Source organism: Lactuca virosa, chromosome 5, assembly GCF_052849685.1.
Source record: "Lactuca virosa cultivar CGN04683 chromosome 5, Lactuca_virosa_CGN04683_v6, whole genome shotgun sequence".
In the NCBI taxonomy this organism is placed as follows: domain Eukaryota; kingdom Viridiplantae; phylum Streptophyta; class Magnoliopsida; order Asterales; family Asteraceae; genus Lactuca; species Lactuca virosa.
The window spans coordinates 178,973,282-179,045,370 of record NC_136430.1 but is presented as its reverse complement, the minus strand read 5'-3'; positions in this window follow the sequence as shown (position 1 = coordinate 179,045,370).

Below are 72,089 nucleotides of genomic sequence, written 5' to 3'. Positions count from 1 at the left end.
AAAATATTTAGAAGGTATAAATTTTTTCACATATAAAAAGTATTTTGTACTTTTTTCAATCTCAGGATACATAGCTTCATAGTAATGGAAAGGAACACATCTCCAAGTCCTATAATGGAGTGGTACATGATCTACCACAAAGTTTGAGATAAACCTTGTCAACATTTTGCCATTTGTATTTATGAATCTATAGGTCCCCCCGATGCTATCAATTTCCATAGGTAAACGTTGACCGTTGTTATTAAACTTTTTTCGCATATTTAAGCATCTTCCTTTTCCACGCCGACGCATCGAGTTTGCTACATTGACACATAGAACTAAAAATTTTGAAAATTAAAACTTTAAAAATATATCCCGTATATTTAAGAATTTCATGTAACTTACAAGATTGACAACCCGCCGGTATCTTGCCTGCACGCTCATGTGGAGGTCGTTCCCCGCCGTCTCCTTTATGCCCCCTCGCAACATGTGTCGCCATCTGTTTAACAAATATTAGAAAATATACTAAACGTACTTAAAAAAAATAATAAACAATTTTAAGCAATCAAAATGTATAACAACCGTAACATACCATCAATCAGAATCATCACTAGAACAATATACATGTACAACATCATCATTAATAAATTCATCATCGTTTATGAAATCGTCATCATTATCTGAAGAGTACGTATCACTACCATCATCGTCGTCATTAAAGAAATTGTCATCATTTATAGTAGGAGCCACACTTGATTCACCATCGTCATCATTATCTAAAAAGTACATATCATCACCGTCAACAGAGTATGTATCATCATCATCACCTAAATCGATAGCCAAGGGAAAATCATTTGATCGAGTGTCATTCACCACATCTATCTCATTAACACCGATACTTGGATGATCCCAAAGTTTTCAATGGTGAACATCTTCCACAACTCTCCGCTTATTGTTTCGAGTAGGATCTTGGAGATAAAACATTTGTTTAGCTTGAGTGGCTAAGATGTATTGTTGATCGTCATACCATGTTTTACCGACATACCATTCATGACTGGTATCGATAACAACCATATTCTTTTTACTAATTAAACGTCCATTACCTAATGACGCATTGAACCATTTACCACGAAAGAGTACAACTGAATAACCATGTAAATATTGCAACTCTATGATGTCCTCCAGTTGACCGTAGAATGGTGTACCGTCTACTCCTAATGTAAGAATGCCACTATTTTGAGTAGTACGTTGGAGATCGCGGCTAAGTACAACAAATCTAACACCATAGTTATGCAGGCAGTGTAAGAAGTTGCATCTAACGGACCATGTGCCAACGCCTTTAATTCGTTAGTACAATCTGAAGGCGATTCTCTTTCGAGGCGATAAATCTATAATGAAATATAATATTTTACATTTAAGTAATAATATAAATTAGTTTTATATTATAAATTAGAATATAAGGTATTTACCTTTCTTTTGAACCATGGAGGAAATTCTATTTTCGAATCACTTTCAGGCGATTCTGATTTGAATTCGCTGGATGTGAGACAAAACAATTAGAATAATTTGAAGATATGATAGCACTATCGAAAAAGTAGTTAATAGATCACAAAACTTACGATATGTAGCCTTTCAGCTCATCCTCATCACAGTTGTTTAGTACAAACCAATGCAATGATTTTTGGCATATTTACAAAGTTTGGCGAGCTTCTTAGTGGACATCGGTCGACATTGTGATGAGAACACAGTAAATTGCCTTTTTGGAAGGCCAGGATCCTCATTTCTATCAACACGATTAAATTTGGTTTGCATACCCTCAAGATACATAGAGCAGAATGTCAAAGCTTCGTCTGCAACATAACCCTCTGCTATTGAGCCTTCTGGCTTGGCTTTGTTTCTGACATAATTTTTAAGTTTTTTCATGTATATTTCAAAAGGATACATCCATCTCATGTGTACAGGCCCTCCAAGAATGGGTTCTTCAGGTAAATGAAGAATAAGATGAATCATGATGTCAAAAAATGCTGGAGGATATATCAACTTAAGATTGCATAAAATCTTCACCACTTCTTTTCTGGCATTTCTCATGTCGTTAACATCTAATGATCGTGCGTAATTTTTTTTGAAGAATGTACACAAGTCAATGATTGTTGTTGAAACATTTTATGGGAGAAATGCTTGAACCCTTATAGGCAACAACCGTTGCACGAGGATGTAATGATCGTGAGACTTTAGCCCAACCAAATTTGATGCAGTATCATTCACCTTCTTATTAAAGTTAGATCCAAAACCATCAGGTAGCCTCACTCCTTTAATGAATTGACAGAATCGTTGTCGATCAATTGGTTTAAAAGAGTAATCAGCATGTGGTAGTATTATTTTCTTCTTGTTGTCTTCCTTTTTATTATTGACTTTCTTCCTCTTGTTGACTTTCTCTTTTGGCCATTGATCTGGCCGAATGCCCATATTTTTCAAGTCTTCTCTTGCTTCTTTTTTGTCTTTGGGTTTTTCATTCATTAATGCAATATTTACAAAGCTCTCATCCACATTTTTCTCTACATGCATAAAATCTATATTGTGTTTTAGCTGGAGGGAAGACCAATACTCAAGCTCAAAAAAGATACTAAGTTTCGTCCAATTCAACTCTTTTTTAATTGTTTCATCATTTCTCTTTCTTGTTGCACCCCCGTGCTCAGGATGTTTCCCTGGAATACGATCAGGGAGACAAGCCAATTGCTTTAATATAGTTGTATTGCTGAATCGTCTTGGATGTGGCCTTCTCTCAGGTTGACCATTAAACAATAAACTTTGCCCCACTTATGGTTCATATGCAAGAATCGTCTATGACCAACATAATACATCTTGTTGGTGACATGAATGGAAGATGTGTCTGTGTTACAAGTAGGGCATGCTAAATAACCTTGACCGCTCCATCCAGACAAACTTCCATGCGCTGGAAAATCATTGATAGTCCATAACAACATCGCACTCATGTTGAATACGGTGTTGGTTGATGCATCTCTCATTTGGACTCCTTCTGCCCACAACATTTTCAACTCATCCACCAAAGGCCTCAAGAAAACATCAATGTCCTTTGAGGGTGATTTTGTGCCAGGAATCAGCAAAGTTAGCATGAAAGAAGACTCTTTCATACATATCCATGGTGGTGTATTATAGGTAGTTAATATAACCGGCCAAGTACTATAAGTACTATTAAAGTTGCCGAATGGATTGAAGCCATCAGCATCCAAACCTAGACGAACATTTCTAGGTTCTTTAGCAAACTCTGGATATGTTTGATCAAAATCTTGCCATGACTTCCCATCAACCGGGTGATACATCATACCATCTATTGAGTGTCCAGTATTATGCCAACTCATATCTTTAGCTGTGAATCAGGAGCTATACATTCGTCGAAGTCTTGGAGTCAAAGGAAAGTACCGCAACACTTTTTGCGGTACTTTCTTCCCCTTTGTAGTTGTGTCCACCCATCTACTCTCCTTACAAATCGGGAAATTCTGCATGGAACCGTTCTCCTTCCAAAACAAAGCACAATCATTTTTGCAAGCGTGGATCGATTGATATCCTAACCCTATCTTTCTCAACTTCTTTTTAGCTTCATAGTGTGAAGCTGGAATCTTGCTCTTCGGGAAAGCAGCTCTTAGTAACTCTACAAGTTGATCAAACGAATTATTTGTCCATCTATTGATCACTTTAATATGCAACAACTTTGCCAAAAAGTTTAAGGCAGACATATCGCTACATTCAGGGTATAACTTGGTATTGAGCTCCTCAAACAAATCATCAAATTCGGGGTCTATACCTTGTCCCTCCTCGTCTATATTTTCTTTATTTGTATTTTGTTCCGCCATAACATCATCAATTACATCAAACATCTTATTACTTGTGGGCGTGTTTGTTCTTGGAGTCGAATTGTAGCTTAAATCCAAAGAACCGACATGTTTCTCACTGTGATGAATCCACGTAGTATATGTTTCTAGAAACCCAGTGTCATGTAAGTGGGCTTAAACCATAGGTAAAACATGTCGATACGAATTCACACACGTTTTACACGGGCACCACACATTGCCTTTAGAGTTGACATGTTTCTCAGCAATCTTCATAAAGTTTTTAAGACCTTCCAAGTATTTTGAAGACATTCGGTTCTCTCTAATCCAACTCTTATCGATCGTCATCACTGTTTCATTATTAAAAATTATATTATATATATAGTTATCGAAAGTTAGATTGTATTTGGGCTAGATAAATAAATATATACCCGAGAACGGATAGAGTATTCACAAGTATATAAAAAATATATACTCGAGAAGTAAAAATCAGACAGATTGGATAGAGTTGTAATGACCAACATTAAGTCACTAATTTGATTTTAAAACTAATTTAATTTGATTTTATAATTAATTTTATTTTATTTTAAAATTAATATTAATTTGATTTTACAATTAATTTAATATTTTCTTTTTATTGATTTTTTTAAAATTAATTCAACTTTATATTATAATTAATTTTAAATTACTAAAAGTACGTTGTTATTAATAACTTAATTAAGCTAAAGTTGTAATGACCAACATTAAGTCGCTAACAAAATTAAGCACTTTGAAACCATATTAAGCACTTTCATACCTCAAAATGCACTTTCTTATACACATTCAAACTATTAAACCTAAATATCACATAATCATACATGTACACAATACATTCAATTCCAATTTTCATTTCATTTTAGACATACAATACAAATGTATACATCTGAATACAAAATCAAAATCAAACATACAATTCCAATTTTCATTCAATTTCATACAATCATACCACAATGAGCATAAACAAATCATGCCTATATAACTTCATTTTCATTTTCATGTCAAACCACACTTTCATTCCTCAAAATGCATATATATATATATATATATATATATATATATATATATATATATATATATATATATATATATATATATATATATATATATATATATCATGGTGTATTGAAGGAACAAGAAAAAAAAGAACTGCATTCACGTAACTACCTTAAGCAGGAAAAAAAATAAAAAAACCAACCTTAAAATCGTTGGTGAAGATAGGTATATCACCGGAAATCGTTTTCTATGGCGGTGGTCACCGTTCTTATCGGCGGCGGCAGTGTTTTAGGGCTCCAAAACCGGAAACAAATCCCCCAAAATCGGAGTAAAAACTCAAGCTATTACTAATTAAGAAGAAATCAAGGACCAATACCCTTACCTTTTAGCTCGCCGATGAAGTGGAATGCCGGAAACTGCCTGTGATCACTGAAGCTTGAGAGGAAAATGAAAGGGCAGCCGACTGGAAAATGAAGACTGAAAGCGTGTTTTGTTACAGGGAAACCCTATAGAGACGACATGTCGTCTCTATAGGTAAACGAAAAAGGCGTCGTTCCACTTCACGTCATTAAAAAATAAAATAAACTAAAAAAAGGGTTTCCACGCGGATCGGTCCACCTTTTCCAGACGACATGTCGTCGACATAGCGTGACCAAAATGACATCGTATTCCATTTCTGCAAGACAGATAAACAGTAAATCGAAATTAATTTTTAAACACTCTATACCGACGACATGTCGGCTGCATAGGGTGACCAAAACGACATCGTATTGATTTTCTTAGAAAAGGAACTAAAATAAATCGAAAATATTTTTTTAATTCCTCCTCCCGACGACATGTCACCAGTCAAATTTAGGTCAAAAATAAATTGATCAATAATCGTAATTGGGATGAACAAAGTGGTAGAGATTGTAACAAGGTTTCCAAAAATATAAAGAACACTGAAATCCGAGTTATAACGAAGAAGTTATGACCAATCGAAGATCCGCGACAAAACCGGCAAAACACTGTTCAGTGTAAAAAGTGAATTTTCGATAAAAGGATTTTTAGCCTTAACAACTAAATGAAAGTTGTAGAATATGTTAAACCGAGAACTTTCATAAAAAGAACGTAAAAATCTGACTTCTTATGAGGAAGTTATGATTTTTCTAAGTTTCGGTTTAGCAGTAGACAACCAAAAATTCGAAATAAAAATCAATCGATATTTAGCCGACACAACTTAAACGAGAATCGAAGGTCTCGTCAAAAATAGTACAACGGTAAAAAGACAGACGAAAACGGACATCGGATGAAGAAGTTATGAATTTTTAACGGATTTCCTGTCCCGGTCTGTTAAAAATAATAGTATTAAAAATAAATTCAAAATTAGCCGGCGAAGTCGAAACGAAAGTCGTAGAGTATAATTTTACCTACGCGTGCATATAAAGAACGTCGAAAACGGAGCTCGTATGCGAAAGTAATGAATTTCGCAAGTTTTGGGCACGAAAATCGAAAAATGTTGAAAACCGGGAAATTTCGCATGGTCACTATTCGGCCACGTCACCTCGCATGCGAGGCTTCCCGGTGTCTGACACGCGTCATCTCTTGATTCGACCGAAGTCGCGGCCCTCTCCTGATCCTACACGCGCCTCACACCGTGGCTGCTTCCGAACTTCGGCCTCGTGGCCTTCGCTGCTGATGACGCGTGGTTGCTGACTCCTCCTCCCCCTCGCCACCTGTCCGAGACTTCGGACTATAAATAGGAGGTGCGAACCCTCCCGGTTCCTTCACCATTTTTACCTCATTTTTCATCCTTTTTCACTTCTTTCACCTCCCCAAACTTCCTTACAACCCCCCAAAGCCCCGATATCATATCTAAAACCCGAAACAAGCCCCGAAGCCCCAGAATTCTTGAGAAGCTAACCTCTTTCCAGTCGAAGTGCTGCCCGCGTAAAGCCCGGTTTTTAATCAAAAACTCACGGTTTCTTCGAGAAAGATCATCTATAGAAACGAAACGCTGCCCAAATCACCACTTATCAAGTGAGTTCATACCCCTATAATCTATCTTTTAATGGTTTTAAATGCTTTTTAGGGGGGAATACAAGTTGAACACAATCTAAATTGTGTTAATAATTATATGTGATAAAAATCACACAAAGGGTTTCCTTATGCTTTTAAGGATTACCAAATACGTCCAAAATGACTTAAAGTCATGTTAAATCTTTAAAGTCATGTAAACTCTTTTAATACTCTTAAATTCTTTGAAAAATGCTTTATAAACTATTTCAAATTATAATTGCCATAATCATGTTTATATATGGATAAATATATAAATAAGATTTGAAGGGCTTAGGACTAATGGATTATCTTATTTATTTTTCCTTGTTTGGATGTGGAATTAAGGCGGTGTTATTTGTCCGAAGGTCGTTCCCTTCTTAATTGTATGTATATATATATATATATATATATATATATATATATATATATATATACATATATGAATATAAAAAGTTACTTCATTTGGTATCATTACCTTTGTATCTCGCTGAGCAAAGGTGTTCATCCATGAGAAATCATGCTAATCAGATAGAACATATAAATTATAATAGGTATAATTTATGATTCAAAACTAAATATACAAGTATGATTCACGATTGTATACTCTTTATTCCAAGAAAATTACTAACAATTCATTTATCTATACCAGGATACGTATAATACTTTTAGTATATGGATAATATATTAAAGAAGTAATAATACATCATACCGGGTTTGCATTAACAAGGGTACAAATACAACGTACCATGGTTAGCAATCACGGGGTAATAATGATGGGTTTTATACATAAGAACTTTCCTATGTGCTCATGCAAACCCTAATACTTGGATCTAGGTTTCTCTATTGAACATGCAATTGAATCCAAGACTTACAAACCCTAATCTAGCATACATATTTTAATCATATCAAATACTACCAGATCTGAAAGTTTACCTCTTGGAAAGTCCTCTTGAATCTTCTTCTTCTTGAGCTTAGAGTCACAAGTGCAACTCCTCTAATGGCTTACAAACACCACAAGCAAGAAGGTAATTATGAGAGAGGAGAGAGAATGCTAAAATCAGCCCTAGGATTTCTCTTGGAAGCAAGTGGCCGAAAATTGCAAGCAAGGGTCTCTATTTATACTGTAGGCTGCTAGGGTTTCAGTCTAAACCCTAATGAACAGCTTAGTCACCAAGCAGCCCAAGGAATCTTCTGGAATAAGGCCTTGGACGAAAATATGATGATCCTTCATCATAATTTCGTTCCCCCTTAGTCCATTAGGTTTCCCAACCCAAAACTCAACTATCACACATTTGACAGGTTAAACCCCTTTATTTAACTAATCTCTTTTAGTCACCAAATTAATTCCTAATTAATTTTTGACTAATACTAATTAAATAAATATGATTTCTCCTTTAATATATTATTCTTATAATATATTAATAAACCATAATATCCTCTCTCTTTCCTTAAATTACCTTGTGAAGTTGCTTTGGTGAAGGCAACCCAAAAGGACCATGCATAACCGGGTCAAGTACATACCAAATATAGTTACGGGCTTAGACACTAATCCAACAGTCTCCCACTTGGATAAGTCTAGTAACTATATCTAACATATGACTTCAGAATCCGGTTAGCAATCGTAGCTCTTATACGCTTCTGTCAACTCTGATCAAAATCCTGTCCTTCAGATAAGGGATCGTATAATCCTCTGTTCTAGATATCATGCTGACAATACTTATTGTCCATCATTTTTGTTTCTCGATCCCTGATTTGTTCGACACAGAATTTAGTTGAACACATCAACTTCATCCTGACCGGGCCCGGCACATAAGTCAAACTAAATCATCGAGTGACCAAGATATCGCTTTTATTCTCTTAGAATAAAAGGAACAGATAAACTTGGACTTATATGCTTTTATTATCCACTAGCTAAGTTACACACAATAATACGTTTTATGACATCAATTTACTGATGCATTTTTCGTATTATCAATGCATAATCAACTAGCAAACAATAACCATATCTCTTGGTTTAAAGATTATATGATATTATCATCTTGCGATCACTTGTGATAACTTTCATTAAGTGATACTAGCAAGTGCGGGTTTATTCCAATGCTCAAAACATATGTCATAAGCACTCATAAACTTTGTAGCAAACCTTTGCTATGTCTAAAACCTTTTAGACAATCTATAAACAAATTCATGACAATCTTCTTTCATATCTACTTCCAACGTATGAGCGATTGTGGACCGTTCGAATAATCTTATTATTCAGGAAGTCAAAACATGCAAAATCGAAACAATAGATAAATAATCAACACAAGATAGTAACTTTCTTATAAATAACACACCTTTAGTTAATCATCAAATGTTGAATACAAAATTATCCATTACAAGTTTCCTACCTATCTAATCTAAACTAATATCGTCCTTTAGCCCAACGCTCCTAGCGTGCTGCAAGTGCTTGACCCTACTCAGTCCCTTCGTAAGGGGATTTGTTGGGTTATCTTCCGACGATACCCTCTTCACAACGAGGAGTCCCTCTTCTACCCGATGTCTAATAAAATGGTATTTCCTGTCAATATGTCGAGATCTGCCATGATCCCTTGGTTCCTTGGTTAAGGCAACCGCTCCTTCATTATCACAGAAAATTTCCATGGGCTCCTTTATGGATGGCACAACTCCAAGGTCTCCAATGAAGTTCTTCAACCATATAGCCTCCTTTGACGCCTCGCTTGCTGCAATGTACTCTGATTCGCACATTGAATCAGCTACGGTCTCTTGCTTGGAACTTTTCCAAGTCACTGCTCCTCCGTTCAGGGTAAAGACCCAGCCCGACTGTGATCGGTAATTATCCCGATCCGTCTGGAAGCTAGCGTCACTGTACCCTCGCACCCTTAAGTCATCACTCCCACCGAGGACTAGAAACCATTCCTTGGTCCTTCGTAGGTACTTAAGAATATTCTTGACAGCAATCCAATGTGCTCTACTAGGGTTCCCTTGATATCTGCTGACCATGCTCAAAGCGAAGGCCACATCAGGGCGAGTACAGGTCATAGCGTACATAATCGAGCCAACTGCAGAAGCGTAAGGTACTCGGCTCATATCAACTATCTCTGCCTCTGTACTCGGGCTCTGAGTCTTACTCAGTTTGGTATTGCATTGAATTGGCAACTCCCCTTTCTTGGAATTTTCCATACTAAAACGCTTTAGTACCTTTTCCAAGTATGTATCCTGACTGAGTCCTATCAGTCTCTTACTTCTGTTTCTCACTATCCTTATTCCCAGAATATATGCAGCTTCTCCGAGGTCCTTCATAGCGAAACACTTCCCAAGCCAGGACTTGACCTCCTGCAAGGTTGGGATGTCGTTTCCTATGAGTAGTATGTCATCGATATACAATACGACGAAGCTCACTATACTCCCACTGGCCTTGACATACACACATGACTCATCTTCGCTTCGCAGAAAACCAAACTCTTTGACCTTCTCGTCAAAACAAAGATTCCATCTGCGAGATGTTTGCTTTAATCCATAAATGGATTTCTCAAGTTTGCACACTCTATTGGGATGTTTCGCATCGACAAAACCCTCTGGCTGATTCATGTAAACATCCTCAGCCAACTACCCATTAAGGAAAGCAGTTTTAACGTCCATCTGCCATATTTCACAGTCATGAAACGCAGCTATTGCGAGCATTACCGTAATAGACTTTATCTTAGCAACAGGCGAGAAGGTCTCATCATAGTCAACTCCAGGAGTTTGAGTAAAGCCCTTCGCGACCAATCGCGCTTTATAAGTGTGCACTTTCCCATCCATGTCCGTATTCTTCTTGAAGATCCACTTGCACCCGACTGTCTTACGACCTGGTACATTATCAACCAAATTCCAAACTTGGTGGTCATACATGGACTGAATCTCGCTGTCCATTGCCTCTTTCCATTTAGCAGATTCCGGGCCTACCATGGCTTCCTTGTAGCTATTAGGTTCATCCAGATTTATTAGTGTACTATCACTAATAAACGTATCCCACTCAATAGTAATATGGAAACCATAAAACTGGGGTGGAACACTAGCTCTACTTGAACGTCTAAGAGGTAAGGACTGGTCAATTGGTTCAACAGGAGTTTCCTCCTCAGGTTGAACGCCAGTGTCAGAGGTTCCTTCATCTCCTGACTCTTGAAGCTCTTCAAGGTCAATCTGACTCCCACTATCTCCTTGACTTATGAGTTCTCTTTCTCTGTAAACCCCTCTCCTAGCAACAAAGACAACATTGTCACTTAGTCTATAGAAGAGATAGCCAAAAGACTTTTGTGGATAGCCGATGAAATAACACTTCTCACTATGAGGTTCTAACTTGTCGTAAGTCTCTCGTCTTACGAAAGCTTCACAACCCCAAACCTTGATATGTGATAACGAGGGAGCATTCCCTGTCCACATCTCGTGAGGTGTTTTGGCAACCTTCTTGGTGGGAACTAAGTTAAGGATATGGGCGGCAGTCTCTAAGGCATACCCCCATAATGAGATTGATAACGAAGCACGACTCATCATAGAATGAACCATGTCCAACAAGGTTCGATTACGTCTCTCAGCCACACCATTCAATTGTGGCGTTCTAGGAGGCGTCAATTGCGAAACTATTCCGCATTCTTTTAGATAGTCGTGAAACTCAAGACTTAGGTACTCTCCCCCTCGATCAGATCAAAGCATCTTGATTTTCCTGCCCAACTGATTCTCTACTTCATTCTTAAACTCTTTGAACTTTTCAAAGGTTTCTGACTTTTGCTTGATTAAGTAGATATATCCATATCTGCTATAATCATCTGTAAAAGTCACGTAGAAGCGACAAGCGTACCTTGTGGTGGATCTAAAGGGTCCACATACATCAGTATGTATGAGATCCAATACACCCTCACCCCTTTCACATGTACCAGTAAAGGGTGACTTGGTCATCTTCCCAAGTAAACAAGATTCACACACGTCATCGTCCCTAAGGTCGAATGACTCCAAGACTCCATCCTTTTGGAGTTGGGCTATACGTTTCTTGTTAACATGGCCAAGGCGACAATGCCACAAGCATGCTTTGTCCAAACTATTGGACGAAACAATTATTTAAAAGATTTGATATTATCTTTTGTTTTGGTAAGGATAATCATTTAAATACAATAAAATTCGGATTTTATCATTAAAAAACGATTTTGGCATTTATCCTTAAGCAAAACAATTAGAAATCCCGAGATATCCTCTGTCTGACTCCCAAACTCGCCGAGTAGCAACCTGAACTCGCCGAGTTGGGCCAACTCGCCGAGTCCAGATACTGACTCGCCGAGTTGAGTCGGGCAGAGGCCAGAAAAACGATTTTCAGCAAAATTTCGACAGTTACATCACATACAACAGAAACCAATCAAGGCTCTGATACCACTGATGGGTTTTATACATAAGAACTTTCCTATGTGCTCATGCAAACCCTAATGCTTGGATCTAGGTTTCTCTATTGAACATGCAATTGAATCCAAGACTTACAAACCCTAATCTAGCATACATATTTTAATCATATCAAATACTACCAGATCTGAAAGTTTACCTCTTCGAAAGTCCTCTTGAATCTTCTTCTTCTTGAGCTTAGAGTCACAAGTGCAACTCCTCTAATGGCTTACAAACACCACAAGCAAGAAGGTAATTATGAGAGAGGAGAGAGAATGCTAAAATCGGCCCTACGGTTTCTCTTGGAAGCAAGTGGCCGAAAATTGCAAGCAAGGGTCTCTATTTATACTGTAGGCTGCTAGGGTTTCAGTCTAAACCCTAATGGACAGCTTAGTCACCAAGCAGCCCAAGGAACCTTCTGGAATAAGGCCTTGGACGAAAATATGATGATCCTTCATCATAATTTCGTTCCCCCTTAGTCCATTAGGTTTCCCAACCCAAAACTCAACTATCACACATTTGACAGGTTAAGCCCCTTTATTTAATTAATCTCTTTTAGTCACCAAATTAATTCCTAATTAATTTATGACTATTACTAATTAAATAAATATGATTTCTCCTTTAATATATTATTTTTATAATATATTAATAAACCATAATATCCTCTCTCTTTCCTTAAATTACCTTGTCAGGTTGCTTTGGTGAAGGCAACCCAAAAGGACCATGCATAACCGGGTCAAGTACATACCAAATATAGTTACGGGCTTAGACACTAATTCAACAAATAATACATCATACCGGGTTTGCATGAATAAGGGTACAAATACAACGTACTAGGGTTAGGAATCACGGGGTAATAATACATCATACCGGGTTTGCATTAACAAGGGTACAAATACAACGTACCAGGGTTAGCAATCACGGGGTAATAATACATCATACCGGGTTTGCATTAACAAGGGTACAAATACAACGTACTAGGGGTAGCAATCACGGGGTAATAACACATCTCACCGGGTTTGCATTAACAAGGGTACAAACGTACCAGGGTTAGCAATCGCGGGGTAATAATACATCGTAAACTCGTTGAAGCAATAAATTTGTGAGACTCTTCATGGTGTACTTATCTAAGTACGACCTAAATGTTGGATATAGTGTCTAAGTCCATAACTTTATTTGGTATGTACTTGACCCGACCCGGCATGGTCCATTTGGGTTGCATGGCATTGCAATACTTGGATAGACTAAATGAGAGAATTAGGCACTTATGATTGTTAATATATTATAAGTTCTAATATATTAATAATAGTATTATTTAATTAGTATTGATCAAGTATTAATCTAGTATTAATTTGGTGATCAAAGTGAGACTAATTAAATATATAGGGTTGATTATGACAATCATCAATTCTTTTATGGTGGATTAATGATCCATGGTTTATGGGTTTGGTTATAACCATATGGAGCTCCATGGATAGTCCATGGGAGTTAGAAACCCATGGGTCATGAGAAATCAAGAGTCATGACAATTAAGGGCATTCATGTGTAAACCCTAATTGTGACAACACTATAAAAGGAACCCTATGGCTAGCAAAATCGTGACCTAGTGTTACTAGAGAGGGCATAACCGATTTTGAGTGCTAGAAGTATTCTCTCAAGTTATTCCAAGTCTTGTGGTGTTGTGTGAAGCATTTGAGGCACAACATTTGGGGTGCTAGGCTCACAAAGTCTTGAAGGAATCCAAGCAACAACAAGGTATGTATTTCTACTAGTTTTTATGTTTTTGTAATCCCCATGCCATGCTAGTTAGGAAATAACCTTGAAAAAGAAATTTGCATGTATATAGAGAAAACATAGATTCAAGGTTATTAGGGTTGCATGTACACTTAGGAAGTGTTAGAATGCTTAAAAACCCATCAGTGGTATCAGAGCCTAGGATTGTTTTCTGTATACTTGATGCAAAACTGCTTAAAAATCGAAAATTCTGCACTCTGACGACTGGACTCGCCGAGTCCATGGGGAGGAATCGCCGAGTCCATGAACAAATTCATCCTACTCGACGAGTAAAATAATGCACTCGGCGAGTAGGAGCGTGCTGGGCAGTTTTTTCGAGTTTTGTTGCTGGAAATGGATTAAGATCATTATCCCAATCTGTTTTGGACTTGTAAAATCTGTTTTTCAAAATGATAATGATTATGTTAACCCATTTTACATGACTTTTATCAATTTTCAAGTATTGTATATGTTTATATGATTTTCTTGAAATTGCTTGACATGAATTTGTGTTCATATGAGTTTAGAAGATCATAGGAATTATGTGTAACCTCCATGTGTGTTTAATTCATGATCTTAATGGCAATGATGGTGTCCATAACTTGTCCTCAAGTTATGGATAACCAAAAGTCACTTCTTTAAATTGTGATTAAAGAACTAAAGAGGTTTCATAAAATGAAGAGTCTTCATTTTTATGAACCATTAAAACTCATAAGTTACAAATTGAAGAGACTTGGAATAGTTTCAAATCTTGCCCTCAAGTTTTGGAATTTGAAAAGTCTTACACTTTAATACTTTAATTCCAAATTAAACCTTAGATTTTTAAAAAGTTTAAAAATCAACACTTATACTATTATTATAATTTTATTATATAGATATGTATAAGAATATGTCATTCTTACCGTTAGTAGGCCTCATTCACGAAGCCGGTCTATAAGGGGGGTATAAGGTTGTTGCCTATAAAATGGTGACTTAATGGGTGTCCACTCTCACCCACCGCTTCCTTGATCGGTGGAGGGTCGTTAGCCGAACGGGTAGGATACGACTTTAAATACTCGTTAAAAGTATAATGAATTATAAAGTAACTATACATTATAAATTCCCAATCTTAGTTACTTTAGGAAAATGTGAAATTGGTGCTAGCCCATAAAATTACACTTTGTACCTTACCAAGTCGTTAGTGGAGCGTGTGTGGTTAACCGGCACACTAACATGGACTAGTAAGAGTCGCAAAGGGTAACTTGACTTTATTATAGATCGGTGGAGCGTGTGTGGTTAACCGGCACATCGATTAGGTAATATTGTTGAGGGTACCAAGTCAATTTGTATGGTTATTCACACCTTGTTTGTGATCCTCGGCATCCCAGTCACAAACTTGAGAGGGCACAATCGAGATTCAAACATGCCATTGAAAAGTTCAATGTATCTCAAAAGATCTAGGAGTTTCAAAACCAATAAAACCTAATAATAAAATATTTCGTTCTTATGGTGGAAATTGGTAAATCGTCATTTACCTACCTTCAAATATTTTATAGTATGGATTACGGCATCCCTCTTCCAACTATAAATAGTTTGTTGGATCCTAGCCTTAATATTTCATTTGGGTGAATTATTAAGGATTCCTAATCTAATGAAACTTGTCTTTCTTTCCTTTCAGATGTCTTCCAACAATGTTTCTGGCTCAAACCCAACAGGCTCCTTTTCCCTTATGAACTTGTGTGGTAAGGTCATCTTTGATGGATCCAATTTCAATGAGTGGATCAGAAACATCAGAATGATTACCCGCTATGAGGACAAAGAATATGTCCTCGATAGGGAGCTTAAGGTTGTGAGTGAAGCCACTGCTACTCCTGAAGAGTTTGCGGAGTTTGTTGCACATGAAAAGGATGCTACTAAAGTAGCATGCATCATGATGGCCACCATGACTCCTGAACTTCAAAAATCCTATGAAGATTTCTACCCCTATGAGATGCACCTGGATCTGATGGAAAGGTACCATCAGAGCGCGCGTCAGGAGAGGTATGAAATCATCTCCTCCATGATAACCGCAAGGATGAAGGATGGTGAACCCATCACCGGTCACTTGCAGAAGATGCAAAGGTTCGTTGACCGGTTGCTGAAGCTAAATGTTGACTTTCCTGAGGAAATGGCGATTGACATCATTCTCCATTCCTTACCTCCAAGTTATGATCAGTTTCGTATGACTTATCATATGAACAAGGAGGAAGTCACACTTAGCAAACTTCAAGGACTCTTAAGGACAACTGAAAATGGCCTTAAGGGTAAAGCGGTTGCTACTTCTACTCCTTCAACAGCCCCTGTTCTGGCTATTGGGCAGGGAAAGGGTAAGAAGAGGAAAAACCCTTCAAAGGGTACCAAGGGTAAGACTCTTGATGGTTCCTCTTCAAGTGGGACAAAGAAAGGTCCCATTACTCCTTCTTCAAACCCAAAGGAAGCACAGTGCTTCTATTGCCAGGATAAGGGACACTTCAAGCGAAGCTGCCCTAAATATCTGCAAGATGTAAAGGATGGGAAGGTTAAACCCACCCATGCAGGTATTTACACAATATTGTCTAATAACTCATCTAATGCTAATTCTTGGGTGCTTGATACAGGTTGTGGTATTCACATATGTACTGATTTACAGGCACTAAGGAGAAGTGAGCAAGTGGAGCACGGGAAGATAAACTTAGTCATGGGCAACAGGAAAGCATCACCTGTTACCAAGATAGGAGTTTATTCTTTATTGCTTAATAATGGGTTAATGTTAGATTTGAATAAGTGTTGTTACTCGCCCGAAATGGCGAGAAATATTATTTCTTTTCATGGCTTGTACAAACAAGGTTTTTCATTTTCATTTGATAATAAAAATGGTGCTATTAATGTTTATTACAATGATGTATTTTACTTTAAAGCATTACCTTGTGATGGTGTATATGAAGCTGTGAATGTTGTAGACAATCTAGGAAATAATGTGTTGTATATTGATTCTTCAGATAGCTTGGATAAAGCATCCTTGTGGCATTGTCGTCTTGGACATGTTAACAAGAAGCGCATAGGCCAACTCCAAAAGGCTGGAGTCTTGTAATCATTTGACCTCAAGTCAGATGATAGTTGCGAGTCTTGTTTACTTGGAAAAATGACAAAGTCACCCTTCACAGGTACTTGTGATAGGGGTGAAGGTTTGTTGGACCTTGTACACACAGATGTGTGTGGGCCCTTCAGAGTCGCTACAAGGGATGCTAATCGCTATTATGTGACTTTTACTGATGATTACAGTAGATATGGATATATTTACTTAATCAAGCATAAGTCAGAAACCTTTGAAAAGTTCAAAGAGTTTAAGCAGGAAGTGGAGAATCAATTGGGCAGGAACATCAAGATGCTCCGATCCGATCGGGGAGGAGAGTATCTTAGCATTGAGTTCCTTGACTATCTTAAGGAATGTGGGATTGTCTCATAATTGACACCTCCCAGAACACCACAGTTGAATGGTGTAGCTGAGAGGCGCAATCGAACCTTGTTGGATATGGTTCGTTCCATGATGAGTCGAGTTTCGTTACCAATCTCTTTCTGGGGGTATGCCTTAGAGACTGCCGCCCATATCCTTAATCTAGTCCCTACTAAAAAGGTTGCCAAAACACCTCACGAGATGTGGACTGGGAAAGTTCCCAATTTGGACCACATCAAGATTTGGGGTTGTGAAGCTTTCGTGAGGCGTGAGACTCATGATAAGCTTGAACCTCGAAGTGAGAGGTGTATTTTCATCGGCTACCCACAGAGATCCTTTGGTTACCTCTTCTACAGACCCAGTGATAATGTGGTTTTTGTAGCAAGAAGAGGAGTCTTTCGTGAGAGAGAATTCATAAGCCAAGGGGACAGTGGGAGGCAAATTGACCTTGAAGAGCTTCAAGAGTCAAGTGATGAAGGAACCTCAAATGCTATCGACCAACCTGAGGAGGACACTCCTGTTGATCCGATAGATGAGTCTGTACCTCCAAGACGTTCCACTAGGGTGAGGAACACACCTGATTTTTATTATGGTTATCACATCACCACTGAAGGTGATACATTTATTAGTGATAGTACACTAATAGATTTGGATGAACCTAATAATTACAGGGAAGCCATGGCAGGCCCTGAGTCTGCTAAATGGAAGGAGGCTATGGACATCGAGATTCAATCCATGTATGACAATCAAGTTTGGCACTTGGTTGACAATGTACCAGGTCGTAAGACAGTTGGGTGCAAATGGATCTTCAAGAAGAAGACCGACATGGATGGGAAGGTACATACTTACAAAGCGCGACTGGTTGCGAAGGGCTTTACTCAAACTCCGGGAGTTGACTATGATGAGACCTTTTCACCAGTAGCTAAGACTAAGTCTATTAGAGTATTGTTAGCCATAGCTGCATTTCATGATTATGAAATATGGCAAATGGATGTCAAAACCGCTTTCCTTAATGGAAAGTTGGCTGAGGATGTTTACATGGCTCAACCAGAGGGTTTTGTCGATACAAGATACCCTAATAGAGTGTGTAAGCTTGATAAATCCATTTATGGATTGAAACAAGCATCTCGCAGATGGAATCTTTGCTTTGATGAGAAAGTCAAAGAGTTTGGCTTTTCTAGGAGTGAGGATGAGTCTTGTGTGTATGTCAGGGCTAGTGGGAGCATAGTTAGCTTCTTGGTGTTGTATGTGGATGACATACTTCTCATAGGAAACGTCGTCCCAACCTTGCAGGAGGTTAATTCCTGGCTTGGGAAGTGTTTCGCTATGAAGGACCTTGGGGAAGCTGCCTATATCCTAGGGATAAAGATATTGAGAGATAGGAGTAAGAGACTAATTGGACTTAGTCAAAGTACTTACTTGGATAAGGTGCTGAAGAGGTTCAGCATGCAAGAATCCAAGAAAGGGGAATTACCCGTCCAGAGTAATGCCAAGCTGAGTAAGACTCAGAGTCCGAGTACAGAGGCTGAGATAGCTGAGATAAGTCATATACCATATGCTTCCGCTGTGGGCTCGATCATGTATGCTATGACTTGTACTCGCCCTGATGTGGCCTTTGCTTTGAGCATGGTCAGTAGATATCAAGGGAACCCTGGAAAGTCACACTGGACAGCGGTAAAGAACATTCTCAAGTATCTGCGGAGGACTAAAGATTGGGTCCTTACCCTCGGAGGCAGTGATGACTTGAGAGTGGAAGGATATAGCGATGCTAGCTTCCAGACTGATAGGGATAATTTCCGCTCTCAGTCAGGCTGGGTATTTATCCTAAATGGAGGGGCAATTACTTGGAAAAGTTCCAAGCAGGAGACAGTAGCCGATTCTACTTGTGAATCAGAGTACATAGCAGCAAGTGAAGCAGCTAAGGAGGCGATATGGCTAAAGAACTTCATCGGAGACCTTGGAGTTGTACCAGCTATAAAGGAGCCAATGGAAATTTTCTGTGACAGTGAAAGTGCGGTTGCTTTGGCTAAGGAACCAAGAGATCACGGGAGATCTAGGCACATTGACAGAAAATACCATTTCATCAGACATCGAATAGAAGAATGACTCCTCGTGGCTAAGAGGGTATCATCAGATGAGAACCCGGCAGATCCCCTCACGAAGGGACTGAGCAGGGTTAAGCATTTACAGCATGCGAGGCGCATTGGGCTGAAGGATGATGTGACAACCGTCAAAATTCTAGTCGGTTCTAGATTTGACTAGAATTAGTTGCACATATAGGCACAACACATATTAGACTTAGTAATTAGAAGCTAAGTTATAACCTAGTAGAAACTTGGAAACAGATAGAAACAATGGATGGTGTACTTAGATTTCACATTGATATGTGAATTCTACAACTACTTAACTGTAGTGACTATCCATATTCGGGTCGCTCTTTGAATCGAACACCTTTTTATGAATCATATACACACATCATGCACTTGACCTAGTGGTATAAATTAGGTCCGAGTCTCGTAGGAACTTAAGTCAAAGTTGAAGACTAGGACTAGTATACTCGATTCCTCAATTTCGCTTGAATCTCGGAATCACTACATAGAATGCCAATAAACCGATAAAAATAAATTACAAACATTATTTATAACTATAAAAGAGTTATAATACCATAAGATAATTTAAAGTCTCAAATATTCTATTTATTTTGATATTCAAAGTTTATTAAACTCCAAAACCCTAAAAGCCCTAAAAACTCATATTTATAAACTTTAACCTTAAAAATCCTATAAAAACAATTATGAACCTTATAATATTATCTTATCATAATAATTATTATGAAATAAAATTCAATGAAAAATAAAGATTTAGTTATTAACATTTACCCTTGATTTATAAGTCAAAAATCAAGAGTTTTATGCATAAAAACTAGGTTAAGGTGCACATTTTATAAAAAGTTGGATATTTTTATAAAAGATTTGAATTTTTATAAAAGAAACAAGAGAGAGAGAGCCTCTCCTCCCCTAAAATCGGATCCCTCTCTCCCCATATCTCTCTCACACTCTCATTCTCCAACACACACACATCTCTCTTCTTTCTCTCTCTAGAAAACTCTCTCTACCTTCTCTCTACTTTTTCTCTCCAAACACCACTCCATTCTCTCTTCCTCCCTATAAGAACCAAGAAATTTTCCAGAAAACAAACCCAAGAACACTCCTCAAACTCGAAATCTTCATCATCTTGTGGTATTCTTGAAGGTAAAATCGATTTCTACTTCACTTTTCCTTCAAGTTTTGCTCTTTTTCTTACACTTTCTCCTTCTTCATCTTCTTAAAACTTGTTTTCTTTTTGTTAAAATGGTTTTTACAACATGATGGATGTGTTTTAACACCATGCATGTATGATAAACAAGGTTGCATGTTCATGATCTTAGTGCAAAAATCGATTTTAAGGATTAAAACATCAAACTCAAGTTAAGAGTTTTTGAGAAACAAAATTTTGTTCATAAATGCATGTATACACTTTGATAAGTTTTAATCTTTTGATCTCTGGAAACATGACTACAATATGAGTTTATCATGATATATTTAAAATACTTGAAAAGATTTACTCAAGGAAATGATGAAAACCCACTTTTCTAACCAATCATCATGCATGCAATCTGCCAGATTTCTTTACCTGACTTTAAACTGTCATATCTCACTCATTTCTAAGCCAAAATTCGTGATTCTTTTTCTGAAATATAATATTTTGAGTTAGCTTTCAAACCCATCTGACCTTACTGGAAAATTCCAATATTTCGAGTTTTACCAATTTTTACAAAACTATTGCTCAAACAGCACTTTCCTTATGAACATTTGTTTTGTGTTGCATGTTCAAAGGACTTATTCATCACTAAAAATCATTCAAAAATTATTTTAAACTCTTCATATCATGTATTAATAGGAACAAAAAGATCTTGATTCAAAAGTCTTTGTAACATGTTGCAAAAATTGTCAAAGTAACATCAATAATCTTTACATAAATCACAAGAACCAAGTTTTCTCTATACATTTTATTGAGCCTTTAGGCATGGTTTTCAACATCAAAAATAAGAAAACAATTTTTCATTGTTGTTAAATTGTATGAAGATGCATTCTGGAAATTTTCAGCTCAATATATATTTTCTTTATTGTTATATGAAAATAATAAGAAAATAGAGTGTTAAATCATATAAAATACTTATACTAGTAAATAAATTCTGGAAAAATTCTTGGATGATTATTTAAGTTAATAAACATCTCCCATGAAGTTTCAATGACTTTTATTACTGTTTAATATGGTTTTGAATTTTCTTTTTGTTTAGCCCCAATAAATCATAAAACCACTTTAGACAAGTTGAAAAGGCTGTATAACAATTTTCGCAGCTTTTACCATAGGTATAAGACTTAGAAAAATATTTTCATAATTTTTCATAATGTATTCCTATTTTTCTCCGATTTTTGTATTTATAATGGACTAAAAATAGAAAAGATAGTTCTGCTCATCCAAATATCATGCAAATTTACCAGAACACCTTGTAGTACATTAGGAGGCTACATAAAAATTTTGATGATTTTTCTCTTCTGTATACTATTTTTCTCCTATTTTCTAAGATTAAATACACTTAAATACACAAAATCGGATTTCAGTATATAAAAACCACATTTGGTATTTTTCCCAGATTATTTACTCTGAAAATAAAGTGTACAAAAATTTTGGTAATTTACTTTAACTGTTTAATAATTATTCTCTAATTAATAATTATTTAAGAGGATAAAACAAAGAAAAATAGAAAGACTAATTGAAAAATATCTTTTATATTTTTCACAGCTTCTAAATGTATAAGAAAAATAGAAAGACTAATTGAAAAATATCTATTATTCTATTTATTTCAATTTTTATTAGAATAAATGCTCAAAAATCATAAAATTGGGTTAAACAGTTTAGAAATCAATTTTTATATTTTTCCCAGCTTAATAATGTTTAATAACAGTAATACAAAAAGTTTGGGTAATTTTGGAAACTGATTTCTATTTTTCATGAATTTGTATCTATTTAGAGAATTAAATATATGAAAAATGGTTATACATATTCATACTCCATGAAAATTTATCTAGAAGTCTTTTAGTACATTTAAAACCAAAATCTGAAGTTTGGTAATTTTTATTAACCGTTTAGTATTTTTCAAGATTTTATGGTTATTCAAGAAACTAAAATCGTGAAAAATAGTCAGACAAATCAAAAATTCAAGAAAATTTATGTTGAGGTCTTTCACTTCAATTAAAACTGAAATGCAAATTTGGGAAATTTTAGAACTAAATTAATTTAGTTTTTGAATATTTAATCATTGGAACACCTCTTAAATTGTTAAATATTAGCATTTCAATAATGGGAAATTTCCACTTAAATTGTTATATAACAATTGATTCATTGAAATTTAATTTTCACAGAAAAATGTTTGTAACTTATCAATATTAAATTTTGACACATTATTGACATAATTCTATTGTAGTAGTAAGTATACTAGTGTTAGATTTCGATTAGAGACTCACTAGCGAATACCATTATTGTAGGAATCGGTAGTGGTACACGTGGAACGTAGTTCAAGGCACCATTTGCATCATCTAAATGTATTGTGAGTATTCACGACTCCCCTTATTTTCATTTTTTATGTTTTGGGGTGGAAAAGCATGTCCAAAAACCATTTATTATTCGTTGTATGTTATTTGACTCTTATAAACTTGGTTGCTATATTTTGCATATTGTGAGTATTCACGCACTCCCCTATTTTCGGTTTTTTTTATGTTTTGGGGTGGAAAAGCATGTCCCGAAAAACTATTATTTGAATGTTGTATTTAAATTGATTTGTATCAAACATGATTGCTATTTTATTGCTATGTCTCTCTATGTATGTCTATGCAACACGGAACATGAGAACTTATCGTATTAAGGCCCTTCCCTTATCTCTAACCATTAACTCTTTGAGCCAATGGTCATTGTGGATAGCGCTATTAGGAATTGACAACTCCTCACTCGCCCTATTGCTGGAGTGCATGATACCATATTCATCTATGGAACGATAAGCATAGATCTTAATAGGGCTTCAGTCATAGGTTTGGTTAAGACTCATTGTTTGCTCATACACATACAAACTCGTTACTTGTTATAGCAATAAACTTGTTTATTAATTATAGCAATGAACTTTGTTTCTCATTACAACAACGAACTGTTATTACTGAAAACTTATATACATGTTTTAGAAATGAAATTGTTTGCTCCTTGTAGCAACGAAATTGATTGCTCATTTTAGCAATGAAACTTGTTTACTCGTTTGAGTAACGAACTTTATCTTCCATGAGAATATGAATGTTGCATCTTATTTAGGCAACATACCTTATCTCTCGTGATGACAAAGAACTTTGTTTTTACAAACTTATTTACTCATCTTAACAATATACTTTTATTATTGGAAACTTTTATCAAAACTTTGATTTCAATTCATGGAACCAGTATTATTTGTTTATTTGTGAGTACTCACCAACTATTTTTATAGTTGACGCTCGTTTTACATGCTTTTTCAGGAATCATCGAGTAAGTGGCACTTAGGGACACTTCACTTTTAGGAGCATTCGCATGTGTTGTATTTCATTTTACATTGTAATTTCTTTTAAAAGTTGTTCAAACCCATTGTGAATTTGTAATGATTTTTAATACTATGGTTGGTGTTGTCTTTTAACTTTTGCGATGAAACCCTTTGTACTGCCACGCCCTGTGTTTCCGCTTTAGCGGGGTGTGACAGGAAATGGTATCAGTGCCGAAGGTTATAGAGAATACCGGTTTTCCTTTGGAAAACCACAACTATAGCCAAAAAATTTCTAAACGTTTTTAAAATACCGAACATACTACTAGTATAACTAATTCGAGTACGCATTATTGGACTTTAACTAAGTATAGCCTGGCCAACTATGCTTAATTAAGGAAACTTAATGCGAGGCTTGAAACGGTTATAGTAGAATTATGTTCAAAACAATTTTCAACTTAAACTTTTGAAAAACAAAATTTTTGGTGTGCGTACGGGCATTGCATATTATAGGCATTCATCTAGATACACTTAGAAACTAAGTTCACTGTTATATCAATGCCCTTATTTAGAAATATTCTTATCCCTTATCAAGTGCTAGGTTAACCACTTAGGTTATATCACTAGCCACTCTAAGAGCAATGCACATAGTACTGATAATGGGTATTCCTCGGTAGCTATTGACTTTAGATATAAGGTTAGTAGTTAGATATACACTAGTAATAATCTTAAGTCGAAACCAATACCAATTATCCCTCAATACCTCTTCATCGTCTTCGTACTAGAGTTACAACTAGGAAAAAGCGTTTTGATACCGACACGAATGATAATTGGAGCATCGCGTAAGGATGTAGATGAGTCACCACTAAGTAATCACTTGGATACCATTGGCGGGTATTCCGGATTCGACTCACAAGGAGACACAAAGGTTTAACCTATTGCTACTAATACGTGAGACCTTATTACTACGCTACGATTTAGCTTTAGGTTGTTTCCACCTTCAGGTTAAAACTTAACATAGGATATCCCTTTGACCTCTATAAAAGGCCACGAAACTGCATTGACACCATAAAACGTTTTTCAAACAATTTTTCTTGCCCTTTATCTTAGGGAAAAAGACATCGGTACTCGTCTTATACTCGCCTTAGTATTTAGGTACGATCAGCTACTCTAATATACTTATTCCTTACTTCTTAATCTTCCATCGAAAAATTATTTCGTTTCATCGGTTTTATTTATCATCGATAAAATACTTTATAACCACTTCATACAACTTACTAGACATTTCCTAACAATGTAAGCCATATTTTCGCTAAAAATCTTTTGACAACTTGCTTTAACTTAACACTTTTCTTCAAAACTCAATTTAACCAATATTGGTTTTAACCTTGCTATTTCAATTTCATTTCAATGGATTGATGTGCTTTTAAGGGCATATAAACCATTTTAAACATTGCTTACCATTTTGACACGTCTTCGAAAAACTAGAAACATTTTCTTTTATAATCGTGTTTAAACTCTTTACTATAAAACTTAAACATATGACGTTAAAGTTCATATTATGTGTAAAAGCTTCATCGGATCTTCAAACCACTTTTGTTTTAAGACTTTTGACTACTTCCCCATTTAGGCATCGTACTTTACTTAAATGTGTTTTCTTGAAACCCAACATGGTATTTTTACAACTTTCTAATCCAAATGTGTTTACAAGACATCACTGATGCCTACATTTCAAAACACACCTTATTTGTTTATTTTATTTCAAATTAGTTTTATAATCTGTGTTTATAAAACTTACAACATTGCAAAACTTAGTGTTCACTTTTAAATTTCCAGTGACACCTTCAACAATGTATAATTACTCTTCTAAATCTATTGAGTCTTTATCTTATATGTTTTAACTATTATTGAACTCCATTCTAAAAAGTCAAATTGTCAGATTTTCAACTACCGTTTGTAGTGCTTCTTCTTTTTCACAAATGGAGTTTAACTTAATAAGGTAACTCGTGATTATTAGCAAACATTCTAAGACTCTCACATGTCTATTTAATCATCAATATACATCAAATATTAAAGTTTGAAATATATCTCAACCTGGTTTTAATCTACCTATAGGTATTGTTCTTATAATTTTAACAATAACAATCATTGCCGCCGCTACCTTCCTTTTTCTTTCCCCCGCACTTGATTTCTTGCTCTCCTTATGACTTTAGATCTCGCACACCCATAATAGTAACATAATACATTGTCTAACTTTGTTTCTGTCTATTTTGCTTCTCCTGGTATCATGTTCGTACACATACAGACTAGAAGTCTACCCTTTCATTTTGAGCGATTAATACATGTATAGTCATGAGGCATACTTTAATTTTAGTCAACTTTAATATATTCAATTACGCCTTTCATCATATACATCTTGTTTTTATTTTGAAATCTACTATAAACAAGTGATCCTTATTTACATTTACTATTTCGTTCTAAATTCGGAAACTTGATTTAAAATGCAAGTTTCATTGTATTTTTCCTTATAAGTAATACACAAGATGAATACCTTTATGCTTATAATTTTTCTATATCCAGAAAATATATGTGGAGGATATGTATCCTTATGTTTCTTCTTTTCTTTAAATACATCAAAAGTTTTGAATTTTACGATTATCTATTCTCTAAATTATTGTTTTTGTAGAAACACTAAACTATGAATGCACTATTTCCAAAGATTGACATTTTTTTACAGCTTTCTTAAAATAGTATTCTACTTTGCAATTTTCAGTGAGTTCCTAACTCTTAAACTTTTTTTTCATAAGTATTCCGACTCCTCTTAAACTTGTATTTGTCCTGACTTAGACAATTAGTTAATTTTTACAAAAAGCATAATATCAATATTTCTATAAAAAAAATTCCCTTAATGACGACTTAAACATTTAACTTTAAATTATCTTTTTTTTTACTACTTCGTTTGATCGCCACACATACATCTTCATTATCTTGGAATTATTACACATTTTGATAATAATGAGATTAGTTATCATTTCTAAACACACATTTTGATAACAGTGAGATTTCTATCACTCCTAAACACTTAAAATGCTATCTACACAATGTGATTTAAAATATAATAAACTTTCACCGCCTTCATTAGAAACAATGACTCTCTAATTATATATATTCTTCAAATATAGTTCTATTATTGTAAGAGTAACCGTAGTAGTAATTATAGCCTCGGAGATCCTCAATCATTTCGTAACTTATTTTGTAGACGACACTTAAAAAGCCTTTACATTCGAGAGGTACCAAAACTTCGCTGCCTACCCTTAGTACGTATCTTTAGGAACTTACCCTTGATCATTTATTTTCATTCGTGCTACCCCTTCTTATTTCAAAATATATCTTTTCCAGATGTAGTAGCCAACCCGGAAGTGAACAAATTGTTCCTAATCTCTTCTTTTTTTAAGCGGCGAATTTACACTTAGTGCTAATTTAGAATGCGACTTAAGCATCAATGCGGATTTAACGCTCAGTGTAGTGGGTGCTTCAGCAAAACTTCTACCGCTCTCTTAATTCAGATAATATCTAACTAGATGATCTTTTTGGAATAGGTCGCTATGGTTGGATCATGATTCCATGACCCAAATTTTCCATAATCTAGACGAAAGAACTCGAATTAAGGAAACATTACTTTGATTATAGATAAAGAACTGGGCTCTTCCCTTGGAGAATTAACCCAAAATAATCAAAGAGTTCTCAAAGTCACCACCTCTCCAATTATACAATTGCATCCGGTTTAGTTCTAATAGAATTCGTCACAAATTGAATTTCGGGACGAAATTCTTTCAACCGGGGGAGACTGTGACAACCGTCAAAATTCGAGTCGGTTCTAGATTTGACTAGAATTAGTTGCACATATAGGCACAACACATATTAGACTTAGTAATTAGAAGCTAAGTTATAACCTAGTAGAAACTTGGAAACAGATAGAAACAATGGATGGTGTACTTAGATTTCACATTGATATGTGAATTCTACAACTACTTAACTGTAGTGACTATCCATATTCGGGTCGCTCTTTGAATCGAACACCTTTTTATGAATCATATACACACATCATGCACTTGACCTAGTGGTATAAATTAGGTCCGAGTATCGTAGGAACTTAAGTCAAAGTTGAAGACTAGGACTAGTATACTCGATTCCTCAATTTCGCTTGAATCTCGGAATCACTACATAGAATGCCAATAAACCGATAAAAATAAATTACAAACATTATTTATAACTATAAAAGAGTTATAATACCATAAGATAATTTAAAGTCTCAAATATTCTATTTATTTTGATATTCAAAGTTTATTAAACTCCAAAACCCTAAAAGCCCTAAAAACTCATATTTATAAACTTTAACCTTAAAAATCCTATAAAAACAATTATGAACCTTATAATATTATCTTATCATAATAATTATTATGAAATAAAATTCAATGAAAAATAAAGATTTAGTTATTAACATTTACCCTTGATTTATAAGTCAAAAATCAAGAGTTTTATGCATAAAAACTAGGTTAAGGTGCACATTTTATAAAAAGTTGGATATTTTTATAAAAGATTTGAATTTTTATAAAAGAAACAAGAGAGAGAGAGCCTCTCCTCCCCTAAAATCGGATCCCTCTCTCCCCATATCTCTCTCACACTCTCATTCTCCAACACACACACATCTCTCTTCTTTCTCTCTCTAGAAAACTCTCTCTACCTTCTCTCTACTTTTTCTCTCCAAACACCACTCCATTCTCTCTTCCTCCCTATAAGAACCAAGAAATTTTCCAGAAAACAAACCCAAGAACACTCCTCAAACTCGAAATCTTCATCATCTTGTGGTATTCTTGAAGGTAAAATCGATTTCTACTTCACTTTTCCTTCAAGTTTTGCTCTTTTTCTTACACTTTCTCCTTCTTCATCTTCTTAAAACTTGTTTTCTTTTTGTTAAAATGGTTTTTACAACATGATGGATGTGTTTTAACACCATGCATGTATGATAAACAAGGTTGCATGTTCATGATCTTAGTGCAAAAATCGATTTTAAGGATTAAAACATCAAACTCAAGTTAAGAGTTTTTGAGAAACAAAATTTTGTTCATAAATGCATGTATACATTTTGATAAGTTTTAATCTTTTGATCTCTGGAAACATGACTAAAATATTAGTTTATCATGATATATTTAAAATACTTGAAAAGATTTACTCAATGAAATGATGAAAACCCACTTTTCTAACCAATCATCATGCATGCAATCTGCCAGATTTCTTTACCTGACTTTAAACTGTCATATTTCTAAGCCAAAATTCGTAATTCTTTTTCTGAAATATAATATTTTGAGTTAGCTTTCAAACCCATCTGACCTCACTGGAAAATTCCAATATTTCGAGTTTTACCAATTTTTACAAAACTGTTGCTCAAACAGCACTTTCCTTATGAACATTTGTTTTGTGTTGCATGTTCAAAGGACTTATTCATCACTAAAAATCATTCAAAAATTATTTTAAACTCTTAATATAATGTATTAATAGGAACAAAAAGATCTTGATTCAAAAGTCTTTGTAACATGTTGCAAAAATTGTCAAAGTAACATCAATAATCTTTACATAAATCACAAGAACCAAGTTTTCTCTATACATTTTATTGAGCCTTTAGGCATGGTTTTCAACATCAAAAATAAGAAAACAATTTTTCATTGTTGTTAAATTGTATGAAGATGCATTCTGGAAATTTTCAGCTCAATATATATTTTCTTTATTGTTATATGAAAATAATAAGAAAATAGAGTGTTAAATCATATAAAATACTTACACTAGTAAATAAATTCTGGAAAAATTCTTGGATGATTCTTTAAGTTAATAAACATCTCCCATGAAGTTTCAATGACTTTTATTACTGTTTAATATGGTTTTGAATTTTCTTTTTGTTTAGCCCCAATAAATCATAAAACCACTTTAGACAAGTTGAAAAGGCTGTATAACAATTTTCGCAGCTTCTACCATAGGTATAAGACTTAGAAAAATATTTTCATAATTTTTCATAATGTATTCCTATTTTTCTCCGATTTTTGTATTTATAATGGACTAAAAATAGAAAAAATAGTTCTGCTCATCCAAATATCATGCAAATTTACCAGAACACCTTGTAGTACATTAGGAGGCTACATAAAAATTTTAATGATTTTTCTCTTCTGTATACTATTTTTCTCCTATTTTCTAAGATTAAATACACTTAAATACACAAAATCGGATTTCAATATATAAAAACCACATTTGTTATTTTTCCCAGATTATTTACTCTGAAAATAAAGTGTACAAAAATTTTGGTAATTTACTTTTACTGTTTAATAATTATTCTCTAATTAATGATTATTTAAGAGGATAAAACAAAGAAAAATAGAAAGACTAATTGAAAAATATCTTTTATATTTTTCACAGCTTCTAAATGTATAATAAAAGTGTTACAAAAATTTTGGGCAATTTTGGAAACTGTTTTCTATTTATTTCAATTTTTATTAGAATAAATGCTCAAAAATCATAAAATTGGGTTAAACAGTTTAGAAATCAATTTTTATATTTTTCCCAGCTTAATAATGTTTAATAACAGTAATACAAAAAGTTTGGGTAATTTTGGAAACTGATTTCTATTTTTCATGAATTTGTATCTATTTAGAGAATTAAATATATGAAAAATGGTTATACATATTCATACTCCATGAAAATTTATCTAGAAGTCTTTTAGTACATTTAAAACCAAAATCTGAAGTTTGGTAATTTTTATTAACTGTTTAGTATTTTTCAAGATTTTATGGTTATTCAAGAAACTAAAATCGTGAAAAATAGTCAGACAAATCAAAAATTCAAGAAAATTTATCTTGAGGTCTTTCACTTCAATTAAAACTGAAATGCAAACTTTGGGAAATTTTAGAACTAAATTAATTTAGTTTTTGAATATTTAATCATTGGAACACCTCTTAAATTGTTAAATATTAGCATTTCAATAATGGGAAATTTCCACTTAAATTGTTATATAACAATTGATTCATTGAAATTTAATTTTCACAGAAAAATGTTTGTAACTTATCAATATTAAATTTTGACACATTATTGGCATAATTCTATTGTAGTAGTAAGTATACTAGTGTTAGATTTCGATTAGAGACTCACTAGCGAATACCATTATTGTAGGAATCGGTAGTGGTACACGTGGAACGTAGTTCAAGGCACCATTTGCATCATCTAAATGTATTGTGAGTATTCACGACTCCCCTTATTTTCATTTTTTATGTTTTGGGGTGGAAAAACATGTCCAAAAACCATTTATTATTCGTTGTATGTTATTTGACTCTTATAAACTTGGTTGCTATATTTTGCATATTGTGAGTATTCACGCACTCCCCTATTTTCAGTTTTTTTTATGTTTTGGGGTGGAAAAGCATGTCCCGAAAAACTATTATTTGAATGTTGTATTTAAATTGATTTGTATCAAACATGATTGCTATTTTATTGCTATGTCTCTCTATGTATGTCTATGCAACACGGAACATGAGAACTTATCGTATTAAGGCCCTTCCCTTATCTCTAACCATTAACTCTTTGAGCCAATGGTCATTGTGGATAGCGCTATTAGGAATTGACAACTCCTCACTCGCCCTATTGCTGGAGTGCATGATACCATATTCATCTATGGAACGATAAGCATAGATCTTGATAGGGCTTCAGTCATAGGTTTGGTTGAGAGTCACTGTTTGCTCATACACATACAAACTCGTTACTTGTTATAGCAATAAACTTGTTTATTAATTATAGCAATGAACTTTGTTTCTCATTACAACAACGAACTGTTATTACTAAAAACTTATATACATGTTTTAGAAATGAAATTGTTTGCTCCTTGTAGCAACGAAATTGATTGCTCATTTTAGCAATGAAACTTGTTTACTCGTTTGAGTAACGAACTTTATCTTCCATGAGAATATGAATGTTGCACCTTATTTAGGCAACATACCTTATCTCTCGTGATGACAAAGAACTTTGTTTTTACAAACTTATTTACTCATCTTAACAATATACTTTTATTATTGGAAACTTTTATCAAAACTTTGATTTCAATTCATGGAACCAGTATTATTTGTTTATCTGTGAGTACTTACCAACTATTTTATAGTTGACGCTCGTTTTACATGCTTTTTCAGGAATTATCGAGTAAGTGGCACTTATGGACACTTCACTTTTAGGAGCATTCGCATGTGTTGTATTTTCAGTGAGTTCCTAACTCTTAAACTTTTTTTTCATAAGTATTCCGACTCCTCTTAAACTTGTATTTGTCCTGACTTAGACAATTAGTTAATTTTTACAAAAAGCATAATATCAATATTTCTATAAAAAAAATTCCCTTAATGACGACTTAAACATTTAACTTTAAATTATCTTTTTTTTTACTACTTCGTTTGATCGCCACACATATATCTTCATTATCTTGGAATTATTACACATTTTGATAATAATGAGATTAGTTATCATTTCTAAACACACATTTTGATAACAGTGAGATTTCTATCACTTCTAAACACTTAAAATGCTATCTACAGAATGTGATTTAAAATATAATAAACTTTCACCGCCTTCATTAGAAACAATGACTCTCTAATTATATATATTCTTCAAATATAGTTCTATTATTGTAAGAGTAACCGTAGTAGTAATTATAGCCTCGGAGATCCTCAATCATTTCGTAACTTATTTTGTAGACGACACTTAAAAAGCCTTTACATTCGAGAGGTACCAAAACTTCGCTGCCTACCCTTAGTACGTATCTTTAGGAACTTACCCTTGATCATTTATTTTCATTCGTGCTACCCCTTCTTATTTCAAAATATATCTTTTCCAGATGTAGTAGCCAACCCGGAAGTGAACAAATTGTTCCTAATCTCTTCTTTTTTTAAGCGGCGAATTTACACTTAGTGCTAATTTAGAATGCGACTTAAGCATCAATGCGGATTTAACGCTCAGTGTAGTGGGTGCTTCAGCAAAACTTCTACCGCTCTCTTAATTCAGATAATATCTAACTAGATGATCTTTTTGGAATAGGTCGCTATGGTTGGATCATGATTCCATGACCCAAATTTTCCATAATCTAGACGAAAGAACTCGAATTAAGGAAACATTACTTTGATTATAGATAAAGAACTGGGCTCTTCCCTTGGAGAATTAACCCAAAATAATCAAAGAGTTCTCAAAGTCACCACCTCTCCAATTATACAATTGCATCCGGTTTAGTTCTAATAGAATTCGTCACAAATTGAATTTCGGGACGAAATTCTTTCAACCGGGGGAGACTGTGACAACCGTCAAAATTCGAGTCGGTTCTAGATTTGACTAGAATTAGTTGCACATATAGGCACAACACATATTAGACTTAGTAATTAGAAGCTAAGTTATAACCTAGTAGAAACTTGGAAACAGATAGAAACAATGGATGGTGTACTTAGATTTCACATTGATATGTGAATTCTACAACTACTTAACTGTAGTGACTATCCATATTCGGGTCGCTCTTTGAATCGAACACCTTTTTATGAATCATATACACACATCATGCACTTGACCTAGTGGTATAAATTAGGTCCGAGTATCGTAGGAACTTAAGTCAAAGTTGAAGACTAGGACTAGTATACTCGATTCCTCAATTTCGCTTGAATCTCGGAATCACTACATAGAATGCCAATAAACCGATAAAAATAAATTACAAACATTATTTATAACTATAAAAGAGTTATAATACCATAAGATAATTTAAAGTCTCAAATATTCTATTTATTTTGATATTCAAAGTTTATTAAACTCCAAAACCCTAAAAGCCCTAAAAACTCATATTTATAAACTTTAACCTTAAAAATCCTATAAAAACAATTATGAACCTTATAATATTATCTTATCATAATAATTATTATGAAATAAAATTCAATGAAAAATAAAGATTTAGTTATTAACATTTACCCTTGATTTATAAGTCAAAAATCAAGAGTTTTATGCATAAAAACTAGGTTAAGGTGCACATTTTATAAAAAGTTGGATATTTTTATAAAAGATTTGAATTTTTATAAAAGAAACAAGAGAGAGAGAGCCTCTCCTCCCCTAAAATCGGATCCCTCTCTCCCCATATCTCTCTCACACTCTCATTCTCCAACACACACACATCTCTCTTCTTTCTCTCTCTAGAAAACTCTCTCTACCTTCTCTCTACTTTTTCTCTCCAAACACCACTCCATTCTCTCTTCCTCCCTATAAGAACCAAGAAATTTTCCAGAAAACAAACCCAAGAACACTCCTCAAACTCGAAATCTTCATCATCTTGTGGTATTCTTGAAGGTAAAATCGATTTCTACTTCACTTTTCCTTCAAGTTTTGCTCTTTTTCTTACACTTTCTCCTTCTTCATCTTCTTAAAACTTGTTTTCTTTTTGTTAAAATGGTTTTTACAACATGATGGATGTGTTTTAACACCATGCATGTATGATAAACAAGGTTGCATGTTCATGATCTTAGTGCAAAAATCGATTTTAAGGATTAAAACATCAAACTCAAGTTAAGAGTTTTTGAGAAACAAAATTTTGTTCATAAATGCATGTATACATTTTGATAAGTTTTAATCTTTTGATCTCTGGAAACATGACTAAAATATTATTTTATCATGATATATTTAAAATACTTGAAAAGATTTACTCAAGGAAATGATGAAAACCCACTTTTCTAACCAATCATCATGCATGCAATCTGCTAGATTTCTTTACCTGACTTTAAACTGTCATATTTCTAAGCCAAAATTCGTGATTCTTTTTCTGAAATATAATATTTTGAGTTAGCTTTCAAACCCATCTGACCTCACTGGAAAATTCCAATATTTCGAGTTTTACCAATTTTTACAAAACTGTTGCTCAAACAGCACTTTCCTTATGAACATTTGTTTTGTGTTGCATGTTCAAAGGACTTATTCATCACTAAAAATCATTAAAAAATTATTTTAAACTCTTAATATAATGTATTAATAGGAACAAAAAGATCTTGATTCAAAAGTCTTTGTAACATGTTGCAAAAATTGTCAAAGTAACATCAATAATCTTTACATAAATCACAAGAACCAAGTTTTCTCTATACATTTTATTGAGCCTTTAGGCATGGTTTTCAACATCAAAAATAAGAAAACAATTTTTCATTGTTGTTAAATTGTATGAAGATGCATTCTGGAAATTTTCAGCTCAATATATATTTTCTTTATTGTTATATGAAAATAATAAGAAAATAGAGTGTTAAATCATATAAAATACTTACACTAGTAAATAAATTCTGGAAAAATTCTTGGATGATTCTTTAAGTTAATAAACATCTCCCATGAAGTTTCAATGACTTTTATTACTGTTTAATATGGTTTTGAATTTTCTTTTTGTTTAGCCCCAATAAATCATAAAACCACTTTAGACAAGTTGAAAAGGCTGTATAACAATTTTCGCAGCTTCTACCATAGGTATAAGACTTAGAAAAATATTTTCATAATTTTTCATAATGTATTCCTATTTTTCTCCGATTTTTGTATTTATAATGGACTAAAAATAGAAAAAATAGTTCTGCTCATCCAAATATCATGCAAATTTACCAGAACACCTTGTAGTACATTAGGAGGCTACATAAAAATTTTGATGATTTTTCTCTTCTGTATACTATTTTTCTCCTATTTTCTAAGATTAAATACACTTAAATACACAAAATCGGATTTCAGTATATAAAAACCACATTTGGTATTTTTCCCAGATTATTTACTCTGAAAATAAAGTGTACAAAAATTTTGGTAATTTACTTTAACTGTTTAATAATTATTCTCTAATTAATGATTATTTAAGAGGATAAAACAAAGAAAAATAGAAAGACTAATTGAAAAATATCTTTTATATTTTTCACAGCTTCTAAATGTATAATAAAAGTGTTACAAAAATTTTGGGCAATTTTGGAAACTGTTTTCTATTTATTTCAATTTTTATTAGAATAAATGCTCAAAAATCATAAAATTGGGTTAAACAGTTTAGAAATCAATTTTTATATTTTTCCCAGCTTAATAATGTTTAATAACAGTAATACAAAAAGTTTGGGTAATTTTGGAAACTGATTTCTATTTTTCATGAATTTGTATCTATTTAGAGAATTAAATATATGAAAAATGGTTATACATATTCATACTCCATGAAAATTTATCTAGAAGTCTTCTAGTACATTTAAAACCAAAATCTGAAGTTTGGTAATTTTTATTAACTGTTTAGTATTTTTCAAGATTTTATGGTTATTCAAGAAACTAAAATCGTGAAAAATAGTCAGACAAATCAAAAATTCAAGAAAATTTATCTTGAGGTCTTTCACTTCAATTAAAACTGAAATGCAAACTTTGGGAAATTTTAGAACTAAATTAATTTAGTTTTTGAATATTTAATCATTGGAACACCTCTTAAATTGTTAAATATTAGCATTTCAATAATGGGAAATTTCCACTTAAATTGTTATATAACAATTGATTCATTGAAATTTAATTTTCACAGAAAAATGTTTGTAACTTATCAATATTAAATTTTGACATATTTTTGGCATAATTCTATTGTAGTAGTAAGTATACTAGTGTTAGATTTCGATTAGAGACTCACTAGCGAATACCATTATTGTAGGAATCGGTAGTGGTACACGTGGAACGTAGTTCAAGGCACCATTTGCATCATCTAAATGTATTGTGAGTATTCACGACTCCCCTTATTTTCATTTTTTATGTTTTGGGGTGGAAAAGCATGTCCAAAAACCATTTATTATTCGTTGTATGTTATTTGACTCTTATAAACTTGGTTGCTATATTTTGCATATTGTGAGTATTCACGCACTCCCCTATTTTCAGTTTTTTTTATGTTTTGGGGTGGAAAAGCATGTCCCGAAAAACTATTATTTGAATGTTGTATTTAAATTGATTTGTATCAAACATGATTGCTATTTTATTGCTATGTCTCTCTATGTATGTCTATGCAACACGGAACATGAGAACTTATCGTATTAAGGCCCTTCCCTTATCTCTAACCATTAACTCTTTGAGCCAATGGTCATTGTGGATAGCGCTATTAGGAATTGACAACTCCTCACTCGCCCTATTGCTGGAGTGCATGATACCATATTCATCTATGGAACGATAAGCATAGATCTTGATAGGGCTTCAGTCATAGGTTTGGTTGAGACTCATTGTTTGCTCATACACATACAAACTCGTTACTTGTTATAGCAATAAACTTGTTTATTAATTATAGCAATGAACTTTGTTTCTCATTACAACAACGAACTGTTATTACTGAAAACTTATATACATGTTTTAGAAATGAAATTGTTTGCTCCTTGTAGCAACGAAATTGATTGCTCATTTTAGCAATGAAACTTGTTTACTCGTTTGAGTAACGAACTTTATCTTCCATGAGAATATGAATGTTGCATCTTATTTAGGCAACATACCTTATCTCTCGTGATGACAAAGAACTTTGTTTTTACAAACTTATTTACTCATCTTAACAATATACTTTTATTATTGGAAACTTTTATCAAAACTTTGATTTCAATTCATGGAACCAGTATTATTTGTTTATCTGTGAGTACTTACTAACTATTTTATAGTTGACGCTCGTTTTACATGCTTTTTCAGGAATTATCGAGTAAGTGGCACTTAGGGACACTTCACTTTTAGGAGCATTCGCATGTGTTGTATTTTCAGTGAGTTCCTAACTCTTAAACTTTTTTTTCATAAGTATTCCGACTCCTCTTAAACTTGTATTTGTCCTGACTTAGATAATTAGTTAATTTTTACAAAAAGCATAATATCAATATTTCTATAAAAAAAATTCCCTTAATGACGACTTAAACATTTAACTTTAAATTATCTTTTTTTTTACTACTTCGTTTGATCGCCACACGTATATCTTCATTATCTTGGAATTATTACACATTTTGATAATAATGAGATTAGTTATCATTTCTAAACACACATTTTGATAACAATGAGATTTCTATCACTTCTAAACACTTAAAATGCTATCTACACAATGTGATTTAAAATATAATAAACTTTCACCGCCTTCATTAGAAACAATGACTCTCTAATTATATATATTCTTCAAATATAGTTCTATTATTGTAAGAGTAACCGTAGTAGTAATTATAGCCTCGGAGATCCTCAATCATTTCGTAACTTATTTTGTAGACGACACTTAAAAAGCCTTTACATTCGAGAGGTACCAAAACTTCGTTGCCTACCCTTAGTACGTATCTTTAGGAACTTACCCTTGATCATTTATTTTCATTCGTGCTACCCCTTCTTATTTTAAAATATATCTTTTCCAGATGTAGTAGCCAACCCGGAAGTGAACAAATTGTTCCTAATCTCTTCTTTTTTTAAGCGGCGAATTTACACTTAGTGCTAATTTAGAATGCGACTTAAGCATCAATGCGGATTTAACGCTCAGTGTAGTGGGTGCTTCAGCAAAACTTCTACCGCTCTCTTAATTCAGATAATATCTAACTAGATGATCTTTTTGGAATAGGTCGCTATGGTTGGATCATGATTCCATGACCCAAATTTTCCATAATCTAGACGAAAGAACTCGAATTAAGGAAACATTACTTTGATTATAGATAAAGAACTGGGCTCTTCCCTTGGAGAATTAACCCAAAATAATCAAAGAGTTCTCAAAGTCACCACCTCTCCAATTATACAATTGCATCCGGTTTAGTTCTAATAGAATTCGTCACAAATTGAATTTCGGGACGAAATTCTTTCAACCGGGGGAGACTGTGACAACCGTCAAAATTCGAGTCAGTTCTAGATTTGACTAGAATTAGTTGCACATATAGGCACAACACATATTAGACTTAGTAATTAGAAGCTAAGTTATAACCTAGTAGAAACTTGGAAACAGATAGAAACAATGGATGGTGTACTTAGATTTCACATTGATATGTGAATTCTACAACTACTTAACTGTAGTGACTATCCATATTCGGGTCGCTCTTTGAATCGAACACCTTTTTATGAATCATATACACACATCATGCACTTGACCTAGTGGTATAAATTAGGTCCGAGTCTCGTAGGAACTTAAGTCAAAGTTGAAGACTAGGACTAGTATACTCGATTCCTCAATTTCGCTTGAATCTCGGAATCACTACATAGAATGCCAATAAACCGATAAAAATAAATTACAAACATTATTTATAACTATAAAAGAGTTATAATACCATAAGATAATTTAAAGTCTCAAATATTCTATTTATTTTGATATTCAAAGTTTATTAAACTCCAAAACCCTAAAAGCCCTAAAAACTCATATTTATAAACTTTAACCTTAAAAATCCTATAAAAACAATTATGAACCTTATAATATTATCTTATCATAATAATTATTATGAAATAAAATTCAATGAAAAATAAAGATTTAGTTATTAACATTTACCCTTGATTTATAAGTCAAAAATCAAGAGTTTTATGCATAAAAACTAGGTTAAGGTGCACATTTTATAAAAAGTTGGATATTTTTATAAAAGATTTGAATTTTTATAAAAGAAACAAGAGAGAGAGAGCCTCTCCTCCCCTAAAATCGGATCCCTCTCTCCCCATATCTCTCTCACACTCTCATTCTCCAACACACACACATCTCTCTTCTTTCTCTCTCTAGAAAACTCTCTCTACCTTCTCTCTACTTTTTCTCTCCAAACACCACTCCATTCTCTCTTCCTCCCTATAAGAACCAAGAAATTTTCCAGAAAACAAACCCAAGAACACTCCTCAAACTCGAAATCTTCATCATCTTGTGGTATTCTTGAAGGTAAAATCGATTTCTACTTCACTTTTCCTTCAAGTTTTGCTCTTTTTCTTACACTTTCTCCTTCTTCATCTTCTTAAAACTTGTTTTCTTTTTGTTAAAATGGTTTTTACAACATGATGGATGTGTTTTAACACCATGCATGTATGATAAACAAGGTTGCATGTTCATGATCTTAGTGCAAAAATCGATTTTAAGGATTAAAACATCAAACTCAAGTTAAGAGTTTTTGAGAAACAAAATTTTGTTCATAAATGCATGTATACATTTTGATAAGTTTTAATCTTTTGATCTCTGGAAACATGACTAAAATATTAGTTTATCATGATATATTTAAAATACTTGAAAAGATTTACTCAAGGAAATGATGAAAACCCACTTTTCTAACCAATCATCATGCATGCAATCTGCCAGATTTCTTTACCTGACTTTAAACTGTCATATTTCTAAGCCAAAATTCGTGATTCTTTTTCTGAAATATAATATTTTGAGTTAGCTTTCAAACCCATCTGACCTCACTGGAAAATTCCAATATTTCGAGTTTTACCAATTTTTACAAAACTGTTGCTCAAACAGCACTTTCCTTATGAACATTTGTTTTGTGTTGCATGTTCAAAGGACTTATTCATCACTAAAAATCATTAAAAAATTATTTTAAACTCTTAATATAATGTATTAATAGGAACAAAAAGATCTTGATTCAAAAGTCTTTGTAACATGTTGCAAAAATTGTCAAAGTAACATCAATAATCTTTACATAAATCACAAGAACCAAGTTTTCTCTATACATTTTATTGAGCCTTTAGGCATGGTTTTCAACATCAAAAATAAGAAAACAATTTTTCATTGTTGTTAAATTGTATGAAGATGCATTCTGGAAATTTTCAGCTCAATATATATTTTCTTTATTGTTATATGAAAATAATAAGAAAATAGAGTGTTAAATCATATAAAATACTTACACTAGTAAATAAATTCTGGAAAAATTCTTGGATGATTCTTTAAGTTAATAAACATCTCCCATGAAGTTTCAATGACTTTTATTACTGTTTAATATGGTTTTGAATTTTCTTTTTGTTTAGCCCCAATAAATCATAAAACCACTTTAGACAAGTTGAAAAGGCTGTATAACAATTTTCGCAGCTTCTACCATAGGTATAAGACTTAGAAAAATATTTTCATAATTTTTCATAATGTATTCCTATTTTTCTCCGATTTTTGTATTTATAATGGACTAAAAATAGAAAAAATAGTTCTGCTCATCCAAATATCATGCAAATTTACCAGAACACCTTGTAGTACATTAGGAGGCTACATAAAAATTTTGATGATTTTTCTCTTCTGTATACTATTTTTCTCCTATTTTCTAAGATTAAATACACTTAAATACACAAAATCGGATTTCAGTATATAAAAACCACATTTGGTATTTTTCCCAGATTATTTACTCTGAAAATAAAGTGTACAAAAATTTTGGTAATTTACTTTAACTGTTTAATAATTATTCTCTAATTAATGATTATTTAAGAGGATAAAACAAAGAAAAATAGAAAGACTAATTGAAAAATATCTTTTATATTTTTCACAGCTTCTAAATGTATAATAAAAGTGTTACAAAAATTTTGGGCAATTTTGGAAACTGTTTTCTATTTATTTCAATTTTTATTAGAATAAATGCTCAAAAATCATAAAATTGGGTTAAACAGTTTAGAAATCAATTTTTATATTTTTCCCAGCTTAATAATGTTTAATAACAGTAATACAAAAAGTTTGGGTAATTTTGGAAACTGATTTCTATTTTTCATGAATTTGTATCTATTTAGAGAATTAAATATATGAAAAATGGTTATACATATTCATACTCCATGAAAATTTATCTAGAAGTCTTTTAGTACATTTAAAACCAAAATCTGAAGTTTGGTAATTTTTATTAACTGTTTAGTATTTTTCAAGATTTTATGGTTATTCAAGAAACTAAAATCGTGAAAAATAGTCAGACAAATCAAAAATTCAAGAAAATTTATCTTGAGGTCTTTCACTTCAATTAAAACTGAAATGCAAACTTTGGGAAATTTTAGAACTAAATTAATTTAGTTTTTGAATATTTAATCATTGGAACACCTCTTAAATTGTTAAATATTAGCATTTCAATAATGGGAAATTTCCACTTAAATTGTTATATAACAATTGATTCATTGAAATTTAATTTTCACAGAAAAATGTTTGTAACTTATCAATATTAAATTTTGACACATTATTGGCATAATTCTATTGTAGTAGTAAGTATACTAGTGTTAGATTTCGATTAGAGACTCACTAGCGAATACCATTATTGTAGGAATCGGTAGTGGTACACGTGGAACGTAGTTCAAGGCACCATTTGCATCATCTAAATGTATTGTGAGTATTCACGACTCCCCTTATTTTCATTTTTTATGTTTTGGGGTGGAAAAGCATGTCCAAAAACCATTTATTATTCGTTGTATGTTATTTGACTCTTATAAACTTGGTTGCTATATTTTGCATATTGTGAGTATTCATGCACTCCCCTATTTTCAGTTTTTTTTATGTTTTGGGGTGGAAAAGCATGTCCCGAAAAACTATTATTTGAATGTTGTATTTAAATTGATTTGTATCAAACATGATTGCTATTTTATTGCTATGTCTCTCTCTATGTATGTCTATGCAACACGGAACATGAGAACTTATCGTATTAAGGCCCTTCCCTTATCTCTAACCATTAACTCTTTGAGCCAATGGTCATTGTGGATAGTGCTATTAGGAATTGACAACTCCTCACTCGCCCTATTGCTGGAGTGCATGATACCATATTCATCTATGGAACGATAAGCATAGATCTTGATAGGGCTTCAGTCATAGGTTTGGTTGAGACTCATTGTTTGCTCATACACATACAAACTCGTTACTTGTTATAGCAATAAACTTGTTTATTAATTATAGCAATGAACTTTGTTTCTCATTACAACAACGAACTGTTATTACTGAAAACTTATATACATGTTTTAGAAATGAAATTGTTTGCTCCTTGTAGCAACGAAATTGATTGCTCATTTTAGCAATGAAACTTGTTTACTCGTTTGAGTAACGAACTTTATCTTCCATGAGAATATGAATGTTGCATCTTATTTAGGCAACATACCTTATCTCTCGTGATGACAAAGAACTTTGTTTTTACAAACTTATTTACTCATCTTAACAATATACTTTTATTATTGGAAACTTTTATCAAAACTTTGATTTCAATTCATGGAACCAGTATTATTTGTTTATCTGTGAGTACTTACCAACTATTTTATAGTTGACGCTCGTTTTACATGCTTTTTCAGGAATTATCGAGTAAGTGGCACTTAGGGACACTTCGCTTTTAGGAGCATTCGCATGTGTTGTATTTTCAGTGAGTTCCTAACTCTTAAACTTTTTTTTCATAAGTATTCCGACTCCTCTTAAACTTGTATTTGTCCTGACTTAGATAATTAGTTAATTTTTACAAAAAGCATAATATCAATATTTCTATAAAAAAAATTCCCTTAATGACGACTTAAACATTTAACTTTAAATTATCTTTTTTTTTACTACTTCGTTTGATCGCCACACATATATCTTCATTATCTTGGAATTATTACACATTTTGATAATAATGAGATTAGTTATCATTTCTAAACACACATTTTGATAACAGTGAGATTTCTATCACTTCTAAACACTTAAAATGCTATCTACAGAATGTGATTTAAAATATAATAAACTTTCACCGCCTTCATTAGAAACAATGACTCTCTAATTATATATATTCTTCAAATATAGTTCTATTATTGTAAGAGTAACCGTAGTAGTAATTATAGCCTCGGAGATCCTCAATCATTTCGTAACTTATTTTGTAGACGACACTTAAAAAGCCTTTACATTCGAGAGGTACCAAAACTTCGCTGCCTACCCTTAGTACGTATCTTTAGGAACTTACCCTTGATCATTTATTTTCATTCGTGCTACCCCTTCTTATTTCAAAATATATCTTTTCCAGATGTAGTAGCCAACCCGGAAGTGAACAAATTGTTCCTAATCTCTTCTTTTTTTAAGCGGCGAATTTACACTTAGTGCTAATTTAGAATGCGACTTAAGCATCAATGCGGATTTAACGCTCAGTGTAGTGGGTGCTTCAGCAAAACTTCTACCGCTCTCTTAATTCAGATAATATCTAACTAGATGATCTTTTTGGAATAGGTCGCTATGGTTGGATCATGATTCCATGACCCAAATTTTCCATAATCTAGACGAAAGAACTCGAATTAAGGAAACATTACTTTGATTATAGATAAAGAACTGGGCTCTTCCCTTGGAGAATTAACCCAAAATAATCAAAGAGTTCTCAAAGTCACCACCTCTCCAATTATACAATTGCATCCGGTTTAGTTCTAATAGAATTCGTCACAAATTGAATTTCGGGACGAAATTCTTTCAACCGGGGGAGACTGTGACAACCGTCAAAATTCGAGTCGGTTCTAGATTTGACTAGAATTAGTTGCACATATAGGCACAACACATATTAGACTTAGTAATTAGAAGCTAAGTTATAACCTAGTAGAAACTTGGAAACAGATAGAAACAATGGATGGTGTACTTAGATTTCACATTGATATGTGAATTCTACAACTACTTAACTGTAGTGACTATCCATATTCGGGTCGCTCTTTGAATCGAACACCTTTTTATGAATCATATACACACATCATGCACTTGACCTAGTGGTATAAATTAGGTCCGAGTCTCGTAGGAACTTAAGTCAAAGTTGAAGACTAGGACTAGTATACTCGATTCCTCAATTTCGCTTGAATCTCGGAATCACTACATAGAATGCCAATAAACCGATAAAAATAAATTACAAACATTATTTATAACTATAAAAGAGTTATAATACCATAAGATAATTTAAAGTCTCAAATATTCTATTTATTTTGATATTCAAAGTTTATTAAACTCCAAAACCCTAAAAGCCCTAAAAACTCATATTTATAAACTTTAACCTTAAAAATCCTATAAAAACAATTATGAACCTTATAATATTATCTTATCATAATAATTATTATGAAATAAAATTCAATGAAAAATAAAGATTTAGTTATTAACATTTACCCTTGATTTATAAGTCAAAAATCAAGAGTTTTATGCATAAAAACTAGGTTAAGGTGCACATTTTATAAAAAGTTGGATATTTTTATAAAAGATTTGAATTTTTATAAAAGAAACAAGAGAGAGAGAGCCTCTCCTCCCCTAAAATCGGATCCCTCTCTCCCCATATCTCTCTCACACTCTCATTCTCCAACACACACACATCTCTCTTCTTTCTCTCTCTAGAAAACTCTCTCTACCTTCTCTCTACTTTTTCTCTCCAAACACCACTCCATTCTCTCTTCCTCCCTATAAGAACCAAGAAATTTTCCAGAAAACAAACCCAAGAACACTCCTCAAACTCGAAATCTTCATCATCTTGTGGTATTCTTGAAGGTAAAATCGATTTCTACTTCACTTTTCCTTCAAGTTTTGCTCTTTTTCTTACACTTTCTCCTTCTTCATCTTCTTAAAACTTGTTTTCTTTTTGTTAAAATGGTTTTTACAACATGATGGATGTGTTTTAACACCATGCATGTATGATAAACAAGGTTGCATGTTCATGATCTTAGTGCAAAAATCGATTTTAAGGATTAAAACATCAAACTCAAGTTAAGAGTTTTTGAGAAACAAAATTTTGTTCATAAATGCATGTATACATTTTGATAAGTTTTAATCTTTTGATCTCTGGAAACATGACTAAAATATTAGTTTATCATGATATATTTAAAATACTTGAAAAGATTTACTCAAGGAAATGATGAAAACCCACTTTTCTAACCAATCATCATGCATGCAATCTGCCAGATTTCTTTACCTGACTTTAAACTGTCATATTTCTAAGCCAAAATTCGTGATTCTTTTTCTGAAATATAATATTTTGAGTTAGCTTTCAAACCCATCTGACCTCACTGGAAAATTCCAATATTTCGAGTTTTACCAATTTTTACAAAACTGTTGCTCAAACAGCACTTTCCTTATGAACATTTGTTTTGTGTTGCATGTTCAAAGGACTTATTCATCACTAAAAAACATTCAAAAATTATTTTAAACTCTTAATATAATGTATTAATAGGAACAAAAAGATCTTGATTCAAAAGTCTTTGTAACATGTTGCAAAAATTGTCAAAGTAACATCAATAATCTTTACATAAATCACAAGAACCAAGTTTTCTCTATACATTTTATTGAGCCTTTAGGCATGGTTTTCAACATCAAAAATAAGAAAACAATTTTTCATTGTTGTTAAATTGTATGAAGATGCATTCTGGAAATTTTCAGCTCAATATATATTTTCTTTATTGTTATATGAAAATAATAAGAAAATAGAGTGTTAAATCATATAAAATACTTACACTAGTAAATAAATTCTGGAAAAATTCTTGGATGATTCTTTAAGTTAATAAACATCTCCCATGAAGTTTCAATGACTTTTATTACTGTTTAATATGGTTTTGAATTTTCTTTTTGTTTAGCCCCAATAAATCATAAAACCACTTTAGACAAGTTGAAAAGGCTGTATAACAATTTTCGCAGCTTCTACCATAGGTATAAGACTTAGAAAAATATTTTCATAATTTTTCATAATGTATTCCTATTTTTCTCCGATTTTTGTATTTATAATGGACTAAAAATAGAAAAAATAGTTCTGCTCATCCAAATATCATGCAAATTTACCAGAACACCTTGTAGTACATTAGGAGGCTACATAAAAATTTTGATGATTTTTCTCTTTTGTATACTATTTTTCTCCTATTTTCTAAGATTAAATACACTTAAATACACAAAATCGGATTTCAGTATATAAAAACCACATTTGGTATTTTTCCCAGATTATTTACTCTGAAAATAAAGTGTACAAAAATTTTGGTAATTTACTTTAACTGTTTAATAATTATTCTCTAATTAATGATTATTTAAGAGGATAAAACAAAGAAAAATAGAAAGACTAATTGAAAAATATCTTTTATATTTTTCACAGCTTCTAAATGTATAATAAAAGTGTTACAAAAATTTTGGGCAATTTTGGAAACTGTTTTCTATTTATTTCAATTTTTATTAGAATAAATGCTCAAAAATCATAAAATTGGGTTAAACAGTTTAGAAATCAATTTTTATATTTTTCCCAGCTTAATAATGTTTAATAACAGTAATACAAAAAGTTTGGGTAATTTTGGAAACTGATTTCTATTTTTCATGAATTTGTATCTATTTAGAGAATTAAATATATGAAAAATGGTTATACATATTCATACTCCATGAAAATTTATCTAGAAGTCTTCTAGTACATTTAAAACCAAAATCTGAAGTTTGGTAATTTTTATTAACTGTTTAGTATTTTTCAAGATTTTATGGTTATTCAAGAAACTAAAATCGTGAAAAATAGTCAGACAAATCAAAAATTCAAGAAAATTTATCTTGAGGTCTTTCACTTCAATTAAAACTGAAATGCAAACTTTGGGAAATTTTAGAACTAAATTAATTTAGTTTTTTAATATTTAATCATTGGAACACCTCTTAAATTGTTAAATATTAGCATTTCAATAATGGGAAATTTCCACTTAAATTGTTATATAACAATTGATTCATTGAAATTTAATTTTCACAAAAAAATGTTTGTAACTTATCAATATTAAATTTTGACACATTATTGGCATAATTCTATTGTAGTAGTAAGTATACTAGTGTTAGATTTCGATTAGAGACTCACTAGCGAATACCATTATTGTAGGAATCGGTAGTGGTACACGTGGAACGTAGTTCAAGGCACCATTTGCATCATCTAAATGTATTGTGAGTATTCACGACTCCCCTTATTTTCATTTTTTATGTTTTGGGGTGGAAAAGCATGTCCAAAAACCATTTATTATTCGTTGTATGTTATTTGACTCTTATAAACTTGGTTGCTATATTTTGCATATTGTGAGTATTCATGCACTCCCCTTTTTTCAGTTTTTTTTATGTTTTGGGGTGGAAAAGCATGTCCCGAAAAACTATTATTTGAATGTTGTATTTAAATTGATTTGTATCAAACATGATTGCTATTTTATTGCTATGTCTCTCTATGTATGTCTATGCAACACGGAACATGAGAACTTATCGTATTAAGGCCCTTCCCTTATCTCTAACCATTAACTCTTTGAGCCAATGGTCATTGTGGATAGCGCTATTAGGAATTGACAACTCCTCACTCGCCCTATTGCTGGAGTGCATGATACCATATTCATCTATGGAACGATAAGCATAGATCTTGATAGGGCTTCAGTCATAGGTTTGGTTGAGAGTCATTGTTTGCTCATACACATACAAACTCGTTACTTGTTATAGCAATAAACTTGTTTATTAATTATAGCAATGAACTTTGTTTCTCATTACAACAACGAACTGTTATTACTGAAAACTTATATACATGTTTTAGAAATGAAATTGTTTGCTCCTTGTAGCAACGAAATTGATTGCTCATTTTAGCAATGAAACTTGTTTACTCGTTTGAGTAACGAACTTTATCTTCCATGAGAATATGAATGTTGCATCTTATTTAGGCAACATACCTTATCTCTCGTGATGACAAAGAACTTTGTTTTTACAAACTTATTTACTCATGTTAACAATATACTTTTATTATTGGAAACTTTTATCAAAACTTTGATTTCAATTCATGGAACCAGTATTATTTGTTTATCTGTGAGTACTCACCAACTATTTTTATAGTTGACGCTCGTTTTACATGCTTTTTCAGGAATCATCGAGTAAGTGGCACTTAGGGACACTTCACTTTTAGGAGCATTCGCATGTGTTGTATTTCATTTTACATTGTAATTTCTTTTAAAAGTTGTTCAAACCCATTGTGAATTTGTAATGATTTTTAATACTATGGTTGGTGTTGTCTTTTAACTTTTGCGATGAAACCCTTTGTACTGCCACGCCCTGTGTTTCCGCTTTAGCGGGGTGTGACAGATGATATTAGTTTCAATAATTAGATTCCTGAAACTTGTAAAATGTAATTGACATTTGATGATAAATAAAAGTTGTTATTTATTTATGAGTAAGGTGTTACTATCTTGTGTTGATTGTTTACTATGTTTCAATTTTGCATGTTTTTACTTCCAGAATAATTATGTTATTATTCAAACTATCCACAGTCAGTCAAACTTTGGAAGTAAGTATTGATTTAAGACTGTCATGAATTTGGCTTGTATGATTTGTCTAAAAGTGCTTTGGACAATGCAATGGTTGCTACAACATTCATGAGTACTCATAAGGGCTGAGTATTGGATCCAACCCACGCTCACTTGCATCACTTCATGGAATTTATCTCGAGTGATCGTGAGACGGTAATATCATATAAATCTTCAAGCCTAGAGATATGAGTTGTTGACTATGAGTTGGTTATTCATTGATTGCACGAAAACGCATTGGTAACTCGATGTCATAAAACGTGCCTTTGTGAATAATTCAACAAGTAGTTAGTACAAGCATATCAGTCGAAGTTTTACATGCTTTTTCTAGAAATAGAAGCGATATCTGGGCCCCTCGATGATTTGGTTTTGACCTATGTACCGGGCCCGGTCAGAACCTAATTGATGTGTTCAATTTAGTTCTATGTCGAAACAAATCAGAGATCGAGAAACAAATGCTGGACAATAAGTAAGACCATGTTCCATGTGTTTGTCCGGATGATATCATGAGAATAGAGGATTATATGATCACTTATCTTAAATGGCGTATCATCATCATCTCAGTTCCGAGAGACTTTGAAAGAGCTACAATTGCTAGTCGGATTTTGAAGTCATATTTGCAAATATAGTTATTAGACTTATCCAAGTGGGAGACTGTTGGATTTAGTGTCTAAGTCCATAACTTTATTTGGTATGTACTTGACCCGACCCGGCATGGTCCATTTGGGTTGCATGGCATTGCAATACTTGGATAGACTAAATGAGAGAATTAGGCACTTATGATTGTTAATATATTATAAGTTCTAATATATTAATAATAGTATTATTTAATTAGTATTGATCAAGTATTAATCTAGTATTAATTTGGTGATCAAAGTGAGACTAATTAAATATATAGGGTTGATTATGACAATCATCAATTCTTTTATGGTGGATTAATGATCCATGGTTTATGGGTTTGGTTATAACCATATGGAGCTCCATGGATAGTCCATGGGAGTTAGAAACCCATGGGTCATGAGAAATCAAGAGTCATGACAATTAAGGGCATTCATGTGTAAACCCTAATTGTGACAACACTATAAAAGGAACCCTATGGCTAGCAAAATCGTGACCTAGTGTTACTAGAGAGGGCATAACCGATTTTGAGTGCTAGAAGTATTCTCTCAAGTTATTCCAAGTCTTGTGGTGTTGTGTGAAGCATTTGAGGCACAACATTTGGGGTGCTAGGCTCACAAAGTCTTGAAGGAATTCAAGCAACAACAAGGTATGTATTTCTACTAGTTTTTATGTTTTATGTAATCCCCATGCCATGCTAGTTAGGAAATAACATTGAAAAAGAAATTTGCATGTATATAGAGAAAACATAGATTCAAGGTTATTAGGGTTGCATGTACACTTAGGAAGTGTTAGAATGCTTAAAAACCCATCACTAAAGTCCTGACTTATTAACTAAAATCTCCTGGAGGGAGAGCGTGAATTTATGTACATATCTATACGGGACTGACAATCCCGCACCTTCACTGTTGGCTACAGTTTGGCCGGCAGGCCTAGGGTGACAAATGTCATATCGTTTCTGACGCCTGAAGAACGTCGCATCAGGCACATCAGTCATATTAGTATGGTTAATAGAACTCACATGGATAAAACAACGAGTAAATTACTTAGTAATATACTTCTCTTAAAATAGTAAGAAAAGATAATTACATCCTATCTATTTTACTGACCAAATATACATTCTGTTAGTTTTTACTTATAGTAAAAACAACGTATCATGAAATCAAGTATGGCAAATATAGTTGTACTTTTGGTTTTGGAACATTTAAAACCACAAATCAGTATTATGGATAATATAATATTTTCTAGGATTAATACCAATGTTTTACTGTAGGACGGATATAACTAAGAATACTTTTACAAATGGAACGGTTTATGGGATTAAACTACTTTTACAAATGGAACGATTTTATGGGGATTTAATACTACTATTCAGAAACGGTTTTATGGGGATTTAAAACTATTATTCAGAAACGGTTTTATGGGGATTTAAAACTACTTATCAGATGGAACTTAGTCATTCACTCTCTTTAAACTAGTATAACATAAAGGACCTTTAGTGGCTAATTCTATAATTCCTTAGTTTATACATCAGAGTTATATATAAGTAATATCCGATTGACAGTGAAATGTGTGACTTCCGCCTTACTTCCTGTTCCTTGTTTGGTTGTGGGCTTAGGGCAGATACACCCATTTAACTGTCCATTTGATATTAGGTTATATATAATTAGTATAAACTAAGTAATTGCAGAGGGAACTTTTGAGGTTATCATTTTATCACCTCAGGAAATATAGGATTGTCTGGAGGAACCAACGAACTTTTCCAAGAACTAAGAGTATACTTTATATAACTAAAATACTTATGAACTCACCAGCTTAAATGCTGATCTACTCTTTCAAAATAACTCATATTCTCAGGAATCCAGTAGACAGGTACACTCCCGAAGCTTTTGAGAAGACTACCTAGTACCGTACTGCGACTCTTGTCTTCTACTGTATCTACCTTGGTGTTTGAATATGTAATGTTTAAATACTTATGTAAAACTTATACTTATTAATGCAATGTGTCACACCCCGCCCGTCGGCGGAAACACCGGGCAGTGTAACGCCATTTCTCGTATCATAGTTATCAACTTCCTGAAAACACATGCAATTTAAAATACGTCAACATAAAGTTGGTGAGTCCACAGGTTTTGACTCCATAAAACAATAAATTTTCCACGTTCACAAGTATAGTTTTGAAAGTATCATTTTGACTCTCCAACGTATAGTGTATATATCCTAGGTATAATGGTTTACTTACCAAATAAGTATATACCTTTAAGTCTCATATATTATAAACATAAATGTTTGTAATTCCATACAAACGAAAGTTGCTACGTATAAATCTTATTTCAATTCCATACGAGTAAAACCGCTACGTATAAATCTATTTCAATTCTCTACGATTATGTGTGTTAGGTATAATTATCTACTTAATATATAAGTAGTACCTAGGGTATAAGTAGGGGGAAAGTTATACTTAACATTAATACTTTTATACGACAAAGTATAATGTTTCTAACAATTTGCTACCATGAGCCTGTAACCGCTGCTATGACATAATACCTCTGATAAAACACACTCATGATTTAACATGAGAAATAATACACTCATGATTTACCATGACAAACAATACACTCATGATTACCATGAGAACAACACCGTACGCTTCATCGATGCCGGAACAATAACAAGTAAAAGGATAGTTCATCACTCGCTTTTGGTTGACTGTAGCTAACAGTCACAAGTCGGGTGGTCAACCCGTATACTAATTATACACGACTTCCTCGCTCACACGGGATTAACGGTTACAGTTCAAAGGATTCCCGCTAATATCCCCAATCTTAGTTGATGAATACAATTACTCATGTACACTTCGACGGCTTCCTATAACTCTAACAACAAAAGCATCTTCATGTCTAAAACCCTAAATTACTAGACTATGCTTTTAAACATTACTCCTAACTGCATAACATTTAGGCAGTATAACAGCTATAACTTGAAGTAAAACCAGGTTTTATCTTGACATAAAACCGATAACAACAACAACATATAACATACCAAGTTTTATCTTGTCATAAAACTAACAATAACAACATACTTTATAAATTAACATATAGAACTTCCGAATATAACTTCGGAACTATATCGCACACAACATATATATATATATATATATATATATATATATATATATATATATATATATATATATATATATATAATCCTAAGTATAACTCAAGATCTACATTAGTATACTACTATAACAATAACATGCTAACAACTTTACGATAGTTGTATACTTTCAAATATGAAATAACTATATCCCGGTTATTATTACTATCTACGTTGATGCTAATATACTATCATATAGATATAATAATAACGTATATATAATATTTAGCATGCATTTTCCCCCAAAAATATTAGAAAGTGGGGTCGTGAAACTCACCCTAGTAGCGTGATTTTATGTAATCTAAGCAGAAACGGTCAGCGTACGAGGTCGTCGGGGCTCGGGATGCAAGATGGCTTCAACAAAGGAGAGAGGAGAAAGAAGTTTAGGTGTAAGAATGGCTGAAGTCGGACCTGCTGTTTATAGTAAGGATTTTGGACCCCCATGTCGTGGGTTTTATAAGGCCCACGTCGTAACTTTGGATCTTATCCTCGTAGACTTGCCATTTGCGTCCCTAGCTTCGGAAGGTGGCCATGTGACTCATCACGTCGTGGGATATCCTTGTTCACATCGTGAGTTTGGATCTTATCCCCTCGCAGCGTCGTCACACACCTTCTAGATTCCGATATGTGGATAACTGACTCCTCACGTCGTGAGTTCTGGGCTCACGTCGTGAGCTCAGTTAGATTTGGGTTTCTGACAGCTGAATCTTGAGAAGGTCGTAACTTTCACATACGAACTCCATTTTTGACGTTATTTATATGCACACGTAGGTATTTACAAGTACTACAACTCTCTTTTAGATTCCAATAGCTAATTCTAAGTCTATTTTAAATTTCTCTTATTATAGAGATTTATAGTGTTCGGTTTATCATAACTTCTTCATGCGAAGTCAGATTTAGACATTCTCTATATTTTTGGAATCGTATGGACGTATACTTTGAGTTATATAATAAATTATGTATGAATGTTCATACTTTGACATGAATTACATAGTAAGTTTATCACATTACTAGTTTAACAAAATCACATTACATGATTGGCATAATCACATGTGATTGTTGTTGACCTATTTTGACTGGTGTTACATTCTCCCCCCGTTAGAATAATTTCGTCCCGAAATTTATCTTATTGATGGGGGTTTTGTTAAATAGTTGGGGGTATTTTTGTTTCATCTGATATTCACATTCCCAAGTAAATTCAGGTCCTCGTAAAGAGTTCCATCGAACTTTCACTATGGGAATACAACTTTGTTTTAATCGTTTGGCGTATCGATCCATGATTTTGACAGGTTCTTCTACAAAATTGAGTTTGGTATTGACTTGTATCTCGTCGAGAGGTACAACAAGAGTGTCATCAGATAGACATCTTTTGAGATTTGACACGTGAAAAACATCGTGTAAATTGCTTAGCTCTTGAGGTAACTTGAGTTGGTATGCGACAGAACCAATTCTTGCTAGAATTTCAAAAGGTCCTAAATACCGTGGGTTTAGTTTGCCTCGTTTCCTGAATCGAATTACGACTTTCCAAGGAGAGACCTTCAACATTACTTTATCTCCAACTTGGAATTCTAAAGGCTTACGTCTTACGTCAACATAGCTCTTCTGACGATCACGTGCTGCCTTTAATCGATCCTTAATTTGCACGATCTTTTGAGTTTGTCTCGTGGATTATTTCTGGCTCGACACATAAGGTATCACCTATATGTTCTCTGGCCAATTGTGTGTCTCCAACTTCTCAGTGCAAAAACTACAGCTCCCATTTCATGGTCATGGGTAGTGTAATTATTCTCATGCACCTTAAGTTGTCGTGATGTGTAGCCGATAACTTTTCCTCTTTGTATCAACACACATCCCAATCCTTAATTTGATACGTCGCAGTATACGACGAAATCTTCGGTCCCATCTGGAAGGGATAGGATTGGTGCGCTACACAACATCTGCTTTAGTTTTTGAAAAGCATCTTCTTGTTTGACTTCCCAGTTGAACTTCATATCCTTCTGGGTTGGTGTTGTAAACGGCTTGGCTATTTTGGAGAAATTCTCTATGAATCTACGGTAATATCCAGCAAGTCCTAAGAATTGACGCACTTCTGTTGGCATCTTTGGTGCTTCTCAATTCTTAATTGCTTCAATCTTGGAGGGGTCAACATGAATTCCTTCGTTACTAACTACATGTAAAAATTTGTACTTCTCTAATCCAAAATTCACATTCGGATAATTTGGCGTACAACTTTTCTATTCTTAGTAGTTCCAAGATTATTTGCAAGTGTTGACCGTGTTCTTCCTTGGTTTGTGAATATATCAGTATATCATCGATAACTACTATCACAAATTTATCCAAGTACGGTTTGCAAACACTATTCATGAGGTCCTTGAACATTGTTGGAGTGTTGGTCAATCCAAAGGCATGACTAAGAACTCTTAATGACCATACCGAGTCCTAAATGTTGTTTTCAGAACATCGTCTTCTTGTACTCCGAGTTGATGGTATCCTGGTCTGAGATCTATCTTTATTCTTCTAGAATCTTCAATTGTTTTAGTCTATCAAACACCGTATCTAATTTTAGTTGTGCATCGGTATAACCAAAATTAAACATAGGTGATCACTCTACGTTTAGTCGTGGTTCGTCCCATGTACAATAAAACTCGACTAAGTAGTTTGACCTAAAACATTGTGTTGTATAGTTATCGAGGGTTTGGGTTTTCTATATTTTTGGTTTATACATGTGTTCTCATTGTGGGACTGAGTTCATACATAACTCTATATCTTTGTGTTTGTTGTATTCATGGGTATTATTAATTATTGTTTGTTACTTCAGGTCTAGCTGATAAGGCACCGGCCAGTCAGGACAATCGGTGGGCATGATCATTTTAGCATATAGCCGTTCTGAAATCCAGCAACCCAAATCGACATGTCTATCCTTGTCACCGCTTCCGTAAGTAGTCCTTCAGTAGTATAATTACTAATACTTTTTATTTGTAGGTTAAGGGATATACCTAAACCTAACAGAGTAAGCCCTAAACTATAGTCGTGCTTTCCTAAGAAAGTACTAATTCACTATAGTTAATAGCTCTGATACCAATCTGTCACACCCCGGCCGTCGACGGAAACACCGGCCAGTGTAACGTCATTTCTCGTATCATAGTTATCAACTTCCTGAAAACACATGCAATTTAAAATACGTCAACATAAAGTTGGTGAGTCCACAGGTTTTGACTCCATAAAATAATACATTTTCCACGTTCACAAGTATAGTTTTGAAAGTATCATTTTGACTCTCCAACGTATAGTGTATATATCCTAGGTATAATGGTTTACTTACCAAATAAGTATATACCTTTAAGTCTCATATATTATAAATATAAATGTTTGTAATTCCATACAAATGAAAGTTGCTACGTATAAATCTTATTTCAATTCCATACGAGTAAAACCGCTACGTATAAATCTATTTCAATTCTCTACGAGTATGTGTGTTAGGTATAATTATCTACTTAATATACAAGTAGTACCTAGGGTATAAGTAGGGGGAAACGTATACTTAACATTAATACTTGTATACGACAAAGTATAATGTTTCTAACAATTTGCTACCATGAGCCTGTAACTGCTGCTATGACATGATAACTCTGATAAAACACACTCATGATTTACCATGATAAATAATACACTCATGATTTACCATGAGAAACAATACACTCATGATTTACCATGAGAACAACACCGTACGCTTCATCGACGCCGGAACAATAACAAGTAAAAGGATAGTTCATCACTCGCTTTTGGTTGACTGTAGCTAACAGTCACAAGTGGGGTAGTCAACCCGTATACTAATTATACAGGACTTCCTCGCTCACACGGGATTAACGGTTACAGTTCAGAGGATTTCCGCTAAGATCCCCAATCTTAGTTGATGAATACAATTACTCATGTAGACTTCGATGACTTCCTATAGCTCTAACAACAAAAGCATCTTCATGTCTAAAACCCTAAATTACTATACTATGCTTTTAAACATTACTCCTAACTTCATAACATTTAGGCAGTATAACAGCTATAGCTTGAAGTAAAACTAGGTTTTATCTTGACATAAAACCGATAACAACAACAACACATAACATACCAAGTTTTATCTTGTCATAAAACTAACAATAACAACATACTTTATAAATTAACATATAGAACTTCCGAATATAACTTCGGAACTATATCGCACACAACATATATATATATATATATATATATATATATATATATATATATATATATATATATATATATAGAATCCTAAGTATAACTCAAGATCTACATTAGTATACTACTATAATAATAACATGCTAGCAACTTTACGATAGTTGTATACTTTCAAATACGAAATAACTATATCCCGGTTATTATAACTATATACGTTGATGCTAATATACTATCATATAGATATAATAATAACATATATATAATATTTAGCATGCGTTTTCCCCCGAAAATATTAGAAAGTGGGGCCGTGAAACTCACCCTAGTAGCGTGATTTTATGTAATCTAAGCAGAAACGGTCAGCGTACGAGGTTGTCGGGGCTCGGGATGCAAGATGGCTTCAGCAAAAGGAGAGAGGAGAAAGAAGTTTAGGTCTAAGAATGGCTGAAGTCGGACCTGCTATTTATAGTAAGGATTTTGGACCCGCACGTCGTGGGTTTTATAAGGCCCACGTCGTGACTTTGGATCTTATCCCCGTAGACTTGCCATTTGCGTCCCTAGCTTCGGAAGGTGGCCATGTGACTCATCATGTCGTGGGATATCCTTGTTCACGTCGTGAGTTTGGATCTTATCCCCTCGCAGCCTCGTCACCCACCTTCTACATTCCGAGATGTGGATAACTGACTCCTCACATCGTGAGTTCTACGCTCACGTCGTGAGCTCAGTCAGATTAGGGTTTCTGACAGCTGAATCTTCAGAAGGTTGTAACTTTCACATACGAACTCCATTTTTGACGTTGTTTATATGCACGCGTAGGTATTTACAAGTACTACAACTCTCTTTTAGAGTCCAATAGCTAATTCTAAGTCTATTTTAAATTGCTTTTATTATAGAGATTTATAGTGTTCGGTTTATCATAACTTCTTCATGCGAAGTCAGATTCATACATTCTCTATATTTGTGGAATTGTATGGACGTATACTTTGAGTTATATCATAAATTATGTATGAATGTTCATACTTTTACATGAATTACATAGTAAGTTTATCACATTACTAGTTTAACAAAATCACATTACATGATTGGCAGAATCACATGTGATTGTTGTTGACCTATTTTGACTGGTGTTACACAATGGTTGTTTGTACTTTGATTACTATATTGCATGTGTTGTGATACTTACATGAAGTCCTCCGCCCCCGAACATTTCCGCCGTTCTGGTTTGGGGGTGTGACAGAGTGGTATCAGAGCAGTGTTTATAGTGAACTCAGTATATTAGTCATAAAAGATATACAACTATAAACCCATTGGGATAAAAACACTCTGACCAAGAGTTATACTTAAAAAATATAACAATAGAAGTATAAGTACATGCATAATATATATACTAGAATGAGTATCACAAGAAGAACAAAACAAAAGTATTTGGATGTTGGACATTACAGTTAAACCTAGACAGTGATGTAATCATATCTGGGATCAATATAGCCTGATCAACTATAGTCATTTGAGATATGGCCAACATGTTTTTGCGAGTGATTGTAGTGTTGCAACAAGTATAAAACTTACCTAGGTACCAGAAGAATTCTAGAACCAAACCTAAAGGTTAAAATACTATAGGAGTATTTTAGGATGCTATAACAAGAAAACTGAAAACTTATCAACTTCTTATATCTAGAAGTCCAAGAATCAAACTTATAATACCAAGGAAGTATTTTAAATACCATAAATAAACTTTTGGGAAATGTTAAAAAGATCTTCTCTGGTACGTCTATAATCACTAAGCGGATACGTTAAGGTTATATATAGTTGAGATTTTATAGACTTAGAATATGTGATTTTCACTCTACTTCCTTTTCCTTGTTTGGATGTGGTTTTAGAGTAGGATTACTTATTCGAAGGTCTATTTGATATGGATTATATATAATCGGTGTATACCATGTGATTATAGAAGGACCAGAAAGGATCACCTTTGTCAAAATTTAAATCTTCTCATAGATTCTTTAGACATTCCCATTCTCGTATAAACCCCTTAGATAGATGTAGTCTGTGACATCCCCATTTTCACGGCCAGAAAAGAACGATTTTTGTTTATGCTTTATAAAAAAAATCAGAGTACTTCTTTTGATTAAAAAAATGTTGCGGAATTTGTTCCCAGTAAAACATGATAAATACGTTATCAAAGCATTTCCGAAGAAATGTATTTTTTATTCATTTTAAAACATTTGGGATGTCGTTGTCAATACATAAACATAAGCATAAACAGAACTTACATTCATTTACACTAGTGATCTACATCTCTTTAATCTCTCAGTGTAATATAACTTCATATCGACACCTGTGATACAAATAAGCTTGAGTGGGTCAGGTTGGGAAACTTGGTGAGTACATAGGGTTTTCAACCCACAATAATATAATTATTATGTTTAATCGTCAAACAATTAACCCCAATTACCCATCCCCATTATCTTCGTTATTCTTAAGGGTCTACCCTAAGAATCATCTATCCTGCATTCGTTCATTCCGAAGTCCATCACTTCCAGGGTTCATATGACAGGCACTAAGTCCATAGCTGCCAATGCTCGTTCATAAAGCAATAATTCCATAGCTGCTAAAGTTCATTCATCGGGTACTAAATCCATATCTACTAGTGTTTATCTAATAGGTACTAAATCCATAGCTACCAACGTTTATCTAACAGGTACGAAGTCCATAGCTACCAGCGTTTATCCAATAGGCACTAAGTCCATAGCTGCCGATGTTATTTATTAGGCACTAAGTCTATAGCTGCCAATGTTCACTCATATCATCTTTCATATCTCATCATTCATCTACCCATGTTTTACCCAACATATTCGTAGATATAAAATACATATACAGTTTAAATTATTTAAAACATGTATAAAATCGTTCATCCAGCATAGATAGCAAGTATACAGGTTATATGCACACATAGCACGTAATTTTGTATAAAATACTTCATATCTATGTGTAAGATGAAAGGGACCATGCACTCACTTGATAAGGTGGTGACTCGGTACTCGGACAACGCTTCGTTTACTTTAAAATAATTTCCTTCGACGAAACCTAGTATTATTACCACTAGATTTTAGTCTAATATTTACCGTGACTAATTATTATTATTATTATTATTATTATTATTATTATTATTATTATTATTATTATATAAGCGTTTAAACAATATTTTCCAACCACTATCTAGAGACAGGGGCCAGACATAAAACACCGGAGGGCAGGATCATTTTGGCATATAGCACTTCTGAAATCCAACAACCCAGGTAGCCCTTCAAACCGGATTCCCCGTACCGCGAGTGGTTAAAAAGATATTATAATGACACTTATATAACCCATAATAATAGCTCAAATAATTATTATAAGGTACTAATAACGTTAATATATTTAAATAAAAGCTATATTAAAAATTAGGTAGGCGTATCTTACCTATGAGGGGGTTTGGCTAGAAGCCATGCTCTACAGGGGCAGAACTTCCGAGTCGAAAGCTCTTCTTCTCGGAGCCGTCGAGCACTCAGGGGCTTTCTTCTAGCGCTAGGGGAGTTTTTGGGAGGTTTAGAGAGAGTGTAGAGAGAAGAAATAATGGAAAAGGTGTGAAGAAAATGAGGGTGTGAGACGTTCTATTTATAGGGTGAAATATGGCTGAACTTGGTGTCACATGTCACCATCTGGTGGCAAGACTGGGGGAGAAAGCAATGGTCAAGATTGTGCCACGTCACTCATTTTCGCACAACACACTTCCGACTTATAAAATCCGTACCTTTCGCATACGAGCTCCATTTTTTACGTTCTTTATGTCCACGCATAAGTAAAAATAAGATCTACAACCTTCATTTTGACTCCGTCGGCTAATTCTCGACCGATCTTAAATTTAACAGTAGGAGGAGATTATACTGTTAAATGACCGCGAAAAATTCGTAACTCTTTCATACGGACTCTGTTTTCGTCTTTTTTTTATCGTTGACTTCCTATTAATGAGATCTTCAAATCTCATTTAGGTCGTGTAGGCCACAAACCGCTCGATCTAAAATTCGAGTTTCGGGTCGTGCACTGCTATGCCAAATCTTAGAAAATTCATAACTTCCTCATACGAAGTCAGATTTGGGCGTTCTTTTTATGCACGCTCTCGGTTAAACGTATACTACAACTTTTGTTTAGATCACTAAGGCCAAAAATTTATCTATCATAAATTCTCTATTTATGTCTCCCGGTGTCGTACCGGTTTTGCCGTAAAACTTCGACGGGCCATAACTTCTTCGTTATAACTCGGATTTCAACGTTCTTTATATGTACGGAACCCTTGAGAAGTATTATACAACTTGGTTAAGATTATTTATTCTAAATAATCTTTTGTCAAAAAGTCATTTTCGACCCCTATTATCTCTAAATTGACTAGCCCGGATCTACGGGCGTTACATAGTCACTCCAGCAATCAATAGAAGAGTCAAGGAGGATCCAACATGATTTCATTAGGAGAATTCTGAGAGAGAAACAGATGCGAAATAAAGAAACTATAGAAATCATTTAGTGCCCTTACCCTATTAAGGACACCAATGAGAGATTCGCATGAACTTCCGAGATTCAAAATCTTCATTACGAAATAATGGGGATCAGTGTCAGAATCGGAAGTAAGTCAGCTCGGGAATTCAATATACCTACAGAGGAGAAGGACACCCTATAGATACCAGGAGAGAACCAATCATTACCGCCTAGAATAGAACTGAGAACAAAGGAAAACCACGCATGATTCATGTGAAATGTTTGAGCGCCTTTTCATCTAAGTAATAACTAATAAATGATACAACCTAGTGAGTTAGTATTTATACCACTCACGTTAGGTTTTGAGCTTATCTTCTTTTCCTGTCACGACTAATAACAATAAATTGGATCGCAAAATCTCAATTGATAGTGATTACTTCTCAAATTCATTAGTCTATTTTATGTAGACATTGTTATGAATTGTTTTCAAATCTTTTCGAAAGTTGGAAAACGATATCCACCAATCGAAGGTAACTTAGTTCGGATGACACTCGGTTCATTCTAGAAACTTATTTCTGCTCCTTACCAGGACTGCATCATAGGGATGCAGGTCGAATCATTGAGAACAGTATAACAAAACGAAAGGGTTATATGTAGATACAAATGATTAGAATACATCTAGAGCCAACGATAGTCGCTCACGAGCTCATTTTCTTATCATGTAATAGAATCATGCCTTCGAAGAAACGTAACCAACCCACCAGCAAAACACCAATCCTTCAAATAGATGCGACTATGTTTCAAGCTATAGTTACAGCAGCTGTAGCAGCTGTCATGGCACACCTTAATGCTAACAACGCAAATGTTAGTGGTATGCTATCGGCAACCCCGATCATGGTGATAACCAAGTACAGAAACGAGTACCTATTTGTAAGGACACTTCGAACCTTAAGCCTAATATCCTGAAATGAAAGTTCGAGAACAAGAAAGGGAGTTGTTCAACTCAAGAACCCAACAGAGGGCAACGAACTGGGGCGGTCAATACCCCCATCAGCCCTGTTATTCCAGCACCGACCACGCCGTACTTAGGAAACCTCCCACACTGCAGCAAGTGCAACTACCATCATCATGGAGTTTGACGAGAGCTGCATTGCAATAGATGCAACATGAAGGGGCACACCGCCCGCATCTGTGGAACTCCAGTTGAGTTCATCACTTCAACTGCCAATGTCGGAACCATTCCAATATGTCACCTTTGTGGTGAAATAGGACATTACAAGAGGGACTGTCCAACAGAGAAGAACGACGGGGGAGCAGGAGAAGTTTGACCCCAATGCATGGGAAGGCATCAAAGAACCCTGCTATATTTTTGGTACGCTTCCAAACCCCAATAATTATCTATAATTATGATTACTTTCCCATTCAAATTAAATCACAACATTCATATAGAATTTGAAACCCTATCAGGTAAGCTATGATGGCTTAGTGTATACATAAAGGTCATTTATAATTAAGATTTGTAGACTTAGAGTGAGTAATCCCGCCTATATTTTTGGTACGCTTCCAAACCCCAATAATTATCTATAATTATGATTACTCTCCCATTCAAATTAAATCACAACATTCATATAGAATTTTAAACCCTATCAGGTAAGCTATGATGGCTTAGTGTATACATAAAGGTCATTTATAATTAAGATTTGTAGACTTAGAGTGAGTAATCCCGCCTCATTTCCTGTTCCTTGTTTGGTTGTGGATTTAGGGCAGGGTTGCTCCGTCAAAGGTCTTACCAATCTTAATTATACATGACTTGTATACACCAATTATAGAGAGACCCAGTAAGGATCATTTCATGAAAGTTCATAATTTCAAATAATCAGAACCCTTATATTGGTAGTACTCGCCAATTTTGAATCAAAAAGGGGATTCATAACAGTAATAACAAAATAAAAGCAGAAGCGCTGAAAACTTAGGTACATAGGATAGTTCACTATCCTAAGTAATCATTTCTCCCAGAACGACTTAATATCTATTTCGTCGAGAAAATTACGACATTCTCATTCGACATGGTTTGGCCTGGCCCTTACCATGTGAAAATTCTTATGCTGTGTAAGAGAACTTTTTCGTTAATCAGCCGTAAGATGAAATTCTTCCAATCCATAACGCAAACCCTTAGGTTGTCTCTCATTTTAAAACTTCAGAAGTACCCATGCGAAGGGTACCACGCCCTTCTAGCCTACTCAGTAGACATGAAACTTCAAACGAAAAGCACCGAAGTAGTCTTAGAAGTCAGTATCCACCGAAGTACCCCAATAGATCTCATAGGAAAATCATTGTACCGCAGGTCAAGTTCAAGAATAGAGACTAAGAACTCATTAGGTTAATCTATCGCTGCTAAGTGTATACACGGGAGTGGTATATAATTTAGACTTAACAAGATTTAGGATGTGTAATTCCGCCCAATCTCCTGTTCCTTGTTTGGTTTTGGACCTGGGGCAGAGTCACCCATCCGAACGTTTTGTGAAATCTAAATTATATACGACTCGTATACACGAGGTGACGATAGATGAGCCAAGTATGAGTCTTATCCAAGCAAAAGCCGCAGGCTTACTACAACAACCGGAGATACCTGAGTGGAAGTGGTAGCAGATTACAATGGGCTTTATAATCAAGTTACCAAGGCAACAGGTGGAATTGATACCATTTTGGGTGATCGTCGACAGATTAGCCAAGTCCGCGTACTTCCTACAATTTTGAAGAAACAGGCAAGTTGAGAAGATAACTAGAACGTGTGTTGGAGAGATTAGTCATAGGGCATTGTGTTCCAATATCTGTTATCTTCGTTGAGATAATAGAATCATCTCCCTGTTCAGGAAGTCACTTCAGAAATCTCTGCGAATTAGAGTAGTCATGAGCATATGTGATCGACTATGGTAAAGTATGGGATACCCATTTACAAATTAATCGAGTCCTTTATCATGCTAGCATTTAAGTTGCTCCATTCGAAACCTTATGTGGTCGCAAGTGCAGATCCTATTGTTGGATTAATGTCTAAGTCCATAACTATATTTGGTATGTACTTGACCCGACCCGACATGGTCCATTTGGGTTGCACTTCACTGGCATAATTTATATGGATAGTCTTTTGAGAATAGTATATTTATGATTTATATTAATATATTATAAGTTCTAATATATTAATATGTAATCATATTATTTAATTAGTATTGATCAAGAATTAATTTAGAATTAATTAAGTGATCAAAAAGAACTAATTAAATATGGACTCTTATATATATGGAATGGGCCAAGTTCATTTAGGTTGGGCTAAGCTTTCATGGATGGTCCATGGAGCTTTTAACCCATGGATCCTATGTAAATGAAAGGTCATGGGTATTAGGGTTTACATGGATGTAACCCTAATCCTCCATAATATATAAAGGGGTCCTTGGCTCACAAAATTGGCACAAGTGTGTGAAAATAAGAGTGGGTCGATTTTAGTGTGCATACATATTCTCTCAAGTTCTTCCAAGGTGTTTTGGTGATTTGTGATTCCATTTGAGGCTTCCACACTATTGGGGCTAAGCTCTTAAAGCTTGAATACATAAAGGTACATCAAAAGGTATGTCATCTAACTAGAACTTTGTAGTATAGGTGCTTCATAATATGCTAGTTAGGATGAAACCTTGGAATAGTTAATATTTGCATGTATAATAGAGAAAACATAGATCCAAGGTTTATAGGGTTGCATGTACACCATAAGAGTGTTAGAATGATCAAAACCCAACAGTGGTATCAGAGCCATGGGTTGTTTTCTGTTATATTGATGCAAATGTTTTATTTTCAAGTTGAAAAAAAAAGGAAAAAAAACATGACGTTTGTCAAATTTTAAGATAATTACTTGTTTTATGAAAAACGAGTTATTTGTAAAATTTGAATCATTTGTTATATGAGTTGAATTAGGTCAAATTTAGTAAAAGATAAAATGATATGATTATTTTATTAGTTTTAAAAGTTTGAACTAATTTAAGGAGTTACATATTTTGTCATAAAATTTTGGAGCTCAAAAGGTTTTTTTAAAGTTGTGATCTTAAGGGTTTTTGAAACTTCCATAAGTTATGGATATGAAAGTTTTTTTTAAAAAAAAAAATTTGATTCAAAGTTTTTATGGAGTGACAAAATTTGGTGTTAATGTTTTAAAGAATTCCATAACTTGGTCTTAAGTTATGGAACATGGAAAGTTTCATCATAAAACATCATTAATTCCATAAGTTATGGAATCCAAAGGTTTTCAAGAATTACAAAACTTGCCCTCAAGTTTTGGAATTTGAGAAAAGTTTTTTATGAAAAAAAGAATTGAATTCTAAAACTCTTGGGTTCATAACTTAAACAATTAATTAAATGGTTTTAATTTTGAGTTTAATAATTGGAATTATGATGTTTTGTTGAATAGTTCAAATTAACTCTTATGGAATTTATTAATAGTTAATTAAAGCGTTTAATTAAAAGAGTATTATTAATCCATAAACCACCAAGTAATTTAATTAAATTAAAAGTCTAGTTTAATTAATAGATTAAACCACAAAGTATTTTAAATGTCTAAAATACACCCTTATACTATTATAATATTAAAAGTTTAATATATTATATGTATAAGAGCAAGTCGTCTTACCATTAGTAGGCCTCATTCACGAAGCCGGTCTATAAGGGGGGTATAAGGTTACTGCCTATAAAATGGCAGTTTAATGGGTGTCCACTCTCACTCACCGCTTCCTTGACTGGTGGAGGGTCGTTAGCCGAACAGGTAGGACAGGGACTATAATTCTCCCTTCATTATAAGTATAATGATAAATACTAAGTAACTAAACACTTATAAATTCCCAATCTTAGTTACTTAGGAAAATGTGAATAAGGTGCTAATCCATGAAATTACACTTTGCACTTTGTTTAAGCTGTTAGTGGAGCGTGTGTGGTTAACCGGCACACTAACCTGGACTTAACAAGGTAGGCAAAGGGTAACTTAATGTTTATCATAGTATCGTTGGAGCGTGTGTGGTTAACCGGCACATCGATTGAGGGGTAAATATTAAGGGTACCAAGTATATTTGCATGGTTACTTCACACCTTGTTTTATGATCCTCGGCATCCCAGTCACAAAACCTGAAGGGCACACTCAAGATTGAAACATGCCATTGAAAAGTTCAATGAATCTCAAAAGAATCTAGGAGTTTCAAAACCAATTAAAACCTAATAATACATTTCGTTTATCTTGGTGGAAATTGGTGAATCGTCATTCACCTACCTTCAAATATTTTATAGCTTGGATTACGGCATCCCTCTTCCAAGTTATAAAATAGTTTGTTGGGTCCTAGCCTTAATATATCATATTGGGTGTTATATTAAGGACTTAAATCAACTTTACGTGAATTTCTCCCATTGTTGATGTCTGGTTTAGACAACAATGATCTTCCCAAACCAAGCTTTCCTAATGAATATGACTTCCCGAGTTTGGCTCATGGAAGTTATACTTCTCTTCCTCCACCTCCTCCAATTATTCTCCCTAACCTACAAGTTCAAGGTCACTCAAGCCCTAATGGCAAGCAAGGTCTATGTGTGATCACATCTTAGAGATGAAGTCACATATTGACAAGCCGGGAGAGTTGGGTGTCAAAGTCTTGAGAAAGTTGGATGTTCAATCACTTTCTAAGTCACATAGTGAGTTCCTTTGGGACTACTATGAAACAGACTATGACATGAACCTTAATGATCATATCTATTTGCTTGGTGCTGCTGAATCAGCAATGATTTGGAACGATAGTAAAGCAAATTTGATTAGAAGATCAACTTCCCAAAAACTTTATGGACAGTGACAATGGTGACACTGAAAATCCAGAAAAAGCATTCTCTTCCCAATGGAAAGGGATTGGCCATAGTCAACCCGGTTGACCAAATGGCAAAGAGAAAGGCTAAGTCTGAGATAGTCCCATTACCAAAGGGTCCATATGTTTATTTTGCCAAAGGAAGGGGCGTTGATTGCAAAGCTGCCAAATTTACCTAAGGATGTTAAAGTCAATAAGTTTGACTCTACATCAGGTAGAGCCCATTATCTAACTCTGTTAAGTTCTGAGATCCTCATTACATGATGTGACCGGGTCACATGTTGATGTTTTAAGAATCAAAGAATAGAGAGAAATCTTAAAGGAAGTATATGCTGATTCTGATCGCGAAGGTGGATTTCGATCGCATCAGAATTTTGAGCAGTTGCTTAAGAAGTTATGATATATTGCTAACGAATAGATAACAACAATTTTCCATGTGGGTTGTAAGGATAAGTTTTTCCGCAAGGTTTTAAAATAAAAGAAAATTGTTTAATTTTATTTATTTGAAGTATCCTTACAATGGCATTTGTGGAAAATTGTTGCTTATATGATTCCACTGACAGCAATATTGGAAAATGGATTTGATTCTTTCATTTGTGGTAGTGTCTAAATTTACCAAATCAAGAAAGTTCCTCATCGCCCAAGTTTCAATTGGACCGAAACTTGGAATCATGCAAGTTGAATAGTATGATGAATGAGAACTTTCAAGCATTGGAAAATCAAGACTAATTACTTGTTCACATGGATGTGTGAGTCAAGTGAAGGACTAAAGGGATCGAGTACACATTATTGTGCACTGGTCATGTCCACCACAAAGCTCGTTAAGACTATTTGATTTACTAAAGTTTAGTAAATATGGTTATACTTACAAGTTTAAGTATAATTCTGAAACATTGGAAAAGTCTCAATGTATGGAAGAACGAATGGGAAGAATCAAATTAGGCAGAAAGATAAAAGTTTCTCAAATCTGAAAAGATGGGAGAGTACTTTGGTATCATGTTTGTGATCATCTTAATGATTTAGAAATCATATCACAATTAGTCCTCTAAAGGTCATCTTAGTGCATTCTTATGACTAAGAAGAGGAGTCATGAATTGTTGAAATGGTTAGATCAGGAAGATGAGTCATACTTCGTTCCAAAACAATTCTTAGAGTCATACTCCAAGATTGTAACTTGAGTGACATATCTTAAAGAAAGGTTTAAAACACTTGTCAAATGTAAGAGTAAAAGTGTCCTACTCTTGTACATTTGAAATTGGTAAGTTGTGATGTTTTGGATAAAACAAAGACCAACTAAGGCCAATTGTGTGAAGTGTTTGTCTTGATAAAGAATCTGCACTATCTCTTGAATATTTGGCAAGATAGTCTTATATGTCAAGAGGATAGTGGGAGTCTTAAAGATCCTAAAAAGAATTTCAAGAACTAATCAAGAATAAAACCTGAGGTTCTTCACTAGCACACGACTTAAGGTTTATAACCTATCGTGTTGACATATTCTGTGCCCATTCCAGTTAAAGTTGGCTTTGCATAGGAGTTCTGAAAGTTCTCAATTGGTTGCATAACAACTTGGAAGCAATGACAGGCCCTGTACTGCCAGGTGGCAAGAAGTTAAGATTGCATAAGTTCAGTCCATATGAGTTTGGATTTGTCATTATCCTTCTCTTGTGACTATGGTTTTGACGATTCACATGGATAAGAACACATCCACCATAAAATCTAAGGGTCATAAGGTTTCTCTCCGATTCATGAAAATGATGGTGAGGAAACACTTCCACCAAGTAGATTTGAAGCAGATGGCAAAAGGTCTAAACAACTGAGACTATGATTACGGCATCCCTTTTCATAGTTCTGAAATTGTTTAGACACACATGCATGCTATCTAAGGAAAGGTGTATGATTTTGATAAAGTTTTATCAAAGCATCTCGTATCAAAAATCTGAACTTTGGTAAGAAAGTCAATAAAGTATTGATTTCTAGAAGTCCAGCTGATTTCTGAGTACATGTCAAAGCTAGTGGGAGCATAAGTGTTATGCTAATAATCATCATGTTACTGGGAGCATGATAATTATTGTTAGTGTTGCAAGTTAGCAATGTTAATTATAGAAAACAAAAGTTTCAATTCGTGAGGCTGTAGGGATTGAAAAAGTTGTTTTGCTATAATTAAGGGAGAGGATATACTTCATTTCAGTTCTAAAGGCTTAGATTGAGACCTTAATCATCTTTAGTCAAGAATATGTATATGAATTTCATGTTGGATTGGTTCAACTTAAGGAAATTCTATATATTGCGTTCTCAAAATTCGATTATGATTACGACATCCCTCTTCATAGTCAAATTTTGAAAACATGGCAAATAAAAATATTGTAGCAAAAGACTGGTCTAGAATCATGTCTTTATGTGAGACATCATGAATCGTGTACCATTTGCTTTGGGTACAGGATCGATTGCATGTGCTATAATATTTGTCATTTCTAAATTTTTCCAAATGCCCAGAGGCATTAAGAAGGGAAAAGGTCTAGAATTGGATATGACTAAAATGATTAAGCAATTGTCGAGGACAATCTGAGGTTTACCAAAGATTGGTTGCTCAGGGACAGTTGGAAGTATAGTGCTAATTTTGGAAGGACCATATTGACATATTCTGAAAAGAGGCATCTCTTATTCAGAAGTGATAGTCAAAATGAGAATATGGAGTTGTCTCCATAGGTGGAAGTTATCTGTGTAAGATTAGAAAACTTAATGCAAGAAGCATGTACAAAGCAATGTACTTTGAATATGAGACTTAGTTTCCATGGAGTTGATCTCCATTGGAATACCTTATAATGCTGTTGACAAGTCTTTGTGACTTTGTACATATTCATTACAGGAGGGTTAGTGCATATAAGTTTAAAATCTAAACAGATTTCGATAAATGATAGGAATTTGAAATTCTCACATTTTTCGATAAGGATTTGGGAGTGAGAAATTAGAATCATTGAAATTATGCTCAATTGGTTTATTTCACAAAGTAAGGATCATAGACAAGCATAGAGTGCATACTTGGTGTATGGCAAAGCTATTGTTTAAGAAAAACATAGTGTACATGCTTGGAGCATGGGACAACTAGTGTTTTTAATTCAAGTATAAAGTTGATAAAACCGAAACAATGAATAATGAGTAATCAGTATGGTGATAAATAAAAGTGCTTATTTATATTCATATGGTTTGATACCATATTTGATTCATTTATTCTTGTGTTTCACTTTTCATGTTTTGACTTCCAGAATAACTAAGTCGCTCTTCCTGAATGATTAAGTTATTCAAACCATCCACAGTCGGTCATATGTTGGAAGTAGATATGAATCAAGACAGTCATGGGTTGGTTTGTAGAGGTCCAAGTTGGTGGACAAAGTGGTGCTACAACACTCATGAGTGCTCATAAGTTCTGAGTATTGGATTCAACCCACGCTCATTTGAATCACTTCATGGATTTTATCACGAGTGATCATGAGACAATAATATCTTATATTCTTCAAACCTAGAGATATGAGTTGTTACTATGAGTTGGTTATACATTGATTGCACGAAAACGCATTGGTAACTCGATGTTATAAAACGTGCCTTTGTGTATGATTCAACAAGTAGTAGAACAAGCCATATGAGTTGAAGTTTATCCATTCCTTTTACCTTTGGGATAAAAGCGATATCTGTGGGCCCCTCGATGATTTAGCGATGACACATGTGAGTGCTTGGCCAAGCCAGGACTGATTTGATTTGTTCAATCAGTCAGTCATCATAAATCAAAAATCGGGAAACAACAAATGGACAGAGAGAATGATTATAATCCATGTCTCAGTCCATATGATATCTAGAATGGAGGAATATATGATCCCTTATCTAATGGACAAGTCATTGACAAGGTCAGAGTTCGACAGCGGCTTTAAGAGCTACGATTGCCAGTTAGGTTTTGAAGTCATACTCAATAATAGTTTTAGATTTATCCAAGTGGGAGACTGTTGGATTAATGTCTAAGTCCATAACTATATTTGGTATGTACTTGACCCGACCCGGCATGGTCCATTTGGGTTGCACTTCACCGGCACAATTTATATGGATAGTCTTTTGAGAATAGTATATTTATGATTTATATTAATATATTATAAGTTCTAATATATTAATATGGAATCATATTATTTAATTAGTATTGATCAAGAATTAATTTAGAATTAAGTAAGTGATCAAAAAGAACTAATTAAATATGGACTCTTATATATATGGAATGGGCCAAGTTCATTTAGGTTGGGCTAAGCTTTCATGGATGGTCCATGGAGCTTTTAACCCATGGATCCTATGTAAATGAAAGGTCATGGGTATTAGGGTTTACATAGATGTAACCCGAATCCTCCATAATA